The 72,089-nt window shown below is 40.8% G+C and overlaps 1 protein-coding gene and 1 long non-coding RNA gene across 3 annotated transcripts; one reads left to right on the plus strand and one right to left on the minus strand.

The window, feature by feature from the left end:
* Positions 1-40,488: 40,488 nt before the first annotated feature.
* On the minus strand, positions 40,489-45,342 carry LOC106610799 (paired box protein Pax-1). The gene is made up of 5 exons (XM_014210387.3): positions 45,069-45,342; positions 44,004-44,630; positions 42,909-43,042; positions 42,381-42,588; positions 40,489-41,188 (listed from the first exon to the last, which is right to left on the minus strand). Exons 1-5 carry the CDS (start codon positions 45,070-45,072, stop codon positions 41,094-41,096), a joined length of 1,068 nt encoding a protein of 355 aa, XP_014065862.2. The 5' UTR covers positions 45,073-45,342; the 3' UTR covers positions 40,489-41,093.
* Positions 45,343-45,419: 77 nt separating this feature from the next.
* On the plus strand, positions 45,420-53,700 carry LOC106610819 (uncharacterized). 2 transcript variants are annotated; one of them, XR_001329987.3, is made up of 5 exons: positions 45,420-45,571; positions 46,451-46,598; positions 46,864-46,972; positions 47,236-47,394; positions 53,403-53,700. It is a non-coding gene; the product is annotated as an uncharacterized LOC106610819 (long non-coding RNA). The 2 variants fall into 2 exon arrangements; XR_001329988.3 differs by lacking the exon at positions 47,236-47,394 and having other exon boundaries at positions 45,423-45,571.
* Positions 53,701-72,089: the final 18,389 nt, after the last annotated feature.

The raw sequence follows: 72,089 nt of genomic DNA on the forward strand, positions 1-72,089 counted from the left end.
ACAGTCTGATTTTGGCAGCCATATTGTTATGATACCTCTTAACTCCCCCCTTCCAGAGAACAGGTTAGTTATGAGAGCAGAGAATCACCCAATGGGACCTGTTTGCTGTTGCTAGGGATGGAAAGGGTTTCTGTGAGGGATATTTTTGACTGTTTTTTACATGCCATTTCCTTCCAGCAAAGTCCCTGAGCTGCGCTAAGTCATCCCACTGTTTAGCACAGAGGAGATTTATGAGCCTTGTTGCTGACCACTCTCATAATGTAGTCCAGCTCATTCTGCAGATTTGGAGCTGTGACAACGTGAATATGATATGAGTATTTTAGTGAGGAAATGGGTTCTTCCACCAACACCATTCGAGGCGGAGCCGGAAATCACAGGACCATGTGGGCCAACTTTCTGAGGAAGCTTAATGTCCGTTCGGTTAACGTTTTTACACATTTGGAATGAGTAAAACAGTTTCAAAATGAGTTGCACAAATAGACCACTGTGTGTAACAATGATAACACCAAGTAAAACTGAAATGATAACTTAACACAAAATATAAATATCCATTTACAAACTTCTTATAGCTTATTAGACACATTTGCACTACTATCCTCTGATATTCCAGTGAGGACTGTAGAAATTGGACTAGATGACAATGGTAAACATGTAGCACACATAGGCCTACAGTATGACATGTCACAACCCTTGTTAGAAACTTCTGGCGCCATGGTGGTCTCCAGGACATTAATGTCAACTATTCATTATTTTCAGCCATACAATATTCACTCTGGCCAGTTTTCTCACACACACACACACACACACACACACACACACACACACACACACACCACACACACACACACACACACACACACACACACACACACACACACACACTATAATATATAAAGACATAACAACATCAGACATACAAACACTCACACTCCAGCATATTTAAGGACAGCAGGCAGATGATAGAATGCTGGGGACGGATGCAGATCTCTTTGTAGCTGGAGCAAACAGAAAAATTATCAAAATCAGTTTGTTGAGGCCTGAGATTTCTGGACAGCCTCCAGCAGGGTCTCTCTTTCCCCTTGTTCACAGCTTTAACAAGTCTGATTTGACTGACCTGGGGAAACAGTTTAATGGCCAGTTCTAGACTCCAGCACTGCGTGGGTGGGTGGTCCTGCCCGATTGGGGAAGTAGGGGTGGAGGCTCGTATGTACATACAGTGTGCAATGTGTGCTGTAAATTGATGTCACATTAGAACAACAAATATTTTAATCTTCACCCTCCTGCTGAACTACCCTGATGAGGTCAGGTAGCATATTTACACAATGTTCAATGGGTCCAAATTCCTGGTTCTTACAGAGAGGTTAATCAGATGATTTTCCATAGATGCCCCTTTGTGCTTACATATTTGGAGTTCAAAGCAATATTTGATATTGTATCTTGGTACTTTTTGATTATGTTAAAGTTATATTTTTTATTTGAACTTTGCTTAGTTGCACGATAGACCCAAACTAAGTTTGTTTAATCCTTCAGACTGGTGTACTTTAGGGGTTGTTGTTTTAACTTTTTTGTACCCCTTTATTTCTTTCAACTGAATTTCTTTCAACCCTTTTCCTACTCAGGATTACTGCCACACAGTGATATTAGTGGAGTGTACTTTTATTTTTTTTGTCAACCTGCGGGATGTCTTCTGAAGATGATAGGTTTTCACTGGTCGAGACTTAATAAACATCACAGAGTTTTAAGAGATGCCCGGCGCCACATCTCTCGAGTCAACTCTGCTACTTAAAATCATTTACTTGGAACCTGATGTCCAAGTGTCCTTTTCACTTGTTTCATCTGCAATGAATCAGCCATCATGTTTAATGTGAGTTTGTTAAGTTTACCCCCTTTCCTCCCTACTGCTCCCGCCAGGTTTATAGTTAGCACAGAGCCGACTCCAAGATTTAAGAGAGTTCTGACACTCAACAAGCTTTCAAGTTTTTATTTCCTTGTAATCCTACAGATATTGATGTCTGAAAATCTTCATATTCAAGACTGGTCGGATACTATTTTTGTAAATATGTATCATGACACTGTTGATATAGTAAAATAGGTCAAGATCGAATGCTTTAATGGGCATTTCTAACACAATAGTATCTGAAATCAAACCATTTTGCATTAAATTGCATTGCAAAAGTTTCACATTGTACTTCGCGTTACAAGAATCCTTCAAAAACCTTCAGAAGAATAAAATGTGTGCTTACACAACAGCCTCTCAACCAAAGCCATGTTAATCTATTTGTCCTTTACTAATGGAACAAATATTTCCCTAATTATGGTACATACTGCGTTGCTATTTCATGTGGAATCATTCATGTTTGATGCCTGTTCCGATAAGCCACTTTTGAAGTTGTACTGTATACGTTGTAAATTGTTTATTTGATCTCATTCAAGTACCAAAAATCACCCCTGCTTCACCACTGGGAATAGGGAGCAGTGTAAGGGTACTTCAGCACTTGGCTCCTGTGCCAAGACTCTCCAAATATCTTTTCCTGGTGCCTAAAATTATCCCCATAATAAGGTAGTGACTTCCTTTTCTCTGAACTAATAGCCTGTCCCTGTGGGAATACATGATGTGGGCTAACACTAAAGCTTAATTAACATAAATACATCAGACTGGTACGTGCTAGAGCCCTGAGATTTAAACACATTTAAGATTCAAATAAAATAAACTGGAGCAACAATTTATTTCGATACTTTTCATTTAACCCATAAATTGAGCATTTTACAGTATATCATTGAAGCATCCAATGTATGATTTGTTTTACATTATTCTAACAAAGTAGATTAAGACTGACTCGTAGGAGTGCACAGAGTTGATGTGCAACATACATACTGGTCAACAGATCTTGATACTGTAGATGTGCTGAATCACAAGTTTCTATTTAGAGGTTACAAACAGAACCAGAGGGCAGTTAAGATCCCCTCAACACTCTCCACAACCACGTTTTCCAGTGTACACCTTCATTAAAGGCTTTTATGTGAAGTCCAGGATGGCTGGAGAGAATGGAAAGGACATGCTTAAGTAGACTCCACTTCATTATTAAACCTATAGGTCACATTTTGTTGCACTTGTATTAATCTGTTTTATTTCAACTAATGAGTGCTGCTGTAAATTTAACTGTAGTTGAGGAATTTTTATTACCCTCAGCAATCTTTTGATCAGGTAGAGAAGTTATTCAGGGGCAGGGGAGTTGGAGAATCTTTACTGTGTACAGTACAGTGTCCAATTACAGAAAGGTTTGATTTTCTCCTCTCATTAGGAATTCTCCATCACATGTCAAAAGTCAACAGCTCCACCAGAGTAAGGGTTTGAGGTGACTTCACATGAGGCCTCAAAGCACCACGAAAGGTCATTAGCCATGGATGATACAGAATATTTGCTATGGTTCATAATGTGTACAATAACGTATGGATAGGGAAGTTGAACGTGCAATAAATCAAATCAAATGTTATTTGTCACATGCGCTGAATAAAACAGGTGTAAACTTTAGCATGAAATTCTTGCATACGAGCCCTTCGCAATGATGCAGAGTAAAACAAATTAGAAAAATGTAAATTGGAACAGGAGTAATAAAATACACAAGAATGAAGCTATATACAGGGAGTACCAGTACCATATCACTGCGCAGAGGTATGAGGTATTTGAGGTAGATATGCACATAAAGGCAGGGTAAAATGTTTAGGCATCAGGATAGACATAGTAAAATAAAGAACAGAGTAGCAGCAGCATATGATGAGTGTGGTGTGTGTGTGTGTGTGTGTGTGTGTGTGTGTGTGTGTGTGTGTGTGTGTGTGTGTGTGTGTGTGTGTGTGTGTGTGTGTGTGTGTGTGTGTGTGTGTGTGTGTGTGTGTGTGTGTGTGGCTGCAACAAGCTTTCAGTCTCACTGCAGAATTACGTTTTTGCCCTTTTCTCGAAATGTCAAATTTCGAAGTTGCTCCGAACTTCAAATTTGTGTGTGTGTGAGGTTAAGACTAAGAGTTAAGGTTTTGGGTAGGGTTAAAACATCATGTTTAGGTATTCATTCTGAATGTTTAAGTTAATGGTTAAGGTTTGGGATAGGGAAAGGGTTAAAACATTAAGTTTAGGATTCATTCTGAATGGTTCAGGTTTGGGAATGGTTAAGTTAAGGGTTAAAGTTTTGGATAGGGTTTAAACATTACATTTAGGATTCAATCTGATGGTTAATGGTTAAGGTTTGGGATAGAGTTAAAAATTAAAAACTAGAGTCTACCACTCGGATTGAAAACACAATCTTCAGATCCAGAATGATGGGATTATGCCACCCCTTCCACAATGTCCTAGCAAAACCCAAGCTTACTTGATGGTAATAGCCTTCACTGTTGCCCCTAGTGGACAGACATCAAATTTCAAATCAAATCAAATTGTATTAGTCACATGCGCCGAATACAACAGGTGTATGTATACCTTACAGTGAAATGCTTATTTACGAGCCCCTAACCGACAGTGCAGTTCCAAAAAATACAGATAAGAGATAAAAGTAACAAGTAACAAGTATTTCAGAGTCAATCTTGAGAGATCTGGCTGCTGCTCAGACAGATTCTTCTGGCCTGCTCATGATGACATCCACTGGTACCTGTTTGATGATTTCCTTTAAATCATTTTACTCCCACAGCCTGTGACATTCTGCCATGTAGAGAATTTGAAAAAGGTGTTGGCCAGACTTTCAGGATGAACACCATGTAGCAAAAGGCCACACACACACACACACACACACACACACACACACACACACACACACACACACACACACACACACACACACACACACATCAAAAGTATCTACCTACCTGTGAACCTGCTCCTTGGTGCCCCTGAGTGTTTCCATGTCCACACCACACACACACACACACACACACACACACACACACACACACACACACACACACACACACACACACACACACACACACACACACACACACACACACAACATACCTCAAAAAGCTTCAGCCTGCACATAGGAAGAGTAACCAGTGGGATCCCAGCCTGTGGTGTTTCAACAGGCTGGCCCATGTCTCCTCAAGTCTTTCCATACATCCAGTAGCTGTTGAGGAGTGTAGAGGAGGGTCGTGGTGGCAGCGCTATAGTAACATAGATTCTGGGAGCCTATACATACCCTTTAAAAGGTTATAATGTTCACACATTGTATTTATGATTCTGATAACCTGTTGACCTGTTCTGATGACCTGTTCTGACCAGTTGACCTGTTCTGATGACCTGCTCTGACCTGTTAACATGTTCTGATGTCCTGTTCTGACCAGTTAACCTGTTCTGATGTCCTGTTCTGACCAGTTGACCTGTTCTGATGACCTGCTCTGACCTGTTAACCTGTTCTGATGACCTGCTCTGACCTGTTAACATGTTCTGATGACCTGCTCTGACCTGTTAACCTGTTCTGATGTCCTGTTCTGACCAGTTAACCTGTTCTGATGACCTGTTCTGACCTGTTAACCTGTTCTGATGACCTGTTCTGACCTGTTAACATGTTCTGATGACCTGTTCTGACCTGTTAACCTGTTCTGATGACCTGTTCTGACCTGTTAACCTGTTCTGATGACCTGTTCTGACCTGTTAACCTGTTCTGATGACCTGTTCTGACCTGTTAACCTGTTCTGATGACCTGTTCTGATGACCTGTTCTGACCTGTTAACCTGTTCTGATGACCTGTTCTGACCTGTTGACTTGTTCTGATGACCTGTTCTGACCTGTTGACTTGTTCTGATGACCTGTTCTGACCTGTTAACCTGTTCTGATGACCTGTTCTGACCTGTTAACCTGTTCTGATGACCTGTTCTGACCTGTTGACTTGTTCTGATGACCTGTTCTGACCTGTTATCATGTTCTGATGACCTGTTCTGACCTGTTGACTTGTTCTGATGACCTGTTCTGACCTGTTAACCTGTTCTGATGACCTGTTCTGACCTGTTAACCTGTTCTGATGACCTGTTCTGACCTGTTGACTTGTTCTGATGACCTGTTCTGACCTGTTAACCTGTTCTGATGACCTGTTCTGACCTGTTAACCTGTTCTGATGACCTGTTCTGACCTGTTGACTTGTTCTGATGACCTGTTCAATCGTTATTAATGTCTGTTATGTTTCTGTTTGTTTTGTTTAATACTGAAGTTGGATTAATTAAACTTGGGTTAATTGAACTCAGTTTAATTCGAATTGATATCTATTGTCCTCATTACATAGTTATGTCCATGAAATACAATGTTTATAGACAATCTTGGCGCGTAAACATAACCGATTTATACGGAGTATTTGTCTCTTAAATCCTGTTACCATCCTCAACCCCAGTCACTCAACCATGTTACATGAGAATTTGAGAATTTTGTGAGAATTTTGTGATAACATTTTGGAAAGGTTATGAAATACATAGTAAATGATAGCGTTACTAATGGCATTAGATTTGCATAGTGGCATGTCTGGGGAAAAAATGTGGGAACAAATGGGTTAAAGGCAATGTAGGCTATTTGACGTTCGTGGAGATCCCGTACACGATAAACGCTTCTGATGTGAAGTGCTGTTTTCTTTTCGAACATGGACCTTTGATCCTGAACTTTGTCTGCAAAAAAAAACACACGTTTGCACAATGTTGCACAATGTTTCCCGTATTATCCCGCCCACTGAGCCCTCTTCTTGAAAAAACATCTGGAATTAAAAACAGCATTCTAGTTGGTTCATCGCTGCAAGAAGTCTAAATATCCTCTTTCCCACTACTTGTGCACCAACAAGAAAACAAAGGCTGACCAGCAGGTACAATAAAAATATATTTAAAAAAATACATTTTAAAAGTAATTGTTCACATGTTATTAACAATTGGGAGATGTATTCAAACTTGGGAGCAAGGAAACTAAAGGAATGCAGCTTTCAAGTCTTCTGTTCTATAGTGGGACAATCATCACTTGGATTCACCTCAAAAGAAAGTGTAGCTGAACACTATACCAGCAACAATGTATATTTCTGAAAATGCAATATTGCCTTCTGGTCACGGTGATTTATTTACTTTTTCTCATCACTTCCAAATTGATTTTTTTAGGTTCCACACTAATTGGACAATGAGAAACTGGACATTACTAAGTCGGCTGCTGGATGAAGTACAGTCTCAACCTATGGTCATAGGGAAGATTTGCTCTCCGCTTTGTTCGTGTTGAGAATTGTGGTGTTGGGGGCCGCAACAGATAGGGTGTGGGTGGAAGAACAATCAGAGTTTGTCTGCGACACTAAGATGACAGGATGTAGACCGAGTGGCGCAGCTGTCTAAGGCACTGCATCTCAGTGCAAGAGGTGTCACTACAGTCCCTGTGTCACGTCCTGACCAGTAAAAGGGGTTATTTGTTATTGTAGTTTGGTCAGGGTGTGGCAGGGGGTGTTTGTTTTGGGGGTTTTGGGTTATGTTCTATGTTAGTCTATTTCTATGTTTATTCTAGGTTGTCTATGTCTAGGTTGGAAGTGTTTGGGATTGGTCTCTAATTGGAGGCAGCTGTATCTCATTGCCTCTGATTAGAGACTATATTTAAGTAGGGGTTTTTTCTCATTGTGTTTGTGGGTGGTTATTTTCTGTTCAGTGTTTCGTGTACCTGACAGTACTGTTTGGCTGTCGTGTTTTTTCTTGTTTTGTTTAGTGTTCTAAATAAAGTTAATTATGAGCACTCAACCCGCTGCGCCTTGGTCTACTCCCTTCGACGGCCGTTACACCCTGGTTTGATTCCAGGCGGAATCACATCCGGCCGTGATTGGGAGTCCCATTGGCCCAGCTACGTCCAGGTTTGGCCGGGGTAGGCCGTCATTGTAAATAAGAATTTGTTCATTACTAACTTGCCTAGTTAAATAAAGGTGAAGAAAAAAAACTGTCTGCTACAACCAAGCCTTTCCTATCTCCCATATCTGCTTCTGGGTCCTTCAAATCACCCGAGTGTCGACCCCTACTAGGGCTGCCGCGGTCATGAAATTTCATCAGCCGGTGATTGTCAAGCAAATAACTGTCGGTCTCACAGTAATTGACCGTTAATGAACATAAACACATTTAGTATCTCCTGGTTTCCACACAAGCCACACATTTAGCATCTCCTGGTTTCCACACAAGCCACACATTTAGCATCTCCTGGTTTCCACACATAGCCTACAAGCCACTGATGCTGACCTTTGGAACATCTACAAATTAAAAAGTCTAAATCCATGTAATATATCCTACACAATTAATCCATAATTTATTTTAGACAGGTCTAAAGAATCATGATTTGAAGAAAATGTAGTCTATTTCAGAACAGAATAGCATACTCTGAGTTGTCCTTATGTTAGATTCTGATCTGGCTATGACAAATGGCTGTGGGCTACACTAGTTAATTTAGCAAACAAGATTTGCTTAGAATTCCTTGGCATTATTTTATAGTATGAAGAATACAATTGAACAAAGGTGAAAAAAATAGAAAGGACATTTCTCCAAATTAACAATTAGGCTATTTCTTCGCATTATAAGCGCAGCAATGGTAGTAGGCTATAAGCGCAAATGGTCCATTAGCGGAAAAAAACATTATCAAAAGTGACCGCAAATGCAATTATGCATGTAATACTTTTATTATAAAGGTGCATTTTTAGGGTAAAAATGATCTTCCCCAAACTTGAAACTCACGCACTGCTTATGTACAGTTGAAGTCGAAAGTTTACATACACCTTAGCCAAATACATTTCAACTCTGTTTTTCACAATTCCTGACATTTAATCCTAGTAAAAATCCCCTGTCTTCGGTCAGTTAGGATCACCACTTTATTTTAAGAATGTGAAATGTCAGAATAATAGTACAGAGAATGATTTATTTCAGCTTTTATTTCTTTCATCACATTCCCAGTTGGTCAGAACGCTTTTTCAGTTCTGCCCAAAAATGTTCTATGGGATTGAGGTCAGGGCTTTGTGATGGCCACTCCAATACCTTGACTTTGTTGTCCTTAAGCCATTTTGCCACAACTTTGGAAGTATGCTTGGGGTCATTGTCCATTCGGAAGACCCATTTGCAACCAAGCTTTAACTTCCTGACTGATGTCTTGAGATGTTGCTTCAATATGTCCACATACCTTTCCTCCCTCATGATGCCATCTATTTTGTGACGCGCACCAGTCCCTCCTGCAGAAAAGCACCCCCAAAACATGATGCTGCCACCGCCGTGCTTCATGGAAGGGATGGTGTTCTTTGGTTTGCAAGCCTCCCCCTTTTTCCTCCAAACATAACAACAGTCATTATGGCTAAACAGTTCTATTTTTGTTTCAAACCGTAGTCTGGATTTTTTATGGCGGTTTTGGAGCAGTGGCTTCTTCCTTGCTGAGTGGTCTTTCAGGTAATGTCGATATAGGACTCGTTTTACTGTGGACACAGATACTTTTGTACCTGTTTCCCCCAGCATCTTCACAAGGTACTTTGCTGTTGTTTTGCACTTTTCGCACCAAAGTACGTTCATCTCTAGGAGACAGAACGCGTCTCCTTCCTGAGCGGTATGACGGCTGCTTGGTCCCATGGTGTTTATACTTCCATACTATTGTTTGTACAGATGAACGTGGTACCTTCAGGCTTTTGGATATTGCTCTCAAGGATTTGTGGGCGACAATTTTTTTTCTGAGGTCTTGGCTAATTTCTTTTGATTTTCCCATGATGTCAAGCAAAGAGGCACTGAGTTTGAAGGTAGGCCTTGAAATACATCCACAGGTACACCTCCAATTGACTCAAATGATGTCAATTAGCCTATCAGAAGCTTCTAAAGCCATGACATCATTTTCTGGAATTTTCCAAGCTGTTTAAAGGCACAGTCAACTTAGTGTATGTAAACTTCTGACCCACTGGAATTGTGATACAGTGAATTATAAGTGAAATAATCTGTCTGTAAACAATTGTTGGAAAAATGACTTGTGTCATGCACAAAGTAGATGTCCTAACCGACTTGCCAAAACTATAGTTTGTTAACAAGAAATTTGTGGAATGGTTGAAAAACGAGTTTTAATGACTCCAACCTAAGTGTTCCGACTTCAACTGTATGCCAGTTAGGCTCTACACCCATCGTAAAGCGGATTAATGTGCTTAATTTTAAGAAGTTACTGGGTCACTTTAGTTGTGATACAAACCTTATCAAAACATATAGGCCCATGGGCTAGGCTACATTAGGTGAGCGAAAAAAAAGTCATGCTGGGCATCATTCACAAGTGATAATATATAATTCACAAGTGATAGGCTAATATTGTCACCAATCAGACGATCCTTGATTTAATCTTGTCTTTACAAATACAAAATAATATGTGTGAATTTTTTTACATTTTGAATAGACCATCGTCATGCATCTTTAGCAAAACATAGAGAGCAGGAAAATATACAGTACATGTAATCTATTCACTTAAATAACAAATAGAGGATACTTTTCCCGTGGTTCATTTTCATGCTAGCCAGGTAGGCTATACTCCTGTTGTAAATATAAGCAATGTGCTTAATAATAGGAAAGTTGAGAAATAAATATAGTAGGCCTAGCCTATAGAAAGCTGATGGGATCCTCTTTTTAGTAGAGGCTATCACTCTGTTTTCTTGCGCAATTGTATAGCATATAGAAATGTTGCGCAACATGAGCTCATGGGCTCTCATGAAGTGATAGATTTTTGATCACATTTGTGTTGGTGTCAGAGTGATTAGAGGTACAACAGAGTGCTGAGTACCAGGCAGTTAGTATGTTTGGTAGGCTACTAATGACCATCAGCAGCATCAGAGATTGGAGAAGCCTAATTACCGTGACTAAACGATCATGTGGAATTTGACTGCCTTCATGACTCGTGACCACCTGTGTGGCGGTAATACGGTCACAGCGACAGCCCTAACCCCTACCCTCGTATACCTCGGCTACATTCTCCACACCGTTCAAAAAAATCTAAGTGATACAATGCCTTCAGCAACAATCATTGGATGAACAAATTATTAAGTCCCCCGAATACCCTGATGATAAATAGAATGTCAAATCAATGGTCACTTGCTGGTGTTCTACCTGGTTAACGTGCTTTTTATAATCCATCTTCATCAACATCATGTTCGCATTGGCGTGTTTGTCTCTCTTGCTGAATGCGGTTGAGATTTGTAGCAAAAGACCATGGGACAGAATTCGCTCGCCCAAGAAAACACCCAATATGTATTCAATGCAAAAAAGTATTGAAGGAGAATGCCATTGAGGTAGTGACTCAAAGCCCAATATTTAGGCTGGCCAGAGTCCCAGAATACAGTATTTACATTGCACTTTTGTATATAAATGTTGATATATCCACTTAATGCTGATATACCAACTGTTCTTACTTCTTATGATAATACATTCTGTATAGAGGCTACTGTTTCCTGCTGTTTCACAGTCACATTTCTGCCCCAAAAAAATCTGTCAAACTGAGCAATGTCAGATGGGTGTGTCCAAATTTGAAGTATTTTAAACAAGCCAAGCTCTCTGAATTGTGCATATGTTCAACCATGTAGAATTACACATAGTAACAATATTTAAATCAAATCAAATAAAATTGTATTATTTACGTGCTTCGTAAACAGCAGGTGTCCAATGGTGTGTATTTGTGGATGCTTCCCCACCCAAAATAAAAAATAAATAAAAGAAAATACATAAATTATTTTATCTTTCGCCTCTCTGTATTTTCATAATTTTCCGTCATTGCGCAAGATGTTGAATGTATCTCACCATAGAAAGCATCCGAGCGAACGAAACAGCGCCCCTCTGTATCTGAATGTGTAGGCCGTCTATCTGATGCGGTCTGGTCATAAAGAGTATGACACTGTTGCCACCCATTGCATTGAATGCAAGGGAAGCCAGCGAGCACTTGGCTTCCCTTGATAAAAAAAGTATAAAATAAAAGCCAATCTGTCACACCCTGATCTGTTTCACCTGTCTTGTGATTGTCTCCAACCCCCACCAGGTGTCTCCCATTACCTCATGTGTATTTATGCCTGCGTTTTCTGTTTGTCTGTTGCCAGTTTGCCTTGTCCAATCAAGACCTACCAGCATGTTCCCGTGATTCCTGTGCTCTAGTTTTTCCTTTTCCTAGTCTTCCCAGTTCTGACCTTTCTGCCTGTCCTGACGCTGATCCTGCCTGCCGTCCTGTACCTGCCTGACTCTGATATGGATTACGACGCTTTGCCTGCCTTGACCTACCGATTGCCTGTCCCTTGTACTGAAATAAACTCTGAGACTCGTACTATCCACCTCCTGTGTCTGCATCTGGGTCTTAGCCTGAGCCGTGATAGTGCAAACTGGCCATGACTGACCCAGCAGACTCGGACCAGCTCCGCAATGCTGTCTCCTCCCAAGGAGCCATCATTGGAAGACATGAGGAGTTACTGCAAAGTCTTATGGAGGGACTCCATACCCTGGCAGAACTCCATGACCATGTGCTCAATACATTGCTGGAGCAATTCCGAGGATTCCCAACTAGGCAGCAAGCCACAACAGTAATCCCCCAGACTCTCAGCAACCCTACCACCAGCAGCGCTTCTTCTTAGCCCAACCCGGTGTACCGAGAAACCCGCTTGTAAGCTGCTCCAACTACGTGGTGGATTTTTGCATGTTGGCGGCTGTGAGTGCCTGGAACCCGGAAGCCCTGTTCGAAATGTTCCTTCACTGACTATCGGAGGTAATTAAAGCTGAGCTCGCAGCCCGGGAGTTGCACATGGACCTCAACTCCCTCATAGCCTTGACCATCTGGATTGATTGGTGGCTACGGGAATGTAGGAGGGAGAGGGGGTCTGTTCCCTGTCGCCCTCACTCATCATCGAATTCCAATTCGCCTCCGAGGATTCCCAGAAATCCCTGAAGTCTACATTTCCGAGAGAATTCGGTGTCACCCGAGTTCAAATGGAATCACAGAGGGCTGTCGACTCGCCTCCTCCGGAGCCCATGCAACTGGGCAGGGCTAGATTGTCTCCTGCTGAGCGCTTACACAGACTGAACACGAAGAGCTGTTTGTATTGTGGAGCTACAGGACATTTCTTATGTACCTGCCCATTAAAAGACCAGGCTCATCAGTAGGTAGGAGTACACTCGTAGGTACGAGTAGGTACGAGTACACACCCTCTCCATGCTACCCTCTTGTGGGGAGACCATTCCAAATCCATCCAGGTGCTCATTGACTCTGGGGCCGACGAGAGCTTTATGGACACTACCCTGGTGTCGGAGCTGAGTATCTACACTCAACCGCTTTCCATCCCAATGGACGTCAGAGCGCTGGATGGGCGCTTTATTGGCAGAGTCACCCACAGTACGGTTCCTATCCACTTGCGAGTGTCAGGCAACCAGACTGAGTCTATGCAGTTTCTGCTCCTGGAGTCTCCTCATGTACCCATGGTTTTGGGGGTTTCATGGCTCCAAAGCCACAACCCCCTAATCGACTGGGCTACAGGTTCCATCATGGGTTGGACTCCGTTTTGCCAGGCACATTGTCTGATGTCGGCGCAGCCTGCCCAGGGACGTCTCCTTGCGGCCTTGGGTAAAACCTCAGACCTCTCCTCCGTTCTCTCGGAGTACCATGACTTACAGAAGGTTTTCAACTCTGCCCACGCCACATCTCTTCCTCCGCATTGGCCCTACGACTGTGCTATCGACCTTCTCCTGGGCACTGCAAAGCCTCGGGGGCGGCTTTATTCCCTGTCGGGTCTGAAGACCAAAGTGATGGAAAGGTACATTGAGGACTCTCTCACTGCATGGATTATGCGTCCATCTGCCTCCCCCACCGGCGCTGGGTTCTTCTTTGTGGAGAAGAAGGACAAGACCCTCCGTCTGTATATCGACTACCGGGGTCTTAATGACCTTACGGTTAAAAACTGTTACCCACTACCACTCATCTCCTCAGCTTTCGAGCATCTCCAGGGGGTGGTCATCTTCTCCAAGTTGGACATTCAGAATGCCTACCATACGGGAAAGAGACAACTGGAAGACAGCCTTTAACACAGCTAGCGGGCACTACAAGTACCTGGTGATGCCGTTCGGACTGACCAACGCACCCGCAGTGTTCCAGGCCCTGGTCAATGATGTGCTCTGTGATATGAAGGCCTGATTCATGCAGTGTCCTCTGAACAGTTGATGTTGAAATCTGTCTGTTAATTGAACTCTGTGAAACATTTATTTGGGCAGCAATTTCTGAGGCTGGTAACTTTAATGAACTTATCCTCTGCAGCAGAGGTAACTCTGGGTCTTCCTTTCCTGTGGCAGTCCTCATGAGAGCCAGTTTCATCATAGTGCTTGATGGTTTTTGCAACTGCACTTGAAGAAACGTTCAAAGTTATTGAAATTTTGACTCACCTTCATGGCTTAAGGTAATAATGGACTGTCATTTCTCTTTGCTTATTTGAGCTGTTCTTGCCATAATATGGGGTTGGTCTTTCATCAAATAGGGCTATCTTCTGTATACCAACCCTACCTTGTCACAACACAACTGATTGGCTCAAACACGTTAAGAAGGAAAGTAATTTCACAAATTAACTTTTATCAAGGCACACCTGTTAATTGAAACGCATTCCAGGTGACTACCTCATGAAGCTGGTTGAGAGAATGCCAACAGTGTGCAAAGCTGTCATCAAGGCAAAGGGTGGCTACTTTGTAGAATCTCAAATCTCATATATAATTTGATTTGTTTAACACTTTTTTGGGATGATTCCATATGTTTTTCATAGTTTTCATGTCTTCACTATTATTCTACAATGTAGAAAACAGTATAACTAAAGAAAAACCGTTGAATGAGTTGGTGTGTCCAAACTTTTGACTGGTACTGTACATCATCGATAGAAACATCTTGAATTGTTTCATCTCGTTGAGTTGTTGTCCTCCGGTGGCTAGCTATTTAGCTAAAATGAACCATTTCCTAAATTAGCCATGGATGAAGATAGGGATTTGGACTTGTGGTTTTACTTAATTCTTTGTACTGGCCAATGATTGTAACGGTGATTCTGATCCAACCATAAAATACATTGTGCCCCTGGACTGAGTGATATGCAGGTAGATGTAGAAGGCTAATGTTAACTAGCTCACTTTGCCAATGAAAAGGAGGTTAGACTAGCGAGCAAGCATTTTAGCCAGGTAGCCTAGGACATAAAAACATTAAAGCGTGTAGTCATAGACCGTTTCATTAACATGAAAGAGTGGAGGATGGTATTGGCATTTCTCTAAAAGTAGGTTGAGTGAACATGTTTTTTCTAATTGCACGAACGAACACACACACACACACACACACACAAATCAGAACCATGGACAGCCACATCATGTTTAGCTGACGTTGACTGCACTAAATAGTTCTTGGTATCTTTTAGTTTTCACTGTATTAGACCAGTGCTTCCCAACCCTGGTCCTCGAGTACCCACGCACCGCTACAGCAGGTGTCCAGGTGTCCAGTGCGTGTGCATAAAGTCAGTGCAAGAGAGCCAGTGCAAAAAAGGGTCAATGCAGGTAGTCCGTGTAGCCATTTCATTAGCTATTTAGCAGTCTTGTTTAGCAGCCTTATGGCTTGGGGGTAGAAGCTGTTTAGGGTCCTGTTAGTTTCAAACGTGGTGCATTGGTAATGCTTGCCATGCAATAGCAGAGAAAACAGTCTATGGCTTGGGTGTCTGGAGTCTTTGGGCCTTCCTCTGATACCACCTGGTATAGAGGTCCTGGATGGCAGGGAGCTTGGCCCCGGTGATGTACTGGGCCATACTCACCACCCTCTGTGTCGCCTTGCGGTTGGGTGCCTTGCTGTTGCCGTCTTAAGCGGTGATGCAGCCAGTCAATATGCTCTCAATGGTGCAGCTGTTTGATTTTTTGAGGATCTGAGGGCCTCATGCCAAATCTTTTCAGCCTCCCGAGGAGGAAGAAGCACTGCCGTGCCCACTTCACAACTGTGTGGGTGTGTGTGGACCATGTTAATTGCTTAGTGATGTGGACAAAGAGGAATTTGAAGCTCTCAACCCGCTCCACTACAGTCCCGTTGATGTGGATGGGTGGGTGCTCTACCCTCTGTTTCCTGTAGTCCGTGGTCAGCTCCTTTGTCTTGCTGACATTGAGGAAGAGGTTATTGTCCACGCACCACACTGACAAGTCTCCTCCCTATAGGCTGCCTCATCGTCATTGGTGATCAGTCCTACCATCGTCATGTCGTCAGCAAACTTGATGATGGTGTTGGAGTCATGCGCAGCGATGCAGTCATGAATAGGGAGTACAGGAGGTGACTAAGCACACACCCTTGAGGGGCCCCCATGTTGATGGTCAGTGTGGCGGATGTGTTGTTGCCCAACATCACTGCTTGGGGGCGGCAGAGGGAGTTATTCAGTCAAAAGGTTCTGAGCTTGGTGATGAGCTTGGAGGGGCTATGGTGTTGAATGCAGAGCTCTATTCAATGAACAGCATTCGTTCATATGCATTCCTTTTGTCCAGGTGGGTGAGGGCAGTGTGGAGTGCAAAAGAGATTGCTTCATCTGTGTATCATTTGGGGTGGTATGTGAATTGGAGTGGATCCAAGGTGTCTGGGATGATGGTGTTGATGTTAGCCATGACCAGCCTTTCAAAGCATTTCATGGCTATAGATGTGAGTGCTACGGGGCGATTGTTACCTTGGCTTTCTTGGGCACGGGCACTATGGTGGTCTGCTTGAAACAAGTTGGTAATACAGATCAGGTCAGGGACAGGTTAAAAATGTCAGTGAAGATATTTGCCAGCTGGTCAGCACATTCTCTGAGTACGAGTCCTGCTTGCTATTCCGTCTGGCCCTGTGGCCTTGAATGTTAACCTGTTTATAGGTCTTACTCACATTGGCTATGGAGAGCGAGATCACACAGTCAACCGGAACAGCTGGTGCTCTCATGCATGGTTCAGTGTTGCTACAAATTAGCCTACTCTACATGCTTATGTACTTGTCAAGAAAATACAGTAGCGTACATGTTTTTTTGTGAATCTTCTAGCAAGACAATAACACCAAGCACACATTAAATCCACAAAGAAATTGTTTATTGACCACCAAATCAACATTTTGTAATGTCCATCTCAGTCTCCAGACTTGAAAACCATTTGGTTTGAGTCCATAATGCAGATGAAGAATATCAAGGATCTGGAAAGATTACAGTATGTATGAATGAATGGTCTCAGATCCAGTTGTGGAAAAGTACCCAATTGTCATATTTGAGTAAAAGCAAAGATACCTTATTAGAAAATGACTCATGTAAAAGTGAAAGGCACCCAGTAAAATACTACTTGAGTAAAAGTCGAAAAGTATTTAGTTTAAAATATACTTAAGTATCAAAAGTAAATTGAATTGCTAAAATGTACTTAAGTATCAAAAGTAAAAGTAAAAATCATTTCAAATTCCTTATATTAAGCAAACCACACAGCACGATTCTCTTGTTTTTTATTGAGGGATAGCCAGGGGCACACTCCAATCTCATGAAACATTTTATAAAAAGGCACAGTGTCATTATTCTTGCAATGGGACAGTAATGGGTATTACCGCCAATCATTTTGACGTCTGTCTTTTGTGATTTTTTTGTATTACTTGTAAGAAAATATATATTTTTTTCTGAGCAATTGTATTACTATAAAATAATATAACATACAATATAGCCCAGTATTTCTATTATTTATTTTATACAGTCTTTTTTGTTTATTTTCATAAAGGGTGCCAATCATTTTGGACGTGACTGTATATCATGGTGTCTCCAAATATTAATGTTAAAAGGTTATTGAACATTACTCATCTACAAGCAACATAAAATACATGGAATGTGGATATTATTTTTAAGTGACGTAATATGAACAGAAGTGCAGTATACTTATGGGTCATCTGTTAAGCCATGTACTGTCACTTACCCCCAGACACAAAGCATCTGCCTGTGAACCCTAATATTCCTCCAGCCCATTGACTCCGGAACGCCTCAGATAGAACCATGCTTGTTCTGAAAACAAACATGACAACCTGTACAGGAGTTTGGGCTCAGACCTAAAGAGCCTTGCATAGGGACACTCCAGACAGCTGTTTCCTGTTATGTAACCACACACAGCTGCATCTTCCAAGAGAGGGCATCTTGGTGTTGTAGACATTTCCAGGGGCCAAGGGAAAGAAAAATAATGCAGTTTTAATAGTGACCAACAACAGACCACCAAGGTTTCCGCCATCAAGCATGTGATGCAGGGTTCACAGATGTACTGTAACCTAAAGATCAGGGTGACTGACGTTGGGTAGGTTCCTAAGTTCATCTGATTGATCTCTATGAAAACTGACATGCACAGCCAATTCCTCTTCAAGATCTCCATAATTAAGCTTAAGCTAACCCAAGTTCATCTTCCCATCTTACTCATAGCCATTTTCAAATCTATAAAACTCCTAGATGTCCTAATTTGTGATACAGGCTGCTGATCAGTTGACATGTCCATGTGTGACCCATATTTGCCTGTAAAGAGTTGGGATCCGCTCCTTTTTTCAATTGTCGCCTAAAATGACATACCCAATTCAAACTGCCTGTAACTCAGGCCCTGAAGCAAGGATATGCATATTCTTGTTACCATTTGAAAGGAAACACTATGAAGTTTGTGGAAATGTGAAAGGAATGTAGGAGAATATAACACAATAGATCTGGTAAAAGATAATACAAAGGAAAAAAAAACGTTATTTTGTCTTTTTTTTGTACCATCAACTTTGAAACGCAAGAGAAAGGCCATAATGTATTATTCCATCCCAGCTGCAATTTAGATTTTGTCCACTAGATGGCAACAGTGTATGTGCAACGTTTTAGACTGATCCAATGAACCACTGCATTTATGTTCAAAATGATGTATCAAGACTCCCCAAATGTGCCTAATTTGTTTATTAATAGCTTTTCATGTTCAAAACCGTGCACTCCTCAAACAATAGCATGGTATTCTTTCATTGTAAATTGGACAGTGCAGTTAAATTAATAAGAATTTAAGCTTTCTGCCAATATCAGATATGTCTATGTCCTGGGAAATTTTCTTGTCACTTACAACCTCATGCTAATCGCCTTAGCCTACGTTAGCTCAACCGTCCCGTGGAAGGGACACCAATCCCGAAGAAGTCAATAAAGCTTTTTAAAGCTAATACCACATTACAAAATGGTTCAGGAATATGTACTCAAGCATTGGTTTCCTGCATCACAGTCAGATGACGTTTAGTGTCAGGGACAACTTTGTGCTCAAGCAAATTCAAGATAAATGAGCTAGCTGTCGTTCCTGGGAAACAGTGGGAATATTTGGCTGCAGTACCTCTGTAAATATTGGTTTAGTTTGTTTGAGCTTCCTCCACAAAATAAACATTTTACATAGTGAGCAATTAGCATACTTATCTGACCTGGATATTGTTTAATAGCATGTGAACAAGTCTTTATCCTCCTCGCATGGTTGATCACAAAGTGACCACCCTTACCAAAGAATGGGCATGGCAGCATCATTTGTTTGTGTCTTTTGAAATGCTCCATTTGTGATCACTATCAGATATCTCATTCTTCATCAGATGGTAACCTTCAATAAGGACTCGAATTCGGGTTCCCCAAACATATGTTGTTGCCAAGAAGAAACCAAAGAGATGTGTCAATAAATTACAAAAGAACATGCAAATATCTCCGTACAGTGGAAAGAGTAAAATAGCAAGTTGATATTACCACACCTTATAACAGGAGGCAGATTGTAACAGCTCACACACTGTTCCCCTGGGAGCCAGCAGTATATGCAAGCTAAGCTGTTACTTTACCCAGTTAGATTTGAATATATTGCTGTTTCCTATACTCCTATGTCCAGGAATACACAAAATAAGCTTTACACTTCCATATTAAACCTTGCAGATTGGTCAGGTGTTGACCAGCAAGAAACCTACAAACAAGTCCAGCAAACTACAAAAAAGTGTCCTCGATAGCACGCTAGAATTGCCTCTGTGGGTCAAGGGTATTTATTGTGGACATCTGTTCTGGGTTAAAGGGCCACAGAAGGTACAAGTACATATGGAAATCTCTTTTCACAGCGGAGGGGGCTTTCCTCCACGGCTGCGGATGTCCAGGGTGTGAGTGTCTCTAGCGTTGATCCGCCCACCACCCACTCAACCCGCCCTTCACTCCAACTCACCAAGTCAGGTGACAGCCGTCCGTTGAGATTTATCAGGGGCAAGATTTATGTTTTTAACAGCCGGGTCCCGGTCCTTAGTAGTCTTGCTCACCGCAGGCAGTGTTTTTCTTCCTGCACATTCTTATTAGTTTAGTTTATTACAGCAGCACGTCTGGTGAGGTCATTTATGGCCAACCATGGTGGTATGACAAACTCATTTATAACTGCGAGGCTTCAGCACATTGGATGAGATCACTTATCCCTTCCTCTCCCTTGCTGCTCAGACACCCGCTCCATAGGTAATGAAATCATCTGTTTATCTGTATATTTGCGCAGGAATACGATGGACTGGGGGGGGGGATGTTGTTGTTGCTGTGGGATCACTGGCTGGGGGGTCATTTCTCAAACTGCTGAGGTTCTTCTCCCTCCAGCCGATAAACACCTTGAGATTATATAGGAGAGGCAGCAGGTTGGGAGCACATGTTGCATAAATGAACAAGATGTTGGGCAGGAGGCTTAAACAGTAGTGATGGGAAACATAATGGCTCCTTGAACTCCACTAAGTGGAAAAATACTATGTACCATCTCACAGGTATTTAAATTCAAAAATGTAAAAAATCCTCTGTAGAATAATTTGATTGGTTCAAATCCCTATGTCTGTTAGTAAGAGCTCCACATACTATTAGGATCATGATTGTTTTCCTATCTCCAATAAAAAGACAGGGAAACATATTTGTATTAATCAAAATAGAATATATTTTTTAGGGGTAATTAGCAGCACTAAATGGCCTGCGAAGGCCTCTGTGAGGGTACCCCGTTGGTGTTGAACTTGTGACCTTCATCCCACAGGGAGCTGTTCTGACTAAGATAGAGGGCAGCAGAGAGATTTAGACATGCTTGTGGAACCTGTGTGGTCTTCAGAAATGTGATGTGTAGTCCAACACACACATTCAGGCCTTGGACGAGACTTAGACCTGATTCATACTGAGTCTCCATCTGTTAGAATACCCAGCAGTGTCATACCCGACTGCTGCCTTTAGAATCCAGGAAAATACTCTCAGGGGCGGTTTGCGGAATCCCAGGCAGCAGAACTGAAAAGCTGTCCATATGTAGAAATCCTGGATGATGAAGATGCCGCATAATTCGCTTATTTTGAAAAGGAAGCTTTTGTTTATAATAGAGGTGTATATTTAACACTTTCAAAAATGAAAAATGGTAGCACAAGTAGCGACGTGTGAAGACTGGCAATCTCCCAAATATAACAAATAAAACACAATAATACTACAGTTAAAGTTGTTCTTTACAGTATTTCTTATATGCAAACCTTATCTTAAGAAATGTATTATTCAACAGCCACTCTGGTTGGGTGTTTCAACAGCCACACTGGTTGGGTGTTTCTATCTATGGTATATTTCTGTATGTCTACATTTTTCAGTCAGTCTAACTCGGGCTATGAAAGGGTCACAAGATTTCATCAAGATGTGGAAAATAACATGGTTTATAAAGTGTGATTTAGGAAGTGGTTCTCATATGTAGTTGAAATCATATAATAATTTATGTTTATACTTGAAATATTTCGTAACAACTCTAATATTTGTCACATGTCAACTGTACAACATGGTTTGCATTTGGCAGGGCAGTGGAAATGGAAAGCTGATACGGTAGGCTTTTCTCCTGAGGACTTCAGTGCACGCGTAATGAGAATCATATCTGCAGCAGCAAGTTCTCACAGCAGGGGCATGGGGCACGCGCTGCAATAACAAAATGTTACTCATCATTTCATAAAAGTGGCTCATACCCAGACTCGTCGAATGCTTTTTAAAAAACTGTCTCCCAGTTCAGTCTGGTCTCATAAACTAGACGTAACATAGTAAATGTAAATCCGGGACACTTAAATTAGTATGATATGTTATTGTTACATTAGACAGAAGGTTACTTAAGGCAAAAACAAAAGGAGGGTGGGTGGGTGGGGGGTTGGTGTGGATGGGTAGGTGTATAAAGTGAACGTCTAGCAACCCAAAGGTTGCGTGTTCAAATTTCCTCATGGACAACTTTAGCATTTTAGCTAATTAGCAACTCTAATTAAGTGTTAGCTAACACATCACGAACCCTAACCTTAACCATTTAACTAAAGTCCTAGCCTTAACCTTAACCTTACCCTAACCTTAAACCTAACCTTTACCCTTAACCCTAACCCCTAGCCTATCTAACGTTAGCCACTTAGCTAACGTTAGCCACAACACATTGGATTTCGTATCATATCATACGAAATGGGTGATGGACATCCACAAATTAATACATACCATTCGAAACGTAACATATCATACTAAATGGAGGGGGACAGATTTACGTTTACTACGTTGTGTCTACCTCAGAGTCCAGGTTGCCCAGTTACACCAGCAGAGTCAGTTCTTGGGGTGTCTGTTACCAGCCTTGAATGAAGGCAGCTGTAGTGGATTAGGCTAAACGTCCTTGGAAAAGATGTCCCACCACAAGACTAAAGGAACAAATTCACAGCACAACACTGGCTGTATGGTGTGTTCCAGAGGAAATGTACCCACTTTCTTGGTCATCTCCTTTTGCATGCAACACCATTAAAAAACAAATGTTTAAATGTCTCTTGGTAGGGATTAGTAATCATGTTGAATAAGCATCCTATTCTACAATTATGAGATGTCTATTTTTGTACCCTCATTCAAGTTTGGCAGATAAAGCATCTTCTGAAAATTGGCATCAATCGGACTGCCAATTGTGGGTCTTTTTCCCCACTTATTCCATAAGATACAAAAAGTCCGTTTTTACAGGGATTTTTGGCTTGAGTTAAATCTTTAGGCGTGAGTGAAGAAGCTGATGTCAGGTAAAGAGATAAGCGTGAACAAGCGCTCTCTGTCTGTGTTTACCTCTGGAGGGCAGCCGTTGGAAGCGGACACCATTTTCATGGGGCCAGCTGTAGGGGGTCAGTGGTTGGGAATAGGCACACTATTGTCCTTCTTGCAGGAGACAGATGTCAAGATCAGCGCTATGGTAGAACTGCATCGTCACAAGAAAGAGGGAGGAATCCAGGTTCTACAGAGTGGTCTAGAGAGGACGTCTTCCATTGGACAGCTTCATGGTAGTATATGTAGATGCATGCAGACGTTAGACCAGCCAAAAGGATTGAGAACTTTTTTGTGTGTGGTGTGCTTCTGAGAAAGTGAAGTGAAAAGAATATGCTTTAATAAACGTATTCAGTGTCTGTGGCGTTGAACATCTTTACATGTTCCTGTCAATCCCTTCTTACCTGGTACTCATAGAAAGCGTCTTTCACTGAAACCTGTATGGTACGATAACTTTTCCACTTGGCCAAGCTGTCATAGCTCCCACTTTACCACCCATGTGGATGTTTCCCAGATGAAGATTCCTCCCTTCAGTGCACACAGTCAATGTGCCCTCATTTTGACAAGTCCTGCACTTTATCAGTCCGCCCAAGGCCCGTTCACTTTAGTCAAGCCTAGGGAAAGCAGATGCACCATTGGGGCTTTTCATTGGCTGCGGAGAAGACTGATGATAAGTGTAACCATAGCAATAAATAATGTGTTGCATTGTTGTCATATTTTTTGCAATCTTGTTATTGTTTTTAATTGATATGCAAACCCATACAAGTACTTTAAGTCAGACCACCAAGTTATACTTCTACCTCCACTAAAAGCTTGGAAATGGAAACATTAAATGACATATTCAAAATACATGTTTCACTTAAAAGCTTTACAGACCACATCACACAGAGTAATATTATTTAATAGTCCTGTCAGAGTACACAGCTGTACCATAACACCAACGCTATAAGCACACCCAAGTCTGACGTTATGCTAGGGGAAGAAGGGGGAAGGATTTTTTGTTGTTGTTGCAAATTCGTGCGCAATTATCTCCCTCTGATCCATCCAAGATAGTTGAAAATAAATGATATATAAGAGCTTGCTGACATGTTACAGTTTATTCAAATTTTCATTTTGGCTGGTCTAGCATTTCTCTAGCCACAGAGGAGGATGTTAGCAGTCATTTGGCTCACTGCACAGGGCTGCTATGCAGTCCAATTCAGTTGGGTCATTACAGAACAAAATCCAAGTCTCAACAGTAATTGCAGTTTGGGTAAAGCCCTTAACTGGATTCAGGAGGCTGGCTCGGTGATGTTGTATGGGAATCTATATTGAATTAGTGGGATTATGAGTCTGATCAGATAATTAGCCCGAAGTGCTTACAAATATTTTGAGAGGCATTGGATTTATATCCTATATTTTCACGATTTTCTATATTTTTCCTTCTCACAAGATACATTTATTTGAAAAAGAAGAAATGAACAATCTCACTGTATCCCTTAACTAATATAGTCAGTCTCCTTACCTTTTCAAACAGGTTAAACGCCAGGATTCCCACCACTCTCAGGGATTGTGAACTTTGACCACCAGCCCACTGTGGAGAAGTACTAAGCTGCTAATCCTTAGGATCTGAAGGTAAATAAGCAGGCTCTAGAATGTCAAGAGGGACACTCACAATATTTAGTTAAGGGATTCAGGAGGGAAGCTTTCAGAGATATCTCACCTGAGGATGGAGGCTGGCTTTGTGTGCTGCTGGACAGGTCAGAGTATCACTTTTCACTAGATGGTGCAAATAGTAGGACACGTAGTCCCTGAGCAATGATTATATCTGTAGTGTTTACGTAGGGCAATCTCTGACCCTATCACGATTTACATCTACTAGGATTGTTACCTCCTCACTTGAATCAGAATACACTGGGAAAATAAGTAACACTACAGTACATTTCTCTTATACCTGCAGTAATGCTACAATTACCTAAGTAACAACATGCATTTACATATATTAACATGTTGTTTTATAGTAATTTACAATTCACTGATTTGCCATGGTTCTCTGATAGTTGTCATTATCGTGTGTTCTCTGTATGGCACCTCTGTTGAACCCAGGGCCATCAGAGCGAGTCAGTCTGATGATCAGATTGGAGCTATATCTCTGCTGCGCAGCACATCATTATGCACCCAGGCCCAGCAGGGTTGAGTGGGATATCTCTCTACGCTCAGGCTGTTCTGGGCAGGTCAGCACCTGTTGCACCAGGAAAGCAGAGGTAAAGCTTCTACCTCAGACGTGTCTGCTCTCCCTCTTTAGCTCACCTTCACTGAGACAGGAGCAATCTTCTACGGATAGTTGAGAAACTCTGTACCACCGATTAACAGAGGTCAGATTAACAGAGGTCAGAGTGGAAATAAGAGGACATTGTGGAAGTACAAGTTGGGCCAAATCCCGATTTGAGATGTCATATTTGTTTATTATGTATTAGACATTCACTATTTCTCTGTTGTAAGACAAATGTGTTATTTTTTTCATTCTTGAAAATATTCCTGCAATTCAAATTGAAGTGTGTGCAGTTGCTTGGAATTGTTAACTGTGTTGTTTCTTCAAATGGGAGCTGCCTGAAGTCTCTTGAAACGACGGACCACTGTAGTGACAACATTGGCGTGATTACAGTAATAACGGAGGTGTGTTCATGTTCTACCAGCCATTTATCTCAATCTATTACACCAATTGTGACAAAGAAATTAGCGGGCTAGGCCTTAGACGCTACCAAACACATCATTACAGCAACCTAAATCAAAGCGATGGCAGCCTGTCAGAGTGAGACTTGAGTAATTATGATGCTCATCTGCCCCCGGGGAGTGAAGAGGGCATGTGCAATCATTTCGACATGACATGATTAGCCAGCCCATAAACATCAGCAGAATATGGTAGCTGCCACTGTCTGATTGATAGCCTATGAGCAACAGTTTCTTTTGAATCATTCAAACGTTTTTCTGCTACTGATTTATCGGAAAAGAACAAACCATAGAATCCTTAATTGGCCTCGACAGCTATTAAACTTAATTTACAGTATCAGTGTAGTATTTTGTAAGTCATTTACAGTCTCTGGCCCCTGCAGATGACCCCTGCAGATGATAAGGGCCTCCCTGGAGGTGGGGGAAATGGCTCAAGTTGGGCCTTTCAGACACGCTTAGAGGGAGCTGTGCTTGAGCCAGGAGTCGCCAACTTTGCAATCTCGCCTTTTATAAGGCAATCACTCGCACAGTGCTATCTCCACCTGAGATCAGAACACAGCAACAAAGAGCTGCTGAAACAGCCCAACAGGCAGTGTTCACATCCGCGGCGAGGAGGTGTAGAAGGCAGGGAGGGTTCAAGCTTGGGGTTTTGGATTGGGCTTGGGCAAGAATGCTTAGATGGTGCCAAGTTTTATTTTCGGTGTAAGCCCATTACAAGAGCAATCACAGAGTGTGTGGCATTATGGAAGACATCCAGACGGTTAAGATGGAAATCCCTGATTGTTTTTGAGACCTGAACCTTGACACGATCCCTATTAGTCAGCACTCCCATGGCACACAGCTATTCATTAAAGATGATTATCGGTCGGGACTGAAGGCGAGAGGGTTTTCAAGGGCAGCCAGCAAGGCGAGATCAATGGGAAGCATCTAGGACTGGCTCTCTATGATTTTTCTTCACAATTAGTGGAACTTCAAACAGCCACACCGGTCTGGGAGACACCATGTTCGCTCCTGTGATATCATCGCAGGCGAGAGAAACAAAGGACTGGGAGGCTACAATTAATTAAGGCATACACACAGGGACACAAATTCGCGGAATACCTCACAGATGTAACACAAGATCAAAGGCAGAGCTGCAAGGAATTAGACGTGCTCAACTCATTTTGGAGCCAGTCTGGCGGAAAGCTGCTATTATCTATGTGAATGTCATATCTACACACTTTATTTTCCATTACTAAGTTGTTTCCCTATCTTGCAGTCATACAATTCCACGTTTAGTTCCCAGTTAATTTTCCTGATACAATTCAAGTGAATTCAAAAGTTCCTTCTGACATGTGTATGTTTTTCATCTTAACCTATCTTTTTGTGCATACAATTTTGACTGATGTACATGTTTTGGGTTATCAATGTGGAGCATGATCTATCATGTACAATACTATATAGTGACTTACAACACAATAGTGCTGTGTGGTGCTTGACTTGGCAGGAAACTCCCAGATCATAGTCACTGCAGGGCTGCAGGGAACAGAAGCTGGCGTTGCCAGATTGTGTGAGAGAGAGAGAGAGAGAGAGAGAGAGAGAGAGAGAGAGAGAGAGAGAGAGAGAGAGAGAGAGAGAGAGAGAGAGAGAGTCTGGTGATAGAACTCAGCAGTAGAGGGCTCACTTTTCCCTCACTGAGTTGTGGCTGCTTGTTTAACAGATGACTGCTTCCAATGAGGTGATAATGCACTATAAAGTGGAGGAGACAGGGATGGCTTTTTAACCAGCTGACCACCGGATGATTTTCCTTTTTATTCAAAGAAAGGTTCATATTGCCTTAAAAATTACATTAGAACATCTGCTTAATACCTATGTCATATCCATTTGAATTTAATTATAAGGGAATGACTTATGTTATTACTACCTAACAAATATGTAATAACAGGGAGTTTTATATATACCAGTAAAAAATAATAGTGTGCTGAAAGTTTTTGTCTTATTCTGGAAACACAGTAACCTGTTTTGATTGAACAAGGCCCTGTGTGTCTGTCAGTGAGATGGAACTCCCTCCTCATTAATCTCCCAGTAGACTTTAGTGTCAGACTGGATCATCAACGGAAACTTTCTGCCACTTGAGCCTGCTACTGATGTTTGGCTTGAAAGAAGAAGAAAGAGTAGGAATCAATTCCTCCATTACAAAGGCTAGACATCTGTGTACCTTAGGCTTTGTGGGAAATCCTAAGCGACTCATAGCATTATCTGGACAATCCAATATTTGCTCTGAGGGACAACAAACAGCCTCATTTACCTGGCCTTTATTCTAGTATACCAATGATGATGGATTAACACTCACGGTGGAATCCAACCCTTCTGCATCTCAGTTTGTCTTAACTCGGAAGATCACTCTTACGGAAGAGCAGTATTTTCTATTTTATTTAGCTTGAGTCGGCATAAATGGATTTGCTCAGATAATAGTGTGTTTACAAATTCTTGCCACAAGATGTTGTCAGGTGTCCTTTGAAATGTGAGCATATGAATTGATGTGCATTGACCAGAATATAGTTGACAAATTATCAATCAGCTGCTGCCATCAATGTGCAAATGGTTAAGAGGGTCTCCAGCCATGATGAAACAAATTAAACAAAAGTCAAATGGCTTTATTCACTGAGTTCAGACGGAACGAGATTTACAGCAGTCTGAAAATGAAAAAGAGCAAGTAACGAGCTGGTTTGAAGTCCGACCACAGTGTGGTGAATCTCTGTTTGAGTCAGGTCTGCTTCGAATAAAAACTGATTTGCCTCCCCCTAAATTTAGTCTCCTAAATTACACACTACTCAGAGCATTGTAGGAATGCAGGAGGCTTGAAGGCCCTCCTGCTCTGCTCAGTGTAATGAGAAACTGCTTGTGGAAGACGTTGCTCATAAAAGCGAACACCTGTGATGATTAGACCAGGGGCATCAATCTTCATTTATCCCCACCATCAACACCAACTAGAGAGACCATTCTCCTGACCTCTCTATTATTCCCATGCAAGGAAAGTAGGCAGACCACTAGAAGGAAGAGGAAGACCTAATAACCAGCCATCATTGGGAATTAAGAACTACAACTAAAAGAGACCAAACTGACCTCTGATGTCTTAGAGCAGGGTTCCCCAACTGGCGGCCCGTGGACTGAATTTGGCCTGCGGGTGATTTTACTTGATCCCCATGTTCTAAAAAATTATTGTGGACATAAAACACTGTAAAAACACCAGCAAATCAGCTCCAAGTGATTTTAATTTTGGAAATCTGTTCCAAAGTATTTCCATGCGTAATAGTGAGATACTGTATATGTGATCTTATACAAAATAAAAGTATTATATTTTAGTCAAATATTATATCTGTTTGGGCTTCTTGCATATCAATTTGCAGTCTACAAATGATTTGTAAATATGTTCCGGCCCCCTGACCATCCATTAAAACAAATAATTGGCCTGCGAGTGAATCTAGTTGTTGATCCCTGTCTTAGAGGAAACCAATAAGGAAGACTGCCAATGAATAGAAAATAGCAAATCCCTTTTGTACAATTGACTATGCTGATGACAGGATTATTGTGGTCCATTCATAGTAGGGACATCAATTTTCAAGCTTCTTCGAATTAAAATGGTTACTATATACTGTAGAGAAGATTGACAGTTTTAGCTTTGTGTTTTCGTTGGGCCAGCCAGTTCCTTTGCAGGGGCATACCAGGGCATATTCTGTAGTGAGAAATGTTAGCCCTAATACAAGAATTGGTCTGTTTTCGTTTTGCAGGTGCCAGGTGGAATGCCATACTGCTAAATTCATACAGCGCAATGTTGTTTTTTTTACTGGGGAAAATGTCACTTATTGAAACTGAAGAAAACCTGAACTGCTATCAATATACAAAAAATAAAAACATTCCTCCCATGGTATTTATTACTGTTTCTTCTTGGGGGGAAAGTAAAATGACAGCCAGCCTTGGATTTCACCAAGAGTTTCTGAAACCTTTTCACCTTGCAATCGATAGGCCTTCCCCATTGGGAGACACATTCTCTTTCTTGGCACTGAGAGCAGGAAGAGAAAACAGGCACGTCCTCTACCAGTCTGACACACACCTTTTGTCTTCCTCTGGGAGTAAATGGAGAGCTGTTGCCTAGCAGGAGATAGAGTGTACAGGGAGGCGGCTGATGACAGCATTTAGCATTTTCCTTGAAGCCACTTGTTAAAACAGCAGCTGTTTTACCGAATCCTTTGAGGATTCATATTTACACTGTGTCAGAATGAATGCACTTGCATGTGCTGCTTGGTTTGATATGCAGACGGTTTTTTTTTCAGAAGGACGAAGTAGGTTACAGACATTGAACTTAAAGTTGGGCTGGAACTTGGGTCTACACAAATCCACCATAAAAAAAATGCACTTCAAGTGCATCCTATGCATAATTCTGAAACACACACACTTTCCGTTAAAAGGCACTAACCACATTTCCAAAGTAAAACACACCGCTAAACCGAAAATAAAAATAGCATTGTTTATCTCATTCGTTTTTAAAACCATGACAGATATGCCATTGGAGCTGAACGAGCTGGGACTCACCAGACAATTGAATGCAGTTTATTAAGCATTTCTTCGGAGGCCCACCTTAGCTATTGTGACTGGGAACTAATTGTTGACTCATGGTTGGCTCTATCGGTGATGGTAGGAGATGACTGATGTTTGTCTGAGCTTAAAACAACCATCTAACAACTGTCTCGTCCTGATTGGAAAGAGAAAGCTGTTTGTAAGGCCTGCAAAAAAGCTATTTTGATCCATATTATTAATTGATCTCTGAGTCTATTTACTCGACCTGATCCTTGTCAGTATATTGCCCCTCATTTGTGCATAGGCCCACGTCATAAATGTATCCACTCAAATAAAGATGTATGCTTGAGGATCATGTTACCTTCCTCATTACCTGTAGGAGGCTATTTGGTTTCAGAAAATGAGTAATTTTACTTTGAAGGAGAAAACAATTATGATGTGGCTAAAACTTCAAAATAGCTCACTTGTTGAATAAATGTACTTTCACCCAACCATAATGGTTAATCACCCTCATTGAACTACATAAAACAGAGAACTGGTTGTCAATATTGTCAGTTTTTTCCAGAAAATGTGTCCTTATCTATGCAATACTATTTTTCAAATACAGAATCTCAATGAACATTCATACAGCAGAATGAATTTAGTTTTCATAGAGAAATGGTTCTATGAAGTGGTTCAGTACCTCCTTTCTCAAAATATACAGTATATGCAAGTGATTTTCTTCTTACGGTAAAATGAAATCACATTATTATGGCAATAAAAAAGCGAACATCAACAAAGTATTTAAGTTTAATGTTTTCATATACAGTACAATATAATTCAATTGTTATTCTGTATTGCAATGAGTAGTTGAAGCAAAATGTCCATCTGTCAAAACTCCAAGCACAAAGACCACATGAGCTGATTGGACAGACATGGTTTATATCTCTACACATTCTTCATTTGAAAATAGTTCATTTCACACATCCGCTTTCTCCGCTTTCTTCCCTTTCTCTCTGAGAACAAATCTGAGTGAGACAGTGGTGGTCTGCTGTGTGTTTTGATAGAATGATGATGATATGAAAAAACCCTCCCATATTTCCTTGTCTTCCTCTCTTTTCGCAGGCCTGTCTCGAGGCCTGTCTAGTCTTAAACAAATTACATATCCTATTACTCAGCTTTCAATTCTAACTGAATGTCATCAAACACAAGCCAATCATATTCGTTCATGAAATTGACTTTCCCTTTTGTTTTTGTGTTCTTGTTTATTTAACAGTAAAACTCTCCGAGGGCCCCTCTTTTCATGTCATCACAACGCCTCAAACCAGTGTGAGCTCAGTGAGTCTCGGTCGGGGTAGTATCCCATCCCCATGGAGCAGCAGGGCTAGTTATTCAACATCAATCCCTCTGACTCAGGGCCAGACTAACGCATTTGGGGCCCCGAGGCACCAACTTCCAGGGGGCTCCCCAAAACAGCTAACTTCCTGCATTTCAACACATTTTGGGATTGGGCAGAGATAAAAATGTGCAGTTTTATAATGCTATTCTACACATTTTGCCATGAGGATGAGAGAAAATTGTGTGGTTTAAAGGAAATTTCCTGCAATTCTACACATTTTGCCATTGCCTAGAATGTGTTCATATGCTTTTTGGAGGCCCCCGACCTCCAGGGTGCCCCATCCTCTGAAGGTCGAGGTCCACGGGGCACGTGCCCTGCTCTCCCGTTCTGTAACCCAGCCTTGCTCTGACTCACCTAACATTAACCCCTGTTAACTCCATGCCAAATTGACAGCCACCTTCTGGGTCAAGCTGTGTGAGTAGTGAGATGAGAGATGCTGATTTGTCTGAGTGAGCAGGACCAATAGAGCAACATGCACGGTTCTCCACAGCTGGACGCATTCACTGCTCATCAAAGGGCCCTGCTGTCTGTGGGTCAGCCTACTGTATAGTTCCGCTGGAGTGCCCTACTGCCTCTACCAGCATGAACCTTGCCACTTTCGGAGAGACACTGCAGTAACACAAGACAAAGTAAACCCTCCAACAAAAGACATATGAAACTGCCAGTGGGAGAAAGAGCAAACGATTTGCGTTCCTTATCTTTACGCTATGAGGTTGCTGCCACAGAGAGATACGTGACCTGCAGTATCTAGACACAGAGACATACAGTAAGTTCCAGACGTCGTCAGTCAATAGGTTACATAAGAGTGTGTTGGTTTAGTTGTGAAGCCGTCTGAGTTTATGAACCCACAGTGAGCTGGGCCTGGAGGTTATTTAGAAACACAAAACTAACGTCTGCTGGTTGCTGGCTGGCTGTACGAACTGGCTGTCATCACAAATCCCAAGGGAGTGGCAGGAGCAGGGTGCGGTCAGAGGGTTGATTAATGACAACCTGCTTTGTTTATCTTTTACCTTTTGTTGCTCTATCTCTCCGAATGACCCCACGGTGACAGTGTTCATTCCAGGGCCTATTGTACATGATATTCCAGCGCTGCTCGACAGGTTCTGCATGCCTCTGCCATGTCACTCAGCATAGACCCGGACCGCTGAACTTCCCGTCTCTTTGTCCGTCATCCTCAGGCGCAGGACGCTGGCCACCCAGCTTTCAGACGCTGGGTTAACCATCACTGACTCATCCTCGACCAAGACCACCTCTTAGGTCTGGAAACTTGGGACACACTGCAGTTTGGTTCAGTTTGAAACGTAAACTTACCATACCTATTCAGAACTCAGCATCATTGATCTTTATAATACAAAGGTTCAAAATGTATAAGCTCTCTGACATTGCAACATCTCATCCCTGTGTCGGCAGCTGTGTTACACGACAGAGCTCTATAAAATGAGTATCACTCATCTTGAAAGTCCGGGCATTCCAGAACATCGAGGCAACCAAAGTTACAATATATGTGATAATAAAAAAAGGCTCATAGATGCTGATAAGTTATAAAGTATTATATACCGTCAGTTGCAGCAACTTTAAAAGGAATCAGACTATTGACATCTCTTTTATATGAGAGAAGGTTGGAAAGGCCATGCTTGCAACTTAAATGTATTTATATTGTTACTTTCTCTGCATAAGACTCAAGAATGGGAGACAGGGATTTAAAACCTAAGCTGGGGCACATCACTGTTTTTAATTCATGTGAAATTTTCAATTGGGTGAACTTGGAAAACTTCACCAGGGTTTTGTTAAGTTACATGTACAGTTGTAAGTTTGGTTGCTTTTCGTTGCCTTGAAATTACATCTCAAAAGGGAATAAATATGTTTTTTTCGACCAATCTACACAACCTACTCCACAAATCTACACATTTTTTCCTAATTAATAATTTAATTAAATATGTTTTTATTGCGTATGTATTCAAACCCAAGAGTTAATACTTGGTGGAAGCACCTTTGGCAGCCATTACAGCTCAGAATCATTTTGAAAAAGATTCTACTAACAACTCTTAGGGCAACATTTATCCAATGTTTTTGTAAAAAATTGCTCAAGCTCATTAAATTTGGTTGGTAGTCATTGATGGACAGCAATATTTAAACCTTATCTTTGATTTTTCAAGCAAATTTACGTCAGTGCTGAGACTGGACCACTCAGGAACACTCAACACCTCTTGGAAAGCTATTCTTGTGTGTCTTTGGCATGAACATTTATGTAATTGTCCCGCTGAAAAATAAAACTATATCCTAGGGTTAGGTTTTCAGAGGACCTTTTACCTGGGCTTTGCTCCTTTCATATTTATTTTGATCCTGACAAACTCCTCAGTCCCTGCTGGTGACAAGCATACCCATAACATGATGCTGCCACCACAATATAAAAAAAATACAGAGGATCAACAACATTGCATTCACTCCACATTACTGTCCTGTATGACAACGTGAAAAGAATGAAGCCTGTGTAAAAAAATCCACTCCAAATCATCCTTTCTGTTTGCAACAAGGCCGCTAAGTAATAATGAAAGACAACACAACAAAGAAATGCACTTTTTTGGCCTAATCCAATACAACACAACACAGAGTGAAACCCTCTGTATTGTGGTGGCAGCATCATGTTATGGGTATGCTTGTCACCGGCAGGTGTAGTGAAATGCTTATATTGCTATCGATCAATGACGCCCAACCAAATTTAATGAACTTGATCCATTTTTGACAAAAACAATGGATAAATGTTGCCCTAAGAGTTATCCGAAGTTAGTAGAATCGTATTCAAAACCATTCACAGCTGTAATTGCTGCCAAAGGTGCTTCCACCAAGTATTATCTCTGGGGTGTGAAGACATACGCAATAAATACGTTGTATTATTTATTTCATTCAGGGGTAGGCCGATACGCAAATGTTTTGGCCTTCGTCAGGGTCATTAGCGTCTCCTATGAAGGTTCTTAATTGTGGGCTCGTTAAGGGTAACGATCGACAGGTGCGTTCGTCTGCGCGCTCCCGGAACAGACACACACATGTCAATAATGCATCACAGATATACAATACAATACTACATGCAGATATCTTCGTTTTTTTATATATGTATTATTAATTTGAAAAATGTTCTATAATTTTTCTTTAACTTTGGAAATATGGAGTAGGTTGTGTAAATCAGTAGGAAGGAAATCCAATGTATTCCCTTTTGAGATAACATTATAAGGCAGCAAAAGGCAGCAAAGTGTGAAAACTGGAAGTGGGTGTGTAGACTTTCACTAGCGACTGTACATGCAATATGCCTTTGTTGTTGGCTGCTTTTGACTGGAACGCAAGCATCAATTCAACACCATGTCTGTGACTATACCCTTTAACATACTTAAACAAAGTATACCTGTATGACGTCTTCATAAACCTTCTACACTTTTGTCGGTTTTATTACATCGTGGTTGTTTGTGGGAACCATAGGTGTCATTGTCCGAAAGAGGAACATGAAGTTCATCCAGCTGTTTGATGCCTTCATGCTATTGTCTTTACTGTCAGTAAAAAAAAATACATCGAATCAATATTGTGGTTGCAGACCTTTTTTCTGATGTTGACGCTCGTCACTAGTTGCCTTTCTGATCATGCTTCTTCAAATACCAACGTGATGCACTTAATAATGTCTCATTTCTGTAGATGCAGCAAACGTGGTTCACATGCAAATACATTTTCCTGCTCAAACCGACAAACAGTACAGTGGCTAACCACTCATGCATTTTTTCTGAGTAGAGTCATCTTCCTATTATCACCTCATAAGAATTTGAGCCAAAAATGAAGTTTGACAGCAGCCTTTAAATCTGATGCCACACAGCTCGCTGGTAACGCTTGGCATGTATGTGGCAGCATTAAGCAAAGTATATACTGTATTTCAGCACAGTTAAATAAGTCACAGATGGGCAGAACATTCGTTCTATAGTCTCCACAAATTACAGGGAATCCTGCTGGACCCTGTCAGTGTCTCTCTTATACTGCCCAGAGAGCTCCTCTCACAGCACATACACTGTACATTTATGACATTTAAAACTGCTGACACAATCACTGAAGTCTATATTTTCCCTCAGGAGGCATGCATATTCTTTAGTGATGTTCTGTGTCTCCCTTTGGACACATGACACAAGACAGTCTGTTGCTATATTTGCATATCCAACACTAATACAGCACAGGAATGGCAAGCGTAATTCTGGTTTGCAAAACTATTCTCCGCCGTGTCCTAAAAAGGGAACTATTTTAATTGCGTACGCAAACAGAATTTCATGCGGCTTTCGTCTCCTGTATGTAATAATCAGAACTGAGGCTCGGCAATTCAAAGAGAGCCTGTGGTTATTGCTCTTATTTCTTCATTCCCTTTGCTGCTGTCTCGTCCTGCGGACCAAAACAGCCCCGGAATCCCCCAGAGAGCCAGTCCGAGCATACGTGAAATGATACGTTTTCATTTGAAGAGCCAAATGTCATCATCGTGTCTCTGTCCCTTTTGCTTTCAGAGCGCCTGGTTGATGTGGTGAGCTGGCAGAGAAAGTCAGAACATGGGAGGGAGGCATTTATCATCCTCTCTCTGGACTACAGCCTCCGGTGGAAATCATGTGGACGGGACAGACAGCACAGACAGACAGTGGAAAAGAAGTCATCGATGTTTTTCATAATTAGGGAACCATTGGTTTTGTGTTTTCTAATTTTCAGGAATTTAATCCGAGTTTACAAACGGCTATATTTTTGTAGTCTCGTTAAGTTCTGTACATTATGTGCTGCATGTCTGTCACATAGAAAAGAAGGTGTATGGACGTCTAGACAGCAAACAGTTGCCAAATTCCCACTCTCCACAGACGGTTTCTCATGTATCATCCTCTGCCCTTTTTCAGGAGCTATCTCTGTCTGGTTTTCTGTCATTCGTCCTGAGATGCTCTCTGTCTTGCTGAATGGTAGTACACACAAAGGTACTGTACACTGCGTTAAGCGTATTTTGGCCTGCCCAGGGTAGTTTCCCCCTTCAAAACATTGTGATAATGTAGAAGTCCTAAATCATACCCAGATGAGTGTCAAGTGCATACATTGAGCTCTTGTCTGTACAAAGCAATCTCAATCTGTCCTATATACACACAAGACACTGATGGATCATTCTAGTCACAGAAGTGAGTGCCATTGCTTGGATTACGCACATGGCCTAATTTCAGACCCATTAGTATCAAGGATTTTGAGTCTTCCCTGCGTACTAACTTTTGTCTTTTAAAGCTTGTCACACTAGAGAGTCTTTACAACATTAAGTAGCAGAATAGTATATACTTAGGCTCTTCAGGTTCAAAGAGATGGCACTTTTTGGTGCATCCGCTGCCCACATTTCTATATATTTTTTTTTTAACTCTCTGCCTTTGCGCTAGAAAGTCCTCTAAATGTACAATAACTTGTTTAAAAATAGAGGGCTATATATTTTTTCTCCAATAACTGTAGAACCAACTGTAAATCAGATATAAAATACCCAAAGAGGTATACGTTCATATAGCTTGGTCAAAATATACATGTTCCACATCTTCATGGGTCATATTTTTGACCTGAGAAATGACCAGCAGAAAGCCTCCCACCTGTTGCTCTGGTGGTACAGATGTCCAGAGAGTGGTGTGGTGGGAGGGGCATCACTCTGGCCACTGATTGATGACGACAGGTCCCGCAGGAAGTAACCCAGCCACCATGAGGGAGTGTTTTCTGAACCCCAAGTGGCAGCCAGGAAAACAAGAGGGACTCCAGTCATTGAGCATTTGTACTGGGGGGCCATCTTAAAGTTTGGATATGCCGAGTCACTGTGGGCTTCGCAGGATAGGAGTAAGGATTTTAACCCTTCTAAAATAGAGCTTAGGGAGTCTTTCCAGATACTTGGTCAAAAGCCTGTAGATGGGGAATTATCAATCCTCTGCTATGTGAATGCATAAGTAGTTGATGCTTCACCTTTGAATTTGATAGTCTGAGTTTGTGATATTCTTAGATTTTTTTTTTAACAGCTAAACTATGTTTTCGTACAATAGAGAAATGGAGTTTCAGAAGCCTGTGAACAGTCTTAGAACTAAGATAAACCATGGTCTGATTTAAATCTTATGGGCAAGAGACTAGATTTGAGATGGAATCCCTCTTAATGAAATCAGAGGAATAATGGTAACACTCACTTTACATTTGCTGCAACCCTATTACAGTAAAAGGTAAAAACCTAAACACAAGTCTTACATTGAAGCAGCAGAAGTTGGTAGATGTGTTTTCTGGCACTGAAAAGCAGCTGAATGTCACTTACAGTGTTCACATAACATTAAGAGAATTTTAAGAGAGAAAGATGGTTTGTATGGAACTTGTTCAACACTTTGAAGAATACAAAAATGAAATATCAAGGTTAGATGTACTTGATTAAGTCAATGTTCTCTCTCTCTCTCTCTCTCTCTCTCTCTCTCTCTCTCTCTCTCTCTCTCTCTCTCTCTCTCTCTCTCTCTCTCTCTCTCTCACACACACACACACACACACACTCACACACAACATAGTGTAGCTCAGTTGGTAGAGCATGGTGTTTGCAATGCCAGGGTTGTGGGTTTGATTCCCATAAGGGGCCAGTATGATAAAATGTATGCATTCACTACTGTAAGTTGCTCTGGATGAGAGTGTCTGCTAAATGACTCAAATGTAAAAATGTAATAGAATTGGGATGGCATTGGTTGTCAGAATTAACAATTGTCAATTGTTCTTGATCAGACAAACATGGAAATACACATGGAAATTCCTTTTCACCTTAGCAACACACTTGGTCATTGATTGGTCCTCTCTCATCGAGAGTTCTCTGGGGTTGATTTGCGTAACTGGAAACCCTGTCAACAGATGCAGGAGATCGCTGGTCAGGTGGATTAGGCCTAATGGTGATCCCTATCTATCTCTGGACTGTAGTCTGGGCCATGTAAAATTCGGCCCTATAAAAGTCTCTTATCTGAAGTAATTTTCCTCAACTAAGCTCTGGAAAGACGTATTTTGACGACCCATTTAAAATCAAATGAAAGTAATTTAAACTGGTTTTCAAGACATGGGTTTCCTCGCTTTTTCACTTTGTGGCAGCGCAGTGTAAGTGTTTGAATGTGTAAAACTCAGTAAACCCAATACCCCATATTTGTAAGGATTCTGAAGTTGCATTATTTGTAAAGAGATTGATCTTATTATTGTTGCAGAAAAAATCTATTCACTGGCATAGCCTGCAGGGGCACCTGCATTTCTTATGGACCCGCTACTTTCCCCATGTTGCTTGAATTCGATAGATGGAATAAATTCTATGAAATACTATTATATCTTTGATGTATTTTGATTATATTTATCATGTATGTTCTTCATTCAGTTTTTAAAGTACATTATTACAGAGCGCTACACCAATATTGTTTTGCACAGACCTTAATTACACTAATAGCCTAACTGACGGATTAGGATGACCAAATCGTTAGTGTCCTCATAAAATACATGTTTCACTGTGCGACGTTACGTTTATGCATATTGTTTTGCAACATTTAACATAAACAATTTCCAAAATTAAAGACCTATCCCATTTTGATTGTTGGTCGAAGTATCTCGTCTCCTAAAATGACCGCCCTTTATAGTCTAGACAATGTTTGCATTTAGTTTTAAATGTAACTAATCGAATTCGAGATGCATGACAAATACAGACTATGTAGGCTAATTGCGATGTGTATTTTACTTTGTGAATTGGAATGTGCAGTTTATGGGATGTCTGTAGCCCATGACGCGCACAACATGTGAATCAATAGTTGCCTCCAGGGAGACGCACTGACTTTTGGATGAGTTGTTGGGCCTGGAATTATAAATACTTTTGTGGACGTAATAAATATGCTGATTGTTAGTTTCAGAGCATGCAAATCCTTCGGAGCCATCCGTCCTAGGCTGGCTGGGCTGGGCTGGGCTGGGGCTGCATATATGCACGATGTGAATGTGAGGTTGGGCTGGAGGTTGGGCTGGTCCTAGTCGTGTGGACATGGTCAATAATCTACAACGGCCCGTGCACAGACCTTTGAAGGGCAGGTGGTGAAAGCACAGTATCCCTAATGAAAATGTCATACGGAACACCACGCAACCAACATATAAGCAACGATTTGCCCAAATCTAGGGCATATAATTTCACTGTTATTCCACAATGTGCAAAGTATATCCTCATTGTTTGTAGGTAATGTAATGCAATGCAGTGTTTAAATTATCACATCATCCCTTAAGTGTGTGTGTGTGTGTGTGTGTGTGTGTGTGTGTGTGTGTGTGTGTGTGTGTGTGTGTGTGTGTGTGTGTGTGTGTGTGTGTGTGTGTGTGTGTGTGTGTGTGTGTGTGTGTGTGTGTGTGTGTGTGTGTGTGTGATCCCAGCCCCAGCCTCTATTGCAAAATAACATGCACTTGATCGGTTATTTGATTTGCCTCATGGCAAGTATCCAGAAGGAGCCAAGATACCATCACTGGAGGCGCCGAATGCAGTAAGCTCCATTAACACAGAAGCAAGGCGTCCATGAGGGGGGAAAAGAATTAGCACCCACACGTTGGCCCAGCATGATGCTATCTGCAGTGATTTCACTCATACCGATAACTTCGCATATCGATTTTGGCCATCTTGCTGCCTATCGAAATCTAATTGCTACGTTCAACAACTTTTTACTGTTCTGTGGCACCCAGCGAAATCATATCTGAGCATTAAATCGCTTGTCAAACACATATGACTTAGAAAAATGTTTTGCAGTATGTATTTGGCATGTTCATTCATGACGGGAGCAGTTCTTTTATAATGCCTTTATTTAGAATATTTACAATGGATTTATAAAAATATATAATTAAAGCTTTTGCAGTTATTTTACATTTACAATTTATCACTTTGTTCACATCGTTGAGTTTGTATGCAGAAACCAGATTTGAAACCAATCAAGAAAATATAATGTTTTGCGTATACAGGATACAGTTCGATTGTCAATGCGACCCCTTATTTAGACTATAGCAAAATGAAAAATCAATGACAGACATTATTCCATTTAAATCCTGTATTTTACAGAAATATACATGAAGTAGGTTATTTCAATGAAAAGATGACAAAACCACTAACCGCCACCTCCACTACATGAGGACATTAGTCCTCATAAGTTTACATTCGTAAGGCCACATATCGACTGTAGGTCATCTATGGTTGGCTACATTTGTATGCATATGCGTCAGGCTATAAGGACCCATTCAATATTTAACACTTTGGCAAACAAATCATAAATAGTGCTTCCACTTACTGTTTGAATTCTTGAAATGCATTCAATTAGGTAAGGCAGGGTCTGCAGCTCGTTACATAGGCCAATTGTAAGTTCTGAGTCCTCGGTTTGCGGCACGAGCTCCCTGGCTTAAGAGGAGGAGGTAGGGAGATTGAGTCCATGTACACTGCTCAACGCCTCGTGCTGCTGCTGCTTGCTTAGTGGACTGGTGGGCTTTCTGTCTCCTGCGGAACATAAACAGAAGACGTTTGCATAGCACACAAGCCATTACTCTTTACTTCAGCAAAACTCAGAAAGAATGGCAATATTTATTAAAAAACGAAATTGTTTTCTCTTAAGGCCTAAATCCTACATACCTGAAAGTAAGACTACACCATGCATGCAACATTTAAATAGAAAATAGATTATAAATAATAATTATAATAATAATATTATTAATAGTCAATTTTAGGCTATAAGGCTATTCATTTGACACCATGTTTTAATTATCCATACATTATTTGACGCAATTATTATGTTTATTTTGTAACCTTCACATGACATTACATTTTAGGCCTCCACTTTTCATGAATTTACTGACAACATTTATCGCAAGCTGCAATATAACGTTCAAATTCTCGGGTTCACACCTCGATTCATTTGAATTTATCCACGCATATGCATAATTTTCGTCAACGTCATATCATCTGTAAATGTAGGCTAATAACAAACCTTTTAGAACACTTTGATTATCTTCATAAATTAATTTGAAATTAAAATATAAATATAAAAAGGATAAGGAAACGTTTTAATCGAAGCATAACTAGAATACCTGTATAAGGGCCCAGATCATTCAATCGAGATCACTTATTTCAGGACATATTTTAGCCCCGCCTATCTCAGCCTAAAATATTTCCTATTTATCTGACATCGATATATATTTACTATAGGTCCGCGTCATTAAGGCTATTGTAGCTACATCAATATTTTAGGCTGCTATAATTTCGAGACCCAAATGTAGGCCAACATTGCTTTTACACTAATACCCTAGATTTCTAGATTTGAGTCTCCCATTATTCGTACTCCATGATACATATTGAGAGGCTTGACAGTAACATAACTTAATTTCCACAATTAGACAACTGCTGCTAGATTAATCGTATCCTAATAAACGTGTGAAAGTGTGTGTGTGTGGAGTGGAGGGGGGAGGGGGTTGGGGGTGAATAGGCTATATAAAGAAAAGAAAAATAACAAAAGATTAACTTCATTTGTATTTTACACTCTGTTTTTGAATTTAAAATAACGATTCATTTTTCCGTAGATTAAGGACAATTTAAGGGAAACGAGTTAGCTGCCAGTGATTTTCAAATTACGCTAAAACTACGTTATCGCAGTTGTGATCAGAACCGAACACTATCAAACTAAGATATCGCCTACCTTCTCGCGATGGATGTTTGAACGCCATTGAAGAGTGTATGTCTCCCCCGTGCATCGTCATACCGCTGCTTGGGAGGGACAAACTCGAGTTCTGGGACTGCCAATGGTGTCCAGGGGTCACATAGCTACCTGGCCCACTATAAACGCCGTACTGGTTCGAAGATGAGTAGGCACACGCTGGGACATAACTGGATAATGTTGATGAAGGCTGCAACAAAAAAATACAAACAAACACAGAAAATGTCAGATTTAGGTTTCCCAGAACGAAACATTTTCACATCTATGACATAACCTAAGTGTGTAGGCCTATATATCATTCAACCCAAATTATATTAATCTATATTCATCTGCTTTGAAAAAAAAAAATTGGGGGGGGGGGAAATTGAAACAACTTGAGAATAACAATATTTTATTAAACAGACTAATTCCTTTCAATACACACTATATTACACTTCGAGTCCGGTCTCTCTGTTGATATAGGACGCAGCTAGTCTTCTTCTGCGTTCATTGGAGTCCTTGTTGTTTTACCTGTGCATATTTTATGTCCGCATCAATGGCTGATTTGTCAATTCCGTTGACTGCATGAGCAGAGGGAAACGTGGCTCTGTTGACACTGCTCCAGTCCTCCATTTTCGGTGGATATCCCTCTGCTCCAGCAATAGCTGATTAGGAAACAGCAAATTGCACTTTTCATGTCGGATCAAAATGTCTCTGATCTACTGTTGATCAGATAGGCCTATTCATCACCAGGCCTATCGAATGATCCAATATAAACACAGTAGCCTAACCTTAGTGACTCTAAAACATTAAACGGGACCTAAATGACATGTTCTACTTAATATTGTACGTTATATCGGATATATTTCTTAAAATACTTTCAAAACAATATGTTTTAAAGAGAGGAATAGTGTGCCAAATTGTGCGAATCCAAGCAAGGCTGTTGTTTTTCTTTCTGAATCCAGAAGTTTATATAGGGTTGGTCAGGAATCTATAGGAAATGGGATAAATGCAACAAGGCTATCACACGTTCATATCTAGCATAAATTGTCAATGTCACATAAAATGATATATTATTATATCTCGTCGTTCTAAAGAATGTGTCACAACTATGCCCTTTCAAAATTGGCTACATGCTAGGCTACTTGCTAACTTAATTCGTTTATTTTATGGCAGAACTGCATCAATGCCATGGCTAACAATCCATCTGGGGCCTCGAGGCAACACATCACTAAAAACATGACGAGTAGGACCTTATATTGACCTTAGGTCCCACGGGGAACGAGGAGGCTTTAATAAGTATCCTAGCCTAAGCAAGGTGTTTGCCTACAGGCACGAGTGAGTAGACCTACAGAGTAAGTTGTTTTCCTTGTGAGGCACCAAACCAAGGCCTACAAAGATTTATAGTGCAAATTTCCTCCCTGATGAACTAACGTCAAAACAGGATGTATAAATCAATTCATCATGGAATGAGTAATAAACCGAACAGCACTTCAAATAGCTCGAACCAGTGACCCCAAATGTACTTGGATAATTATTGGAAAATGGGTTATAACCGTGTGTGCATGGTGCCATTCAGATCAGCACGCAATCATTTGTCTGGAAAATAGATTCAATATTACACACCTTGATGATCCATGAAGGCCCTGATACCCAGAATGTTGGTGACAGTGTGCGCTGATGGCCAGGCCCTTGATATGCTTACATGTCCGGCCGTCACGGGTACTCCGGGACCGCTACCCATTTTGCCATTGGGTGACATAGCGTTGGGGTATGAATAGGGGTATATGTGGTTGTAAGAGAGGCCGGCCTGTGTGGGGGCTTGCTTGCTGCTCTCATACTGGTTCGGCTGGGAAAGATTTCCAATCTTGTTCCGTAAAATCCGGCTAATGGAGCTGACTGAGGGCACGTTGTATTTGTCACAAACTCCGTCTGCGAGAAGCCTGTCCCGGATCTCCCAGGCAAAGATCCCCGGGTCACCTAGTTTGTAATCCCTTATGTTCTTCACCACATTCGGTGTGGTAACCCGTGGTTTGCTCCCCCCGATGGCACCGGGTAAAATGGAACCCGTTTCATTGTATCGTGCTAGTATCTTGCTCACACAGCCATGAGAGACACGAAGTTGCCTACTGATATCGCAGGGTCTGATTCCGAGCTGGGCCAACTCTACTATCCGGAGTCGTATGGCGTTGGGCAGCGGTCGTCCATTGACGAATACACCACCTAACTGATTCACCTCCCCATAGGTTTGCTCTGCAGGGATGAAGATACATGGACATATTCAACTATCACGAAAAGCAGACAAAACTATTTTCATGCTCTCCATACTTACAGTAAATTGAACCATGGACAATGCGTGCTAATGCAAGTTGTTATTGCTATTCACAGCAGGAAGACATATCTAACTTACCTTGGATCGTAGAGATACTTTTTTACACTTTTTAAGTTTTATGTCATGACCTTTACATGAACTATCCATTTAATCAACCATTGAATATGAACTCCCAGATTAGGAATATTTTACATTGGCATATCTTTCCATTCGTTCTGGAAAGGGATGCGTCTGTCCACTTTACCTACACCCCGAAATCAACTGTATGGTTATTTCTGGCGTTATGCAGGCGTGTTAAGCACGGTTATGCTTCCATAAGCTATCTTTCACTGAGCATGCAGATGTTAACGCAAGCTTACCCATTTGCCTGTGGTTCGAGATGCTTTGAAATAGTTGCCCCTCAATGGCTGAATGCGGTGGTTCTCCCTTCTGCACGAAGGAAGCAAAAAGTTAAAGAACAAATGGGACTTCTAAAAAGTCTCCTCCCGATGTTCTTTCCACTCTTCTGTCACAGTGCTTTGAGAGAAACTACTCGGTACAATGGCACTGAAGTGATCTTAATCCGATAAAGGCAAATTTGAGTTATACCGGAGGCTGAAGTTTGCTGGGATTCATTTGACGCGTCCCTCCACGTCAATTTTGCCAGTTACGTTGGAGCTCTGGTATGATTTCATTGGCCGTCCTGACTGTGGAAAGGCTGTTACACACATGCACCATCCGGTTTGCTCAATTCAACCTCTGGGTGTTTTACATAGGGGGAAGTGTCTGAGGGAAAACGTTTATCCAACTTGATGCATTGGTAGGCTAAATAGAAAAGATGGAGTGACTATTGTAAACCATGGAAGAGATTTTTTCAAATGAGGTGAGCTTGTGCTTTTGGATGGACTTCAAAAAGGCACTTCCGCTAATGTTAATTGTGTTTATAATAGTTTGTGACACTTGGAAATATAGCATGCAGTGAAGCCTATATATTTTGATCAGAGCACCATTAGAATCGTATCCAGCCCTCCATGTATCAGCTGGATACATTTCCTTACATTTCCTTATTTCTCCAAACAACCTGTGAACCTAAGAACTCTTTAGGTCAAGATCAGAGATCACTTACACATGTGCTGTTATAAACCTGTTATAGGTGTGGACGAAATGTATTAGCACATGTATAGGCTCGTGCGTAAAGTGCAATTGCAAAGAATATTGGAATGGGATAGAAATGATATATTTCTATGACGTTTGATTTACAAATACAGCTACTAAGTCTTGTTTCTTTTTTTTTCATTAAAACATCATGTTTCAGAATCGTGTAACGTCATCAACTTTGATACATTTTCATACCATCCATTTTCTTACACTATCAATTCCCCCAACATTTGCCAACGCCATTTTGATTAGAAATATTTATTGTTTTATTTAACTAGGCAAGTCAGTTAAGAACAAATTCTCATTTTCAATGACGGCTTAGGAACCGTGGGTTAACTGCCTTGTTCAGGGGCAGAACGACTGATTTGTATTATTATTATTTTATTTTTACCTTGTCAGCTCAGGGATTAGATCTTACATCCTTTTGGTGACTATTCCAACGCTCTAACCACTAGGCTACCTGCAACCCCAATGTATTTATATTGTAATACCTATTATTATGCTATTACAATTGTCTTTAATTACTAATATATTTTCCATGATGCTTTACAATACCACCATATGTTTACATTTGTCTGTTTTTTGGCATTGCGGGCACAAACAGACCGCCCGTGCGTCACACCTGGGAGCTGAGCTGAAGCCCATGATTTGATCCGCGAGCCATTAGACGCCAGAACGAGCAGACCGTGGGCTAATAGAATAGTGTCACATGAAGTTTCGATTACAACCCAGACCAAGGGACTCACTAACTGGTAAGCCCTTTTTTTACACCTCCATCCTTAGCATCAAACATGCTATAGGACTCATGTAATCGATACCTTTGTGGCTTGTAATGCTCCCAGACTATAGGGTATTGACTGAATTCCAGAGGCTAGCATTATCACAGCATGTTCTCTGTGTTTCCTGTGGAAGTTAAAAAAGTATCGTTTATAAGCTTGCAAAATGTCAGTAGTAAAAGTTAACAGTCGGCCCAACCGTAACAAGGTGCAGTGTCACTATCCCCTCTTTCTTGGCCAGTTCACTACAGGTCTTAAAGGGATCGAGACACATGGAAAACATCAGGTTGGGTCACCACAGCAACCTTGGATGGAGGCGAAATAAGAGGAGAGGGCGATCGCTCATTATGGTACGGTTACAGTGAAAGTACAGTTAGTGCGATAGTGATGCTCACTGCTCTCCAGGTTGTCTGCTAGAAATAGGAAATCAAACATAATGCATACAATGCAAAATGTAATGTTTGTCAATGAAATTAGCATCATTTATTGACTATCTTGATGAAGTGATACGCGACAGAACTACATTAGGTCTATCTGTTTGGTTTTAGCTTATTGACAGGCTTTTGCTTTGATTCTGTGGAATTATGTTAAAAACTATTTTATAAATCCCTAGGACTGCCCAACAGAAACTCATCCCTCATCTGGAAAGAGTAGGAATTACACCTCGGATGCAAACTCATCTAGTTTTAACAGATTCCAACATACTGCCACAACTGTGCAGAGTATTTGGCTAAGAGGTCCACTGGAACACAAACATGTCGTGATGTGTCAGGTATAAATGCATGTTTCAAATATATTTTTCAGAAACGCTTTTGACAAGAACGACAACGTGAAATAGTTTAAGTTTAAATACGAGCTGTATTCGAATGTATTGCGAGTACATCTTTTATTTTGGAGGCACGGTAAAACTGGTGGGCCTATCTGGTGCAGAGCTGATTGTGCCGCTTACTAAACCTACAGGGCAAATTACAAATCATTGGGTCGACGTTCATCAATAACCAAATGACAAAGTATATTTATTTTCATTCGAGTTTTGCATTGTGTCTTTATGAAGGCATGTCTGAGAAGATAATCGTTTAAACGTCTGCACTTTGACGCTGAAAATATGTTGTTAACAGGCAATATTATATAATGTCAACAAGCTAATTCAACTTTTATCCATAGCTTTTAAAATTAATTTATAATTATTTATTACTATTAGCACCGTTAGATATTTGGTCAAGTAGGTTTACATAATTTTTTTTTCATTCATCTTCCTTTTTTTCTGGAAAATTCAGAAACAATGTAACGTGTATAGTGTGATATAAGCAATAGGCTACATGGAAGTTTAATAACATATGATTTACATTTGGTTATTTCTGTAGCCTATAATTAGTTGAACATTTTCGAGTTTGTGCTTTCGTCATTCAAAGGCCAATTACTTATAATATTTTAATTATCTCTGTAGAGAAAGGTATATGCAAAACTAATCTTCAAAATTGTTGCATATTTGCGTACTAGATGATGGTCAATTGAAAAGGATAATTATGACTTTTATAAAGGGACTGCGGAGTAATATTATTTTAGGCTGTACGATTGTATCAGTAAAATGTACAGACATCTACACTATATACGCCTATACTCGCTAACCTATTGCACAATAGTTTTAACACTTTCAATAATGCATTATGTACATAAAGGCCCTCAAAATTGACTGAAGTCTTTCTAGGTCTATGGACTCTTTTTTTTTGTGCATTTTCCTGATAAAAAGTGCCTAAATACATGTTTGGGAGAAGAATGACCTCCTGCTGTAAAAGTTGGAAGGCTGTGTTCAACTGTGGCTCTGCAAAAGTCACGTGACAAAACCAAATAAAACGGTTATGAAGTTCCCTAAATGGCCGTTGTGAATCGATGAACATTTGCATGAATTAAATGTCGTTTTTGTAACGGTTGAAAGATATTCTCACTTTGTAACAGACTTGAAATAGAATACATTTTAGATAATGAATCAGCCCAAAACATCTCTTGTCTCTCATGTTTGATTTCCAGGAAGAGCTAGATATGTCTCAGTTCAATCTGTATGCATCATTTCAATCATTAATGACTGGCATCACGCCAACAAAAATATGAACTGACACCAAAAAGTTATGCTTTTCCATTACTAGTTTGATCGAATAGTTTCTAAAAAAAAATGTGTTTCTGTATGGGCTATATCCTCGTCCCGAGCGCCTCAAACCAGCACATTCTCCAGTTGTGCTGGAGAAAGGCGGCTGGAGAAAGGCCAGCGTGCGCGCGGACCTCGGTCACTAGCGGTTCTGGGGGGGAGGGGGCTTGTGTCCCCCCTAAATGTGGAGGATGAAATAATTTTTACATAACACATTTTTGCTATCATTCTTTTTTTTACATCCGTTATTAGACAGTGGCAACGATGATGATTATGAACATGGTCTTTTGCCTGCTAATGCAGTGAAGAAAACGATATGACAACAATAACGTCTAATGTAACTGGCCCCTCTAACAGTACAACTGGCCCCAGCTTTGCCCCCCCAGTTGAAATGGTCTAGAACCGCCACTGACCTGGGTCCCAACAGGTGTCCATCTCTCGTCTTATGTCACCTCTGTGGTTACAACCCATGACGCAGGAGGCTGGTCTGCTTTAGTTTGGCACACACATCACCACCGCATCACTGGGTGTGTTGCAAGGAGGCTGTCGTTTTCGGGAAACTGGCGGTTTCGTCACTGTACATGTAGGGCCTTTGGGTGGTGTTCTCAATGCCTTGTGCATTAAACGCCGTGCACACATTAGGCTTCTAAGTATGTTTAGCTGAAGCGGAGACCTTTGTAACCTTAGTTGCGTCTTGTGAACACTGCAGGCTAAGTATATTTCACACGTTACTGTAGGTATTCACCATCGTCTTAAATGACATCATATAGCCTTGTTTTAGGCTTTAGGTCTTACGGTAGTCCGGTATTTAACTACTTAGGCATATTCTCGCTGCCAGCCCATATTCTGAGCCCATATTCTGAGCCCATATTCTGCTCAATAGATAAGCCTATGCTTAATAAACGATAATGCATAGTTTTTTTTTACTGATCACTCCCCTCCACGATGCACCAGCAATTCTGAATAAACTCGTCTGATTTCTCAATTTTATTTTAGATCAGTTTTCGATTTTGCATGAAATTTCGATTTCGCAGCTAGCCCACTTACATTTGGTTAAGTTGCATTTTCGATTATATTTCGGTTAAAAATCTTTCCAAAAGTTGCCTATTTCATCGATTGATATTTGGCCATTAAACGAAATCAAATTTTTCTAGCCTATGGTTTACTGTCAACACATGCCTCATCTCCCCATGAATTGATACATTGTTTTAAAATGTTTATTCATAGTTTTCAATGATAGAGAGGTGCAAACACATTTGGGTGGATATCCGTCGCTTGTTTTAACTTGTACTTGAACACCGTTGAAGATTGCAGGTGCACAGACCCAGTCCTTCAGTATTGATTGATCTTGGTTTCAAGTGACGTTAAGGAATCCTCTCTTCAAGTGTGCATGATCTTATCCGTGAATGAAGGACTTTTTAGATGTTTAGTTTTCATATAGCGGAGGCTAGTTCATACGTTAATTAAATTACTTTTCTTTCTTCTTTAGTGAAATGACTGACCCCGACGAAACATATGCAAAACGACTGTTTAATAATGAATTGCACTTACCCACAACTTCATTCACTATAGCTTATCGGGCATTTTTAGTTAGCAATATTACATATTAGCCTAATACCAATTTCTCCATTGCATTGTGCCTTTTGAAATTGACATTTTATTTATTTGAATGTGTGTGTGTGTGTGTGTGTGTGTGTGTGTGTGTGTGTGTGTGTGTGTGTGTGTGTGTGTGTGTGTGCGTGTGCGTGTGTGCGTGTGTGTGTGTGTGTGTGTGTGTGTGTGTGTGTGTGTGTGTGTGTGTGCGTGCGTGGCCTGGAGGTACGTGAATAAGTGTGTGTGTGTGTGATATTTATATAAATTATATTTTTAATATAATAGGATGCTCGATTTAAATAAACTGTTAATAGCATGATACACATTTTGAACATTTTCTTATGAATTACTAGCGGAAAATCGTCCCCATGTGTTTGGCCTTCAGACGTTGAAAAGGCAGATGTATAACGATATACAGTATTGTCTATTAGTTAAGGTTTCAAATGGATTTTTCTACTTGATGGGCCATGGTGTTTTATTGAAGACCCGTTGTGCCTCCGGTTTTGATTGAGTGTTTGTGAGTTTTGTGATCTCATACATCAGTTTGGAAAGTGTTAGACGGGGTCCACACTGAGTGCATCTAGCACACTAGGATCGACATGGGCCAGAGAGTGTAAAACTGGGTGTACTAAAATTCAATTTCGATAAGCCCACAAGTATTCTGTTTGGAATCGGCCCTGAGAGCAAGGTATCCTGTGCATGGATCACATCAATAAAGGATCTCTGTTGCCTATTGCAGTTTAGAGACTCCTCCCATGCCTTTATCTCCTCTTTGGCTTGAATCTGTATGGGACCTATATGAACCTATATCGTTCATGAGTATGACTATATTCATAGATACACATAATAATCATACTCTTTTATTTCTATTAATTCGATCTTTTAAAAAATCCATACAAATGAAGCCTGTCTTTATGATTGGGGAAAAACCCTGTTCTTCCCTTGTCAGGTTTTGAGTAAGCACTGTAACGCACAGTGGGCCCTCATCCTCTCACAGTGTTTGCCAGTACTCCTTTCCCCTCATATCTGATCCAGAGGTGATGTGTAGTTTCCCTTGTGCTGCTAAAGCTGGTGGGTGCAGACCTATTAGAGGAGGGTTGGAAGGCAGGGAGCAGCACAAGGATTTTATGGCCCAGAGACCCACTCTAGGCTGCAGTACAGGCCTAATGAGAGTGTGCAGTGCCGTGTGAGACATGCCAGCTTTTATCAGGTTGGGTAATTGCTTGTGACCTTTTCGAAACACGTCCCGTGTGCAGAGGGGAGTCTAATTGTTACATGGGGAGGGAGCCTTGTCTAGCCGTGTAGGAATATGCATCCCTTTTGATTTCTAGGCTGTATGTGCAGCAATCCAAAAACCCACTCGGGCAAATACATTAGATTTGTACAGTACTCCTCCATCTCAGAAACCAAGCTTTTATGCAGAGAAAAAAACATATTTTGTCCCCAAATAAATATTCTTCACAATGTAGCACAGAATGAATGGCTGTGGACTAAAATGGCTCTACTTCATGTTGTATTTCCATTACTGGAATAAATGGACATTGTTGGCAGAGATGGCTGGTAAGTGCTGGATATTTGTGTGTGTGTGTGTGTGTGTGTGTGTGTGTGTGTGTGTGTGTGTGTGTGTGTGTGTGTGTGTGTGTGTGTGTGTGTGTGTGTGTGTGTGTGTGTGCATGTGGTTGTGTGTGTTTGTTTCCTATGGCACCAATAAGAGACCAACTATTAGTCACATGCACCGAATACAACAGGTGTAGGTAGACCTTAGAGTGAAACGCTTACTTACAAGCCCTTAACCAACAACGCAGCTTTAAGAAAAATAACTGTTAAGAAAGTATTTACAAAAAAACTAAAGTAAAACAACTAAAAAAACAAAAACAAATTTAAATAAAACATGAAAATAACTAATAATTAAAGAGAAACAATAAAAGAACAGTAGTGAGCCTATATACAGGTGTCAATGTGTGGGGGCACAGGTTAGTTGAGGTAAAGCTTCATTGTTTATATTCTATAGTGTTGGCTGCACTTGAAATCTGTAACATGCTTCATTGTTTATATTCTATAGTGTTGGCTGCACTTGAAATCCGTAACATGCTTCATTGTTTATATTCTATAGTGTTGGCTGCACTTGAAATCCATAACATGCTTCATTGTTTATATTCTATAGTGTTGGCTGCACTTGAAATCCATAACATGCTTCATTGTTTATATTCTATATTGTTGGCTGCACTGGAAATCCATAACATGCTTCATTGTTTATATTCTATAGTGTTGGCTGCGCTTGTAATCCATTGCAGTGTTGCTAAATATTGGGGACAAATCTGGCTTTCATTAAGCATGGAAATATATCAAGGAAAATATAAAATAGGTCTTTTTTTTTTATTTATTGTGCTGTGATCCAATAAAATGTCGTCAGAAAATATGAACAGGGTGATTGTTAACATTCCCAGTTTGATCTCTGTCTATTTAGACTTGTTGCCCCCCCCCCCCCCCCCCCCCCCCTCCCACACACCCTATACACTCCTCTCACGTACCCATCAGCGAGGCATATCTGGTAAACACAACCATAAAGCAGCTATTTTCATTACTCACAGATAGTTGAGTCCCACAAAGCATTCACTGCTTTAATAGATGAAGGCTTACTGTAATACACGCAAGGAGAGGCATATCTGGAGAGAATGGAACAGTGTCCTCTATAAAGATAAAAACACAGTAATCAGTGACCACAAATTCAATTTGTCCATATGGAAATATTATCTCAGAGGATCATAATGAGACACGCCTGTGTGTAACATCTGACGTAGGGGTTAACCAAGACAAACATGATCCTCTCTCAAACCTCATCTAGCATGAAACTCATTAGCAATAACGGAATGCAATAACTGCAAAGACGTGTAAGGGATCACACAGATACAGTGTGTATGAATGCAATGGCTGAGGGAGGATGGTCAGATTGTTGAATCAGGTAGGGTGTGTTTTTTTAAACTAGTAATGTGAATGAAGATAATCATAATGTTTGCCCTATTTGTGTTTCTCTTGATTATTAGATTACTTCCTGGACAGAATGCATCCGAATACTACCTGTACTAGAACTGCCTCTACATACGAGATAGACCAGATGAGACCAGAGCATGGGCTATCAGATGATGACTGCCTCCGAAATTATAAACTGATATAGTTCCATGGGTTTGTGTTGCAAAAGTACAGGAATTCATTAGAAACACTCAATATGAAGTGATCACATACTCATGTATTCCTTTAATAATATTTTGGCTTTGTGTGATTCTGTGACTAAATCTATTCTGTATTCTTGATTAAGTCTTCTAATAAAGCTTTATTTGGCTACATCTGTGTATTGTTTATAAGGCATGTTACCCAGATATTAATCCTAATTGGATCAATGCAATTGTTTTAATTGGCTTGATAATGTTTGCATATGACGTTGGAGAGCCTTCTTAGGTATTTGTGTTGTAATGTTTCAACTACAGGTTTTATAATCTGTGACGCCGTTGGCATTCCATTGTTGGTTGTTGGCAGTGTGGCATGGCCGGGTTTGAGTGGTGTTCTCTCAGTCTGCTATCAATTTAGTGGAACACTTCAAACTCCAAAGAAGGCTACTGACTCATGTTTGGTCTACTTGGATCTCGTCCCATGATATGGAACAATTCTGGATTACATACTGAAGATGTAGTATTGCATTGACTTCTTTTCTTTTTTCTTTATAAATACATGACACCTTATAGTATACTATAGACTGTTCTCTATGCTACGGCATGGCAAGTGGTACTGTTTATTATCTATCTATCTTGTTGCCGAGACACTTTATCCCTACCAATTTGTACATACAGTGCATTCAGAAAGTATTCAAACCACTTGACTTTTTCAACATTTTGTTATGTTATAGCCTTATACCCTGACTACACTGCTTGCGTCGCGTGCGCGAGCGTTGCAAAATCAATTTAGAAATCCATGTTATTCACACTGCTCGCGAGCGTCTGCGTTGCCATTCCTATTTCTGACGCAGATCGCGCTGCAAGTCCTGCCTCTCCCATCTCCTCATTGGTTTATAGAAGCAGGTACCCATGTGCCATCTCCTCATTGGTTATACCCACGTGGGTGATTGAAAGACGAACTGTTGCCGGTTGTCGTGGTAATACTATGAAAGTTTAGATGCCAATCACCATATAAGTTAAACGATGAAAAAGCCTGGAAGGAGGAGAGATGACTAGAAACGATTCAGTTGACCGTTTTATGTGTGGATTAATTGTCGGAGTAGAGGACCTTGTGCATTTCAGGTAAAATAACTTAATGTTTATATCCCAGGACAAATTAGCTAGCAACAGCAAGCTAGCTAAATAGGACAAATTAGCTAGCAAGTGCAAGCTAAATTTCCATAAATGTTTAATGCTTTTCGACCTGTCCCCAAATTAATGTCATTGGTTCAGAGTTTGTTTTGATATTTAAACCTGCGTGTCGTGATCGCGTTTGGTGTAGGGGGACAAAATAAATTTATGCACGATGGCGAACGATGGCGCACGCGCGCAGGCGGCTTGGGTTCCGTGTTACTCTAAAATGGATTCAATCGTTTTTTCCCCTCTCATCAATCTACACAACATACCCCGTAATGACAACGCAAAAACAGGTTTTTAGAAATATCCCTTTTACATACAGTACCAGTCAAAAGTTTGGACACACTTACTCGTTCAAGTTTTTCTTTATTTTTTACATTGTAGATAAATAGTGAAGACATTAAAACTATGGCATAACACATATGGAATCATGTAGTAACCAAACAAGTGTTAAACAAATTAGATTCTTCAAAGTAGCAACCCTTTGCCTTGATGACAGCTTTGCACACTCTTGGCATTCTCTCAACGAGCTTCATGAGGTCGTCACCTGGAATGCATTTCAATTAACAGGTGAGCCTTGTTAAAAATATATTTGTGTAATTTCTTTCCTTCTTAATGCGTTTCAGCCAATCAGTTGTGTTGTGACAAGGTAAGGGTGGCATGCAGAAGATAGCCCTATTTGGTAAAAGACCAAGTACATATTATGGTAAGAACAGCTCAAATAAGCAAAGAGAAATGACATCATAATTACTTTAAGACATGAAGGTCAGTCAATCTGGAAAATCATGTAGAAAAGAGTAAAATAAAGAAAAACCCTGAAATGAGTAGGTGTGTCCGAACTTTTGAATGTTACTGTAAGTATTCAGACCTTTACTCAGTACTAAGTTGAAGCACCTTTGGCAGTGATTACAGCCTCGAGTCTTCTTGGGTATGACGCTACAAACTTGGCACACCTGTATTTGGTGAGTTTCTCCCATTCTTCTCTGCAGAAACTCTCAAGCTCTATCAGGTTGAATGGGGAACGTCGCTGCGTAGCTATTTTCAGGTCTCTCCAGAGATGTTTGATCGAGTTCAAGGTAAACTCAAGGATATTTAAAGACTTGCCCCGAAGCCACTGTGTGCTTAGGGTCATTGTTCTGTTGGAAGGTGAACTTTCACCCCAGTCTGAGGTCCTGAGCGATCTGGAGCAGGTTTTCATCAAGGATCTCTCTGTACTTGGCTCCGTTCATCTGCCACCACCATGCTTCACCGTAGGGATGGTGCAGGTTTCCTCCAGACGTGACGCTTGGCATTCAGGCCAAAGAGTTCAACCTTGGTTTCTTTAGACCAGAGAATCTTGTAGAGTCTGGCCAATCTACCACAATGGCCTGATTGGTGGAGTGCTGCAGAGATGGTTGTCCTTCTGGAAGGTTCTCCCATCTCCACAGGGGAACTCTGGAGCTCTGTCAGAGTGACCATCGGGTTCTCCCTGATCAAGGCCCTTCTCCCCGATTGCTCAGTTTGGCCGGGTGGCCAGTTCCAAACTTCTTCCATTTAATAATGATGGAGGCCATTGTGTTCTTGGTGACCTTCAATGCTGCAGACATTTTTTGGTACCCTTCCCCAGATCTGTGCCTCGACATCATCCTGTCTCGGAGCTCTACAGAGAATTCCTTTGACCTCATGGCTTGGTTTTTGCTCTGACATGCACTGTCAGCTGTGAAACCTTGTATAGACAGGTGAGTGCCTTTCCAAATCATGTCCAATCAATAGATTTGACCACAGGTGGACTCCAATCAATTTGTAGAAACATCTGAAGGATGATCAATAGAAACAGGATGCACCTGAGCTCAATTTCGAGTCTCATAGCAAAGGGTCTGAATACTCATGTGAAGAATGTATTTCCGTTTTTATTTTTAATACATTTGCAAACATTTCTACAAACCGGTTTTCGCTCGTCTGTATGGGGTATTGTGTGATTGATGAGGGGAAAAAAACATTTTATCAATTTAAGAATAAGGCTGTAACATAACAAAATGTGGAAAAGGGAAGGGGTCTGATAACTTTCCGAATGCACTGTATCTATGTCAATTACCTCGTACCCCTGCACATCGACTCTGTACTTGTAAGTACCCCGTCAAGTTATCATTACTCATTATGTACTTTTTTTCCTCTGCATTGTGGGTAAGTGAGTATTTCTCTACACCTTTTCTACATCTTTTCGTTATGAAGCATTTGACAATAAAATGTGATTTGTAGTATTAAAAAATCTGATAAGGACAAACGTTATTGACCCTAGAGTTGTATAGTAATGACATTTTATTTTTAATTCATTGCACCTTTCCTCTGATGTTTTCATGTGAAGTATTTTCCAGTATGATTTTACACAGCACAGGCTTGAAGGGACAGAAACTTTGAAGTCATGCCCACCTATTTTATAACCTGCAACAACCATGGATTGGGCTTTTTGAGAGCAACTCAGAGCATGGAGAATCCCCATTGAGCTGTACCCCTCAGATTTATAAGTTCATAATATGTGTATGTGTAGTGTTGTTCTTTCACCTTTGTTAGGGTTAGTGTGTGCTGTCCTTGTTCATACAAGAATGCTGTGGCAGGGCCAGCCCAGAAAAGTGTGCTCTGGGACATTCAAGGCCTGCTATCGAGAGGCAGTGTGATATCATTTTCCGGCAAACCAAAAATCAAGGCCTTGGACGGACCTTTTCTATGTCAGGGATAGGGGAAGTGTATGTTTTCTGACAGTTGCTCCTTTCAAGATTAATGGGTTTATGAGAACCGTGTGTCTTCCGCCAAAAGCCAAGCTCAAAATCTGTCAGTGTTACCAGCAGCATAATAGTGAAGTCCTGACATTGGAATCCAAAAGACAGAGTGAGTTTTGATGTCACAACAGAGCAGAACATTGTCTCTATACTGTGTGTGTGTGTGCACATGTGTGTATGTGTTTTAAAGACTTATGTTTGGTATAGCCATCTTGATTTTGTTATATTAGGGATGGAAAAAGCTAACCACTTTTGTTCCATGTGTTGACCTTCGTCTGAAACAACTTTAACAATAGGATTGATATCTGTAGGGATGGTAAAAATATAGATTTCAGCAATGTAGGTTCAGCATCTTTGAGTTGTTATATCATGCACTCCAAAATGAAAACAGTTGCATAAAACTTCAGGTTTGGTTTAAGTGTGGTTTAAGTTTCTGTAGCTGACTTTATCATTCTTGTTTACTCTGGAGATGAAGAGGAGAAGAGTAATTACAGTAAATTACATCTGACCAGATAATTTATGTATGGTTAATTTTTGAATATTGTTATCATGTACTTATACCACTGAATGCAACAGCATTTCACTTACCTGTAATTAGTTTCACATCATTGGATTTCATTTCTTTTAAAGTGGAAAGCAGAAAAACACAAGCCCTTTTGATCTGTTGATCATGGACACAAGAGTGGTCTGAACCCCGGAGAGTCACCTTTAAATTAGTGGCTCAAGATGAGGACCAATCGTCTCCCGTACAGGCTTTAGGGCTGGATTCAATCCGTATCGCCCAATATCACGGAAGATACGCATTATAGCTCGATTTAAATTTAAAGGCCATTTCCCCACGTTCGTGGAGACTGCATTCACATTAAATGTTGCATATGTCGGCTCATTCGTAAATTACCTTTACGTTTTCACGCAGATCGTTCACGATACTTCAGCGATACGGATTGAATCCAGCGCTTAGTTGCTGTGGGTGGATGTGAAATCTAATATGATCAGGAGGCAAGGCACTGGCATCCAGGCAGCCTTGTTGTATCTGTGTGGACCTCAGTGAACCGCTGCCAGACACCCATAAATACATTCCCTTATTTCTAACATGGTGTGCATGCCAGTTGGTCCTAGAAGTGGGTTTGTTTTGGGTGTTCTCAGTGTATTCCCGCCAGCGCCTCACTTCCACGTTTCTCATAAGAGAGCCACTGACTTCCTGAAATGCATATGTATTCATACTGGTAGTCGTCTGTCATTTCAGTGATTTGTTGAAAGCTGCATAAGTTAAGTCCAGTGTCTGTACAAAGGAGACCTGTTTGTCCAGACACACATGGATTAGTCAACTAGACATCCCACATTCACAAAGTGTAGTGTCACATAAATGCAGAATCAACATGAATTTGAACCTCAACTATGTTCAGTAATCCTAGCCCTGGGTATTCAAATCAGTATTGAATGTGGAACCAGCTGAATCTTACAGTCAGTTGAGATTTTTTAGAATTTACTACTCATTAAAAAACGTATTTTGCATTCTAGAAAATAACAGTTGAATAACACTTACTTTAACACTTAAACTTAAGTAACACTTGAACAATTGCAGAATCCAAGATTTAATTTCATAGTATTTGAAATACAGTGCACACATGATTAATTAAGTCTTATTTTTAACCTTCCAAAATGGGGGACCGTAACTCACTCATACAAGTGGGGAAATGCCTGACATGTTTGCATAGAGTAGGGACAGACAGGACTGCATCCAAGCCTGGACTTGCTGGCCAAGAAAAAACACAAACATACACACACACCCAACACACAAGTAGATGGAGGGTGCATACTGCAGAAATCACTACTTTAGAATGACAGATATACCATCTTAATTTGACCCGTATTATCGCATCAAAATAATCCTGCAGCAACAGGATTTGAACGTTTAGTCCATAATGTTGCTTGATTGGTGGTTAGGATGTAAACTGGTCAAATTTAGGCTATATGGAATGTGCAATACTAATATCAATGTGTGTTAGTGCAGGTTTTCAGTGAATATTTGTAAATCACGAAGCTCATCTGCATTCCCTGCAGCTCAGGGAAATTCAGTGACAACAGAGTGATCAAATTAAGATAATCTGCATGTGCTATAATTGAGTTATCCCCTGCACAGTGCAGTGTGATTAGAAATCCCCTTCTAAACATACAGCCACACACCACCACTTTACCCCATCAGCAGTGAGAGGCTGTTCAGTTTACCTCATTGTGAAATGTCCAAAAGCAGAGCATATACAGTATGTCCTAATAGATGGACAGGGCAATAAGAGAATACCGGTGGGACATTTTTGAATGTTTGAAACGAGAAAAAACACAAACTGCCATGATGCCTCTGTTGGCTATATAAGTGAATGCTACGGGATAGAACAGATAAGACAGGAGAGGAGGTGAGCTGTGGTTGAAAGCACGTGACAACCTGTATGACAACAGAGGTTCTCTAGGTTTGCACACCTGTTCCAAACACATCCTAACCTTCAACTGCTGTACCAGGAGCCTGTTGTGCTTGCTGTTCCTGAAAAGTCTTTATATTAAGCACTGGACAAAGCTGAGAGCTCTGTGTGATTCATTTACAAAACCTATAGGTGGTGTAGTCGCAGATTAGCTGCGTTCTGTACTCCCACTTACTGACCGCGGGGTGCAGCGGACAAGATGCGTTCTTTTGACAAAGTAGTCTACATTAAAGAGAATCATTTTAATCTGTTTCATTTTGTGCTGTGTAATGAAATGGGTAATGATCAGAATATGCAGCGACTTCAGAAAGTATTCATACCCCTTGATTTATTACACAATTTGTTGGGTTACAGCCTGAATTCAAAATGGATTAAATAAAAACAATTCTCACCCATCTACACACAATACCCCATAATGACAAAGTGAAAACATGTTTATAGACATTTTAGCAATTGTATTGAAAATGAAACACAGAAATATCTAATTTACATAAAAATTCACATCCCTGAGTCAACACATGTTAAAATCACCTTTGGCAGCAATTACAGCTGTGAGTCTTTCTGGGTGAGTCTCTAAGAGCTATGCACACCTGGATTGTACAATTTTTGCACATTATTCTTTTAAAGATTCTTCAAGCTCTGTCAAGTTGGTTGTTGATCATTGCTAGATAGCCATTTTCATGTCTTGCCATAGATTTTCAAGCTGATTTAAGTCAAAACTATAACTAGGACACTCAGGAACATTCACTGTCTTCTTGGTAAGCAACTCCAGTGTATATTTGGCCTTTTGTTTTAGGTTAATGTCCTGCTGAAAGGTGCATTTGTCTCCCAGTGTCTGTTGGAAAGCAGACTGAACCAGGTTTTCCTCTAGGATTTTGTCTGTGCTTAGCTCTATTCCATTTCTTTTTATCCTAAAAAACTCCCTAGTCCTTGTCAATGACAAGCATAACATATTGAAGCCACTACCATGCTTGAATAAATGATGAGTGGTACTGAGAGTGACACGGAATCAAAATTGAATCCAATTCAGGCTGTAACACAACAAAATGTGTGAATACTTTCTGAAGGCAGTGTAAATAAAGGTGACTGAGGTTTTTAGCAGAGGAATGTCCAAGTCATGTTCCCGTTGAGTTTTCCATGCGCCATCCTGAAAGACAATAAGACATTGACTGACAGAGAGGAACAGTTTACAATGACACTGACATGGGAATGTTATAAGTCAATTATTACTCCATTCATGTTCATTTTAGAATTATTTTGTGGCAGGTTTGGGGTATAGAGGCCTCAGATATGAGGCTTTAGTTGAACCACTTTTGTATAGAAAACGACATCGGGATTGCTAAATGTCAATATGCAATGTTGATGAAACCATCTTTTCCCCATATAAAGTCAGTGTCTTAATAGTGATAGTGGTAATTACAGGGTTGGTCAAAGGTGTCTCTTTGTGCATACAAGCATGTGAGAGAGCTCACAGTGCTATGAAAAGTCAAGGAGAGATTACATTAATCTGGTATAATTAGATGAGGTTCACACCTTTAGCAGAAATTTGCAACAAAGGGAAATGATCCTTCCCCCAACCTCAATAATGCTACCCTGTCATTATGTCACAGACAGTTTGTTTAGAGGGATCAATTAAGGATCATTTTATGCCGCTCAGCTATATGGCAAATACCTTTGCTTTGGACGTACTTTCTTCCTATCAAGGCAGTGCTGCCAATAGAAAACGTGAATGGTTGGAAACTTGATGTCAACAATGTTGTTGCTAAATCAAAGCGTCCCTCTCTGAATCATTGTGCAATTACCTCAAAGGAGAGGCTTTCATGGAAGATTCAAAGTGTCTCCATATGCTGCAGAGCATAACCTTACACTACATCTCAAAAACATCCAGAGAAATGGAACTCTGTGTGTCTCTCCCTGAAGAGGAACCGGTCCCAGACCTTCTGCCCAACAGGGAGAGAAAATTACTACACCAAATCAAGAGAATGAGGCAATCTTTCCTTGGCAGTAGATGTAGGGACACGGTTCCAGAGCTACCCTCACTCTTTGAAACAGCAAGGACTTCTGAATGAAGTAGAGCACCGAGTCATCATCACACAAGACTGGGTGCTAAGAGCAACTTGAGGGCTGAAGAGGAAAGCTGTTCTCTTTGTTGCAATCATGAAGAAGATAAAGCTGAAAATTGTTAGGGTGGTGATGAAGATGATTGCATCCTTTCATTTGACTATTTTGAAACACAGTACTTGGATTCAGTGGGGTGTATTTTGAACTTGCCAGCAGTGACATCAGCGTGTAAACATAACCTTTAAGAGTTGCCTACGAAGATGTGCTTCGTCAAACCCGGCCACTTGAGAAGAGATACCCGCCTGAGGAGGATGACTTGAGGTCTCTTGTGCTCTGGGAAATTGTCAGTATGGAAATGATCGATTTGCCTGATAATGGTAAGAGCCAGGTTAAGCTGGGCTCCGTCAGCGGCATTGCTTTAATATCAATAACACGGAAGAATGCCTGGTTTCAGAGAGGAACATTCGGGGAGCCCCGCCAGGGAGGCTTGAATGGATTCCAGACCCAAATAGACCACCAATTCCCCATGGAGACGGGCCCACAACCTCAGAGCCAAGCAGAGACTAGCAGGCCTCCTGTGCTGTGCTATTCTGTTCTGTGTATCCTGTTGCTCTCCCACCATGTAGCCAAGCCCTTCCCAAACATAGAGTTTACATCTCCAGATCAAAGTGATAATGGGCATTGATTAATAATCTAAACAAATAGAGGTCTCATTGCCATTGAGTTTCCAGAGAAGTCAGGACGGGGATCCAGATTGTGGTCCTTCCTCTTCCTACTGGGATGCATGTATAGTGAAAAGGATTAACAGTGCCTATAAGCTACCATTCAATGATTTAGATCTCTATCAGCATATCAAAATATCGGCATGAGAATTCAATTAGAAAACTCAATAATACCCATTTTAAATAATAAATACAATAAAAAAATATATTTATCATTTTTAGTTTTAAAATGTGATTTGTTTTGTACTATTAGCTCATTATTCTTGGTTTTTGTGTGTTGGCTGCTTGAGTTGTATTTCAGTAGTAGGCTATTCCTCAGTGGTACTGTGTGATTCTCCAGAACTGGGGGAGCAGGTTGAAAGTGATACACTTTCTTTAGAAGCAGCCAGCCTAAATCAAGCGTGACATTATTAGCATTCTAGAGTTTAAATGTTTGAGTTAAAAGTAGAAATGGATTTGTCACTGTCTCCTTGTCTTCAGATGATTCATTCTATCAGTAGATGTTTTCCCCCCTCGTTTATTTTCTGAACTTAAGCCAAAGCAAGCACAAGCAAATCCTGGAGGACACATTTGACTGGCTGGTTTAAACAGTTTTCTTTTTTCCTGCTCACACACAGCAAAAAAAGCCATTTCATTTTTGAAAGATGTCTTGAAGAAAAAATACAATTTAACAATGTGGAAAACATTAAAGGAAAAATTGGATTGCCATTTCAAAATGGGACCACTTCATTCAGGTTTTGTTCATGGATGTGGTGCTTTGAAACTACTCCATGGTAGAACTTTACAGAGGTGCAACATCATTAAAACCCAGTGGCTTAAAGCCTTTACTGAGCCCAGGACAGAGAAGGTGGGATGAGCGGCGATAGCCCAAGCCCTTTGAACTGTGCCTTTAAGTCTCGTCTCTGCACCTTTGCAAACATACAGACATCCTCCAGCCCCCTCCACTGCACTCTGGGTCATATTGAGTTCTCAGGGAGAATGTAGATAGCTGAGATGCTGTCGATAAGGCGGTGCGAAGTGATGACACGATTGCAGAATCAGGCCCTCTAACGAGGCGCAGGCCACGGGTGAATAGGAACGCGTTGTTCAGAGGTCACCTGGCATCTCAGTCAAGACGGAGACAAACTGAGCTTGAGCTTGGCATTTCACCTACAAAGCCTGATTTGGGTGTTAGCGTGTGTAAAAGAGGCGAAGTCAGGTGCAGGAGAGTAGCGTGATGTAAACAGGCGCACCTTATTAAAGTTCCAAAACGAGAGCACAACATAAATCAAATGCGCTCAAAAACACGGAACATAACCAAAGTAAAGCATGTAAAAAGACACCACAGCAACATGAAACAATTACACACAAAACATGATGAGAAACAGAGGGTTAAATACAAGTAGCTAAATTGGGGAAATGAAAACCAGGTGTGTATGGAAACAAGACAAACAAATGGATACATGAAAAATGGAGCGGTGATGGCTAGAAAGCTGGTGACGTCGATCGCCGAACGCCGCCCGAACAAGGAGAGGAGCCGACTTCGGCGGAAGTCGTGACACTGAGAAGCGTCTACAGCGTATTTTATTCTTTCACACTGCTAAATATGTCTCCTTTCTGCAAAAAGGATGATCCTACTTCTCTTATATTTCCTCCAGACAGAGCCACTAGCCTTCAGCGGACTGACCAGTGAGGAGAGCCCCATAACTACAGTCATTAGTGTTTATGAGATAGCTCAGCAGCAGTGGTAGAAAAAGTACCCAATTGTCAAATGACTCAAGTAAAAGTGAAAGTCACCCAGTAAAATACTACTTGAGTACAGGGGCGGAAATCCCGGGGGGGGACGGGGGGGACACGACCCCCCCATCCTGGGAAAAATATGATTTGTCCCACCCAATATATCACTGAAACATAACTATGTAATTTAAATAATATTAATAATACGCAATGAAAGCAATTGTGCTGATTATAGACACTTAATAGCGCGTTTTTAAGTTTCAAAAGATTGCAACCCCCCCACCCTTTGCCTCACAATGGTTTGATCCACTGCCAGTTTCTTAGCTTGCTCGGTAACAGAGAGTTCGTATCTTCTGTCTGAAAGGCACTCAATGCACGTAACTGACGTGAGGTTAATCCAGTCAATCGCGCACACACACACTAGCTGAATATGCAGAGCTAGCGCGCAAATATTAACTATTAAGCTAGCTAGTACCTATTCCATTTATGTGGCGTCGTCAAAGATGGAGTCAGCATGCAGATGATGTAAGTTAGTGCTTCAAAGTCCCTGTGATAAGGTTAGCGATAAACTGAAATCCAAACTGAACAGAACTACACTCTCTTCTACCATTGTCTTAAATATATTTAATGGTCTCGTTGCAAAAGCTAAATTGTCGCAAGTGAACTTTTATGTATTTATTTTATTTCACCTTTATTTCACCCGGGTAGCAAAGATTATAGCAAACACCACTGAAACTGAATTGGTGCTCGCTAGCTTTGCAAATTCAGCTATTGTTGGAAGCCAGCCAATATGAAACAAACTATTAAAATAACAAAAGGTTGCAGCATATGTTGTGTAAATGGTGAACTCATACAGCTGTCAACTCTTGTCATTTTAATCCGTTTCACATTTGCTAGCTACCTTTTAGATCGAAGCCCAAATAGAATGATTGAAGATGATAGAAGCCCATCTCCTACTGTAAATAACCTACACATTGTGTGTGTAGCCAGCCAGCCAGGTAGAAAAATGGCAGAAAAATAAAAGACGGACATCAGAGTATTTATCAATACACCAAAACGCATAGTAAGAACCCTAGTAGCCTAATATCTCAAAGACTAGTTGATAAAATGTTCATAAGAAAGAAATGAAATTCTAATGGAAATGTTTCACAATGATGTCATTGGGCAGAGCAGGCAACAGATGGCACACAGACAGCAGAGTTGGGGACAGATATGCAGGGACAGACTGGCAGAGACAGGGAGTCTCAGGTAAGTTTGTTGAGTCTTTGTTTGGCAACATTATGAAAGGTTCTCAATTTTTTTGACTTGTAAAATAGGAACATAATTGGAAAATGCCATGGATACCCCCACTCCCAACTTAAACTGGTGACTGAACTAAGATTTGTTAAAGGCAATGGTATTGCTGTTGTGATTAATTGTGTAGTTTTGGGTACCGGTAGTTAGGAGTACGGCAAACACCTTATTTCTTTGGTTCCTCAATATACATTTACCATATTACAATGTAGGCTATGTGTTACAGCACTACTTTTGGTGTCCCCCCCAGGAATTGCTCTTGAGAAAATTTCATGTAATTGTCCCCTCCAAAGTTTATATCAGATTTTCGCCCCTGCTTGAGTAAAAGTCTAAAAGTATTTGGTTTTAAATATACTTATGTATCAAAAGTAAATGTAATTGGTAACGTATACTTAAGCATCAAAAGTAAAAGTATAAATCATTTCAAAAACCCTATATTAAGCAAACCAGATCTCTTTTTTTAAGATAGCCAGAGGCACACTCCAACACTCAGACATCATTTAAGAACAAAGCATTTGTGTTTAGTGAGTCCACCAGATCAGAGGCAGTAGGGATGACCAGGGATGTTCTCTTGAGAAGTGAATGAATTGGACCCTTTTCCTGTCCTGCTAAGCATTCGAAATGTAAGAAGTACTTTTGGGTGTCAGGGAAAATGTATGGAGTAAAAGGTACATTATTTGCTTTAGGAATGTAGTGAAGTCAAAGTAAAAGTCGTGAAAAATATAAATGCTAGAGTAAAGTACAGGTAACCCCAAAAACAACTTAAGTAGTACTTTAAAGTATTTTTACTTAAATACTTTACACCACTGCTCAACAGTACAACCAGAGTACTTCCAACACAAGCTCATAAAGCCTTATCGGCCTCCTCCTGTCTTTGTGTAATTGGAAACAGAGAGAAAAGGAAAACAACAGTCATGGATGACAGTGATATAACTAGAGTATACAAGAGGCCTATTTTATATCCTGCATCACTGCATACCCATAGCTTGACTTCATTAAACTTTTCTTTTGGACTATTTTAATTGTATCCTCTGATGATCTTGTGTCCTTATTCTACAATTCAAATGAAATGCTTCTACTGAAGAACTGTTTGAAGAGTGCTGAAACCACTGAATTAAAATCGTGCCAAAGGGCCATACAGAACAGTTTGTTTTCATTTGTCGGAGAATTCCAGCACCAGTTATCGCTTCACACCACACAGAGAGAGAGAGAGAATGTGCGTATGTGCTTGCATGCATGTTTGTGTGTGTTAGAGAGAGAGCAAGAGAGAGAGCATGACCGAGCCTTGCTCCTTAACAGTAAATAGGCCCTGGGGTGAACCCCCCCCCCCCCCATAGTAGTTTACATATAAACACCCTGAACATGCAGGTGGAAATAAGGGCCAATAGGAGTGAATAAATAGAATTCTGGCCAACACACAAACAGTGGAATTTTTCAGACAGACTTGGACTTGAACAATCTCTTATGACTCCACTTGTCTTTTGTCACGTAATACTGACAACTTTGCTATTATATCGTCTTGTGCTTGATGAACCAGTAATCACTGAACACATTGCAACTTTATTATCAAACATTTGTTTCTATATAACATAGGATGATATTATGAACATTGTAATGATTTTGAATGAGAAGGAATAAAGTTACAGTAAGACAAAGCATTGTGTGACAGAAGAACACATACAAGGACAAATTATGTCTAGATGACAAATAATGTATATAAAGGTCTAAGGTGATAATGCGTAGAAAGGTCTAAGGTAATTATTCACAAATCTGGGGCGGCAGCGTAGCCTAGTGGTTAGATAGTTGGACTAGTAACCGAAAGGTTGCAAGAGCAAATCCCCGAGATGACAAGGTACAAATCTGTTGTTCTGCCCCTGAACAAGGCAGTTAACCCACTGTTCCTAGGCCGTCATTGAAAATAAGAATTTGTTCTTAACTGACTTGCCTAGTTAAATAAAGGTAAAATAAATTACATTTTAAAAAACAAAGGTATATGGGGGTAATGCATAGAAAGGTCTAAGGTAATAATGCATAGAAAGGTCTAAGGTGATAATGCGTAGAGAGGTCTAAGGTGATAATGCGTAGAAAGGTCTAAGGTAATAATGCATAGGAAGGTCTAAGGTGATAATGCGAAGAAAGGTCTATGGTGATAATGCGTAGAAAGGTCTAAGGTAGTAATGTGTAGAAAGGTCTAAGGTAGTCACCCTGATGTTGTATAATACTGTAATGCTCATAGACTACTATCATAGATCACAGAAAACATTGTAATCCCCCTTCGTATGACCCAATCCACAGCAAAAGGACCATTGTTAACTTATACTCATCAACTGGTTGATGATCGATAACAAACAAAAAATGAACCAAGACGTTCACGATACTCCGATCAGGATGAAGTTCTTGTAAAGAGGCCCTGGTTAAATTTCTACCAGGTGCAAATGCACCACCGTCTGGAGTGGAACTTCCCTCTCTAAGATGTATTTACATACAGGAAGCCCCATGACACAGTGTACATTACTTATTTCCTGGTGTAGGGTGGAATAAGACAATGGTTGCATTCCCCTGCTGACTTTGCATGCATTAACCAATGGTTGTGTGCCACGTCAACGACTGTGTTATCGACTGACAGATTGCTATAACACATGATGTGGTTAGCTGATAAGTAAAACTCAGGCGTTAAGATCTGGCAGGCGTCAGCAACGTCTGTGCAGAGGAACGCGCCCAATATCAACCAAAACTTACTTCCCTTCCCCTGAAGTGCAACGGACAGTGCCCCTGCTAAGTAAATGATAAATATCTGCATTAAAGCAAAAAAATAAACACATTCATTCTGACCCAAAAATCAAGTGCAATAATCAATATCATGAACAGTTCAATTAAACATATATCAGTTGTTGGTTTTGAAAATAATCCCACACAGGATTGTGGGGGGCACCACTGATGTACTCCACTCTCTTCCAAAACCAGTAGATGGCAGCATAGACCAGAAAAATGATTTGGTTATCCCTGAATAGTCTGAGTAGTCAAAACGATATACTTTGCCCCTCCTGGTCTACATTGCTTCATCTGCACCTCCTGTATCCTCCAGGGCTTAATTCTGAATGTGTAAAGCCTTTTAAAGTGTTTTATTCAAACAGATACTATGAAATACTAAAATACAGACATCAGAACATATATAGAACCACAGGAGTTATTGAAAAGGGAGTCGTCATGAGTTTCATGTTGCACCAGAGGGTTGTAGTCTTCACCCAGCAATCTCAGAGACTGGGCAGCGCTGCTCTAACAGTCATACCTACATGGGATGAAAGGAGAGAGGAGGAAGACATTGTTTGTAGGGCCTGTCAGAAACATAAATGGTAGGTACTGTATCTGTTATGTTGAGATGATACTCTACTGGCCTTGGTGATGAATCTATCAAGGTTATGAAAGTAGGCAAACTGGTGTAAAGCTGGTGTAAGTTGAGGTTTTAATATCTGTAGACCAATCTATTGTGCATGACATGCCCCACAAGGGCTGAATAAGGCCACATTTGATTACTTTCTGAGAGTATAGTGAAAATACAAAGCACCTTTACGTATTATGTAGCATTTTAATAAATCTGTTAATTGTTGTATGACTAACCTTTTCCAATCATTGATGAAAGACTTCAAAAAAACCTTAAGGAAGTACATCTTTCAAACTGACTTAGTAGGTCTATGATCCTTTTTCTCTCTGTTGAACATTCAGGTTATGGAATGGTTAACCCTATATTGTTTATCCCTATTCACTGTGTTCCAACTTCAAATCTATAATTTCTTTGAGGTGAAAAGACATCAATAACTACAGCAGAGACCCGGCAAGAAAACAGAACCACACATCTAATTGAGTTCACACTACATGTCACCCAATTGTAAAAGTGTGAAGAAACAGTCTCTAGAAGTTGAAAAGATAACTCTGATGGATTTGACTCTTTCTATGAAGAAATATTGACATCTAAGCAAGGGATTTCTCTGAGGTTTAGAGATATCAGTCTCCTTTGACTCTGCCATTCATCTGTTCAACCCGTTCCCCCTCCACTGTGAACGTTGAACAAATCTGCTGACATTGATCCTGCCTCCTCTGCAGACCTAATTTCATTTCAGTCCAGGAAGAGCCGACTATCTTCCAGAATCTTGACAGACAATTGTATTTACTATTTTCTTTTCACAAGCCAATAAAGGAGGAACAGTTATTGCATCAGATTATATGCATTTTTTTTCATGATTCCAATTTATAACTCTACACTGAATAATGATACAGTTAAGAGATGACAGCCTATGATAAATGGGGCCTCATATAAAACACATTCAGAGTGAAGATTGGCTGGAGATGAATTGCTCACTGATGCAAACTCATGATAAAGCACAGTAAGAGCCACTAGAAGACGTAATAATCTGCTATTCATTTTGAAGTGATTTTGCTGGTTAATAAAAGAGCCCAAATTAAAAATATATTTATTCTGAAAAGACGGGGGATATCTCCCCTGTCACACACCTATCCCATCACCATCTCACCCTCCCCTTAGTTTGAAGCTGAAGCTTTTAAGTCCCCTTCAGTCCCTCTCCAGAGCAGCACAGCGTCTCTGACTGAGTTTTAGAGTATTTGTGATTTCCACCTCGGCATCCGTCAACAGCTTGTCCACAGAGGGGACTCCAGAGCAGGCTAATATCGCTCATGTTGCTTGGGGAGGCGATTTGGAGCGCATAATGTGGACATACAGAGCTATGACAGACTGCCAGCAATGTAGCATCTACAGCAAGTCCATACTAGTCGATGTGGACGTGGCCCCTTAGTTGCCCCGGATGGTTTGAGCTGTCTGGCTGGTGTTGGTGAGCAAGGAGAGGCAGGAAGCAGAATATCCAGTGCATGTTATTTATATTAAGGCTCTTGGAGCCGGTGCAGGTATTTACAAAATGTACAAAATACCCAACAAGATACTGGACCAGGCTCAAAGTAATGTAATGAATTGATAAATAACTAGTCAACTGAAATACACTATGTACTGTATACAAAAGTATGCAACCCCCACAGAAAAACATTGGCAGTAGAATGGCCTTACTGAAGAGCTCAGTGACATTTAACATGGCACCGTCATAGCATGCCACCTTTCTAACTGTTCGCCTGGAGCTTAATAAAATGGGTTTCCATGGCCGAGCAGCCGCACACAAGCCTAAGATCAGCATGCGCAATGACAAGCGCCAACTGGAGTTGTGTAAAGCTCGCCGCCATTGGACTCTGGAGCAGTGGAAATGTGCTCTCTAGAGTGATGAATCACGCTTCACCATCTGGCAGTCCAATGGACGAATCTGGGTTTGGCGGATGCCAGGAGAAGGCTACCTGCTCCAATGCACAGTGCTAACTGTAAAGTTTGGTGGAGGAGGAATAATGGTATGTGGCTGCTTTTCATGGTTTGGGCTAGGCCCCTTAGATCCAATGAAGGAAAGTCTTAAAGCTACAGCATACAATGACATTCTATACGATTTTCTGCTTCCAACTTTGTGGCAACAGTTTGGGGAAGGTCCTTTCCTATTTTAGCACGACAATGCCCCATGCACAAAGCGAGGTCCATACAGAAATGGTTTGTCGAGATCGGTGTGCAAGAACTTGACTGGACTGCACCGAGCCCTGACCTCAACCCCATCGAAAACCTTTGGGATGAATTGGAATGCCGACTGCGAGCCAGGCCTAATTGCCCAATATCAGTGCCCGACCTCATTAATGCTCTTGTGGTTGAATGGAAACAAGTCCCCGCAGCAATGTTCCAGCATCTAGTGGAAAGCCTTCCCAGAAGAGTGGAGGCTGTTACACAGGAAAAAGGGGAGACCAACTCCATATTAATGCCCATGATTTTGGAATGAGCTGTTCGACGAGCAGGTGTCCGCATACTTCTGGTAATGTAGTGTATACAAACAGTTGAAGTCGGAAGTTTACATACACCTGTAACGGCCGTCGTCAGATTGAGACCAAGGTGCAGTGGAGGATGTGTTCATATTAAGGATTTTAATAAACGAATGAACACTATACAAAAAGAAAACAAGACAAGGAATGACAGCCAAACAGTCCTGTCAGGATTAACAAACCTAGACAGAAAACACTCACCCACAAATCCCAAAGAAAAAACAGGCTGCCTATGTATGACTCCCAATCAGCAACAACGATCTACACCTGTTCCTGATTGAGAGCCATACACGGCCGAAACAAAGAAAACCACCAACATAGAAAAAGAAACCTAGAACGCCCACCCTTGTCACACCCTGGCCCAACCAAAAATAGAGAACAAAAAACCCTCTCTATGGCCAGGGCGTTACAGTACCCCCCCCCCCCCCCCGACTCTAAAGGGGAGGG

The sequence above is a fragment of the Salmo salar genome, chromosome 09, assembly GCF_965601325.2.
Source record: "Salmo salar chromosome 09, fSalSal1, whole genome shotgun sequence".
NCBI classification, from domain to species: domain Eukaryota; kingdom Metazoa; phylum Chordata; class Actinopteri; order Salmoniformes; family Salmonidae; genus Salmo; species Salmo salar.

Excerpts from the sequence above, each read along its gene's own strand:
- LOC106610799 (XM_014210387.3), bottom strand. Across the intron at positions 43,043-44,003 it reads GGCCTTCATGGATCATCAAG|CTATTGCTGGAGCAGAGGGA; the intron begins GTGTGTAATATT and ends TTTCCTAATCAG. Across the intron at positions 42,589-42,908 it reads CGGACATAAAATATGCACAG|CCTTCATCAACATTATCCAG; the intron begins GTAAAACAACAA and ends TTTTTGTTGCAG.